General features: G+C 51.8%; 1 protein-coding gene across 3 annotated transcripts; it reads right to left on the bottom strand.

The window, feature by feature from the left end:
• Positions 1-24,987: 24,987 nt before the first annotated feature.
• FGF18 (fibroblast growth factor 18) lies at positions 24,988-63,237 on the bottom strand. Of its 3 annotated transcripts, XM_058440406.1 has the most exons (6): positions 62,370-62,706; positions 62,162-62,198; positions 46,354-46,534; positions 33,429-33,535; positions 25,981-26,069; positions 25,012-25,325 (listed from the first exon to the last, which is right to left on the bottom strand). In XM_058440406.1, the coding sequence occupies exons 1-6, from the start codon at positions 62,399-62,401 to the stop codon at positions 25,160-25,162; spliced, it is 612 nt and encodes a 203-aa protein (XP_058296389.1). In that variant the 5' UTR covers positions 62,402-62,706; the 3' UTR covers positions 25,012-25,159. The 3 variants fall into 3 exon arrangements, with proteins under 3 accessions (XP_032014507.1, XP_058296389.1, XP_058296388.1); XM_032158616.2 differs by having other exon boundaries at positions 24,988-26,069; positions 62,370-63,237; XM_058440405.1 differs by having other exon boundaries at positions 25,218-26,069; positions 62,168-62,198.
• Positions 63,238-70,781: the final 7,544 nt, after the last annotated feature.

The raw sequence follows: 70,781 nt of genomic DNA, 5'->3' as shown, positions 1-70,781 counted from the left end.
TCACTGTTGCTGCATTAGATGATCTAAGCCTTTCAACAATGCCCTGATATATTATTACTCATAGCTCCATTTGCAGAGAGGAAACAGAAACATCTAGGAATAGGCAGAGCGGGGATTTGAACTCAGCCTGTCTGGTCCCTGAATACTAAGCTACAGTGTCCATTTATCACATAGGAAAAGCACATCACAGATGTCAGATGTGCTATGGGGCTGGAAAGTTTGGGATGAGTGGAGATGGCAAGGTTCAGAAACAGATTGACCAAGGAGTGCCTGTCTCTGCCAGGATCCATTTGGACCAAGCTCATACCCTGGGTCTGGGAAGAGCTCCGGTTGTACTCTGGGGTCTCAGCTCACAGCTCCAGCCCGGTTCCTTCATCAAATCACCTACCTCTCAGTAGCCACTGAGGCTCTCTTTTGGGCCAGGCCCAGGACAGGACACGCAGGCCAAGGCATATGAGGGGCCCAACCCCACAGCCCCCTCATGTGGGAGGAGGCCTTTCTAGATGCCATGATGGTGAGGAGGCAGGAAACCAGGGCATCTCTATGGTAGGTGGACTCACTGCCTGATGGAAAGGAAGCTCTGCTCCCAGGGCTGAGAGGCCAAGCTCTCCTGGGGCCCCTCCCTGCCCAGGAGCTGCCCCTTTAAGAAGCCTGGCTGGCCCCTTTAAGGAGCAATGGAGCGAGGCCATTTCCCACTGTGTGCCCCCTCCAGTTGCAACTAAAAGACTCCTGGCTTTCACACCCAGGCTGAGCTGGGGATAGGGAGCCCCCTGCTCCTCCCTTGACCTCCTGGCCACCCCTCGACCCACCCCAGCCCAAAGTCCCCATGCCTTCATGCCTTGGTCCCAGAACCTCAGTGGCCCCCATCATCCCATTTGCTCTTGATCTGTTCCCTGGCTGGGACTCCTGGCTGGGGCTGCACAGCCCTTCCCTTCCCACTCCGTGCTTGGCAGAGGGGTGAGTGTCTGTTCTCGAGCTGGGCCCAGGGGGCTGGCCGAGGCCAGCGAGTAGACAGGGAGGTGGAGGGCAGGGCTGTCTAAAAGGAACCCCCTTTTCCAAGGAGCCAGCTCCACCCACCACAGGGATGTGGGATGAGAGCAGGCAGAAAGGGGGACCGGCCCAAAGCAAGTGCTGGAGAGCATCTATCTGCACAGAAGACTGAAGTAAGTGGTTAGGCTTCCGGAAGAACTGATTAACCAAGGAGAATCCAGACTCCTGCAAGAACGGAAAGTCCCATCTTCCTGGGAGTCTTGGTCTTCGGTCGGAGGAAGGCACGCAACCATGCATCCCGAAGAGCACCCACTCTGCACCTGGCACCCTGCTAAGTACCTCACAGGTCTGATGCCAGCTGACACCTGGACTTGCAGCCTTCCCACTCAGGTCCTCGCCCAACTAGCAGAATGAGTAAGAACCTGGGCTTGGGAGTCTTGAAGGATGCTGCGATTGAATCCTGGCCCCGCTATTCACCACCTGTGTGACCTTGGACAAGTCATGTCACCTCTCTGGGCCTTAATTTCATCATCTGTAAGATGGTGATAGGCTGGGCGCGGTGGCTCACACCTGTAATCCCAGCACTTTGGGAGGCTGAGGCAGGTGGTCACCTGAGGTCAGGAGTTCGAGACCAGCCTTGCCAACATGGTGAAACACCATCTCTACTAAAAATACAAAAAAAAAAAAATTAGCCAGGCATGGTGGCACATGCCTGTAATCCCAGCTACTCGGGAGGCTGAGGCAGGAGAATCGCTTGAACCTGGGAGGTGGAGGTTGTGGTGAGCCGAGATGGCGCCACTGCACTTCAGCCTGGGCAACAAGAGGAAAACTCCGTCTCAAAAAAAAAAAAAAAGATGGTGATAATCGTTCCCACCTAGGGGGCTGTTGCAATGAATGCTCAGGCAGTGCGTGCTCCTTTCTATGGTTCTGCCCACCCTGCACCCCGACCCGAGTCTCTTCGGTCCCAGCGGAGCCCCAGGTGGGGCATCCAACCTTCCTCAGCAGTGGGGAAGGCCCTCCCCTTGGCTCTGCCATCCTCCTACCTATGTACCGCAGCTGTTCAGCAGAAGATGCACACAGCCACATTGTAGCCTCTTGCAGAAAGACCTGCGGACTCTCACCACCAAGGCTCCAAGGGACCCACCCCAGGGCACCCCTGCACTGTCACCTACTGGAATCAAAGTGAGGTCGAGAGGAGCCACTGAGAAGGGGATGGTTCTCCCCAGATCCACGTCTGAAGGCCCAGGTCAAGTTTGTGTCTCACGCTCCTTAGCAGAATGCCTTGACCCCTCCGAGCCCTGTTTTCCCATCTGTGGAGTAGAGCGGCAAAGACTTCTGCCGCTGAAGGAGGTTATTAGCCTAGGCTGAGCAGAGCCAAGGGGATGCAAATTCAGCCTCAAGGCTGCCCTTGCCTTTGTTTGCTTTATTGAGTAAAAGAAAATACTTTGAACATTTTATGGGGACTTGGGGAGGGGAGGAGGGGTCAGGGGAAGGCTTCATCCAAGAGAAACAGCCTCCTAGGAGGATCCAGCCAAGAAAACCCTAAGCGGGGGCCAGGGGGGTTCTCTAAGCATGGCCAGGGATGGGAGCCTGAGGGGATACAGGAGCCAGGAGAGGGGTGGAGCACTGCAGATGGAGAAGAGACCCCTCAGGCTGGTCTTTCCCCGCCAGCTAGTGCCTCCTTTTCTGCTGCCGCTGCTGACCCAGGGACCACCCAGAAGCCCCAGCTCCCCCATCACTCCCACTTGGGCTCGTTCATTCATTCCTTCATGCACTCATTGACTCATTCACTCATTCACACAGGCAGTCACTGTTCCTGCTCATTCTTTCCCTCTTTCATTCATTCCCCGTCTGGTTCATTCATTCACTCACTGAGGCACTGGCTCAAAGGTGAACAGTCGAGGGCCCTGCCTTCAAGGCATTCTCTGGTTAGTACAGGACACTCCCTGAGGAGGAGCATGCCTGAAGCTGTAAGAGGCGGGGACCCTCCCCAGGAAGGGGTGAGTTCAGGTAACATGAGTGTGGGGCACCAGCTGGTAAAGGGAGAGGGGAGGCAGTACAGGAGAATGGTACAGAGGTGGGCAAGTGTGCAGTGTGTTTTAGAAGGGGGCAAGAAGGCCAGGGAAGAGGTGGAGCTCAGCACCCACAGAAGGCCAGCCCTGGGCACATGGCAGGGGACCCCAGGACTGCTGTGGGCTGTCACCACTGCACCGGGCCAGGATGCCCTAAAATTCCCCAGCACTCCCTGTGGGCCTTTTCCCTAAATTTCCCAGGGGACTGAAGTCAGACTACTGCTGGGACCCCTCCCATCCTGCCTGGGGAAACCCTAGCTCTTCCTGCCGTCTGGATCACAGATCTGAAAACCTTCCTCTGGGCTCCTGTCCTCAAAGGCTGCAGGTCTTGAAATTCAAGCCCAGAGATTGCCAAAGCAGCTCGAAAACTGCTGAGTATTTTTCAGAAGAAGGAGGAGGAGGAGAGGTAGAAGGGGAGAAAAACAGAGAGCCTGGAAAAGAGTAAAGCTAGCCCCACATTGGAGCTCCTGTGGCTCTTCAAGCCCAGCGGCTGCCCTGGCAACAAGGGCTCTCAGCCGGGGTCCCTGGGAGTTCCAGGGGTGTCCCTAGGGTACAGCCTGGCTCCTCCAGCGTAGGGACACTGGTTCCCGGGCGACATTTCCACCCTGAAAGGTCTTTCAAGCAAGCGTATGATGATCCCCAGGGAAGCAACTCACTGCCCTTTGCCTCAGCTTAGCACCTGAAGGCCACTTAGCACCTGAAGGTGTTAAAAACTCCCAGGTCACCACTCCCACTGGGGTTGCTGGCTGCCACCCAGAACTCCAGGAAAAAAAGACCAAGATGGCTGACAAGCTCCCTCAAGCACAGCAGAAAGAAGAAGAGCTGAATCCAAACACTATCTCTCTCTTTACTGAGGGATCTTGGATCAGTCAAGCGGCCTCTCTAGATCTCAGTGTAAATGTGGACAATAATAGCTATGATAACAATAGGAGTCCTATTTATTGAGTGCTTACTGCTTGCCAGATATGGGCTAAACACACGACCTCATTTAAGCCTCATGACAATTCTATGAGGTAGGTACTTCTGTTATCACCACTTTACAGATTAGAAAACTAAGCTCAGAGAGGTTAAGTACCTTGCCCAAGGTGATCCAAGCAACAAGGGAAAAAATAAAGATTCCAACCCACCCACCCCAACTCCAGAGCCTGCAGACTTCACAGTTCTGCTGCATCTCAAGGTGTTTTTGTGCATTCATTGAATAAATGAAGAATGTCTTCTTGTACTGGACACAGGACATAGATGAATCTCATATCTGCCCTCAAGCAGCTTCCAATCCACTGGGTAAGACAGATAAATAACCAATTACAATGCAGTGCGGTTGTTGTTTCAGTAGATGAATTACAAGATGCTGGGTGTATTTGTCAGGCTGTTTAATGCAAGTTGCTTTAACAAATAATCCCAGCATCTCAATGACTTAGCAAGACATCACATGGTACAGTGCATGGGCAGGAGCTTCTGCTCCCTGCAGTCATTATGAGAGCCAGGCCTCCTTGGAGTCTTCTGCTGGAATCCCCTACTGGATGTCGGCCAACAAGCAAGAGAAGGACGTCATGGAGGACTGCGTGGAACATTTTATGGGCTGGCCCAGAAGTCATGTACCTCACTTGTACATATTCCACTGGCTGGAACTAGTCACACTGCCCCAATTAACTGCAAGGGAAGCTGGGAATTGAGGAGATAGGGTTGGTGAGCATCTAGGAGGTGTCTACCACCCTGGGGGAGGGAGACAAAGAGAACACATCCCTATTTGGGTTGAGCAGAGATATTTCCAAGAAGTAAAGATCAAACTGGGTTTGATCAAAGACAGCAGTGACCCTGAAGTGGGGCTGGGCTTGGCAAATTACAATATGTAACAAAGACCCTCCCCTTAGGGCCTATCTAACTGGAGACAGGTGGAATAGGGAAAGAGCTAGGGGCTGGGAACCTGAGCTCCAATCCTGGCTCTCCTCTGACTGTGGACAGGCATGCAACTATCTGAATTCAGTGTCCTTATCTGTAAAATGGTAATTAGAAGATTAACTTGGAGATTGAGGTTGGAGCCAGGCACACAGAACAGCATTGGATAAATGCCAACAATCCTTGCTGTTGTCTACTGAGGCTTCCTGAATCCACACCACTTAGCCCTTGGGTGCTCTCTAGCAGTATTACCTAGACATATTGTGAAGAAAATATTTAGTCTATTCCCCAGCATATGATTTGATTCCTACCACTTTGCAGCCCCGAAGTCTCCAAGGGAATGAGACAGAAAACTCCATCTAGAGGCTAAAAACCTGCCCCAGGACATAACTTTCCACCCAATGACTTAAAGACTTTCCTGTCCCAAACTGTCAGAACTGGAAGACACCTTACAGGTCATTTGGGTCATTATTTGACAGATGGAAAAATTGAGGTCCAGAGAAAAGAAGGAATTTTTCCCCAAGGCCCCACAGTCCAAAAACAGAACTCACAAATATGTTTCATCTCACGTGCCAACTCTGATCCATTGGTTGTGGCTGCCTGGAGCACACTGATAAGATTTCTGAGGCTTGATCTGGGCTCAGTGGGAAAGAATACCAGAATCGATTAGTCACGTCTGCTTTGGGTGGGTTGGGGAAAGCAGACAGTACGTATTTACATTGCTGCAGTAGATGATGAGAAAATGCATCAATCCTCCTCACCAACTTCTACTTTCTCCTTAAAAGGTTTAGCAACATTCACAGAAGATGGTTGCAAAGTAAGTCAAAAGGACTTAGGGGACAAAAACCTAACGTCCAAAATGAAGTGAAATCACTTAATAAAAGCTCTAATGTAGACCCTACAGCAACTATAACTCCTTAACCATCATGCGGGCACTATAACCCTGGACTCCAGTAAATGGCTCCAGTATCCTAAATTAAAGTAGACATTTGTTGTTGCTACTTCCCCCTCCTAGAAATGTCCCAATTTCCATCTGAGGAGTTGCCTGTTCCCCATAGCACACAGTTTATTGCATATGTTCTAATCTGCCCCTACCCCACCCAAACCTGCAAGTTGAGTCTTAAAGCAGAGACACAAGGAGACTGGAAATAGTCAAGTCTTGGTGCCCAGCTGTCTAGGCTCAGGATGAAGAGGTGACCCCCTCATCATAGGTGTTTCCACACAACATTACCACTGTCCGTGTCTCCTGTTAGACAGTAAGTTCCTTAAGGACCGAGACCTTGTCTTGTTCACCGATGAATCAACAGTTTAGCAAGCTGTCTGCATGTGGCAAGCATTCAATAATCTTTGCTGTTCTTAAATGAATGAATGATGTAATGAATATTAAGAAAGCATGTAAGTTCTGCATCAGAGGACAGGATTTAAGATTAGCTCTGCTTCAACTATCGCAAGGACAGAAAACCAAACACCGCATGTTCTCACTCATAGGTGGGAATTGAACAATGAGAACACTTGGACACAGGGTGGGGAACATCACACACCGGGGCCTGTCGTGGGGTGGGGGGATGGGGGAGGGATAGCATTAGGAGATATGCCTAATGTAAATGATGAGTTAATGGCTGCAGCACACCAACATGGCACATGTATACATATGTAACAAACCTGATAAATAAATAAAAAAGATTAGCTCTGCTTCTCACTAGCCATGTGACCTTGGGCAAGCCTGTTACCTCTCCTAGCCTCAGTTCTCTCATGTATAAAATGGATGAATTCCACACACCTCCCAGGATTGTCGACAGGTTTAAATGAGACAATGGATGTGCAGGGCTTTGTAGACTGTCCAAGTGATATGCAGAGGGCAATTACTCTCATCACCAAGATAGGAAAGAGGTTGATAACAGGCCTGGATAATACAAATAACAAGCCCACCCTAGCAGATAATTGAGTGAGGAGGAAGCAGATGTTGTCTTCGTCCAAAAACAGTTTGTAATTCAATGTCTGTGTTGAAACTTAATTCAAACTAGCTTAGTCAACAAGAAGAATCTGTTGACTCAGGACAGAACATTTTGACACTAGCTTCAGGTAAGGTTTGATCTGATAGCTTAAGTGATGTCACCAAAGACCTAATTTCTAAGCACCAAGATTCAGTAGCCAAACATTAGTTGGTGGCTCAGTTGCTGAGGACACAGTTAGAACCCAGGACATTTTTGTTCAAAAAAGATAAACAAAATTGCCCTTAATCTGATATGTGGAACCAATAAAAACTTTTGATGATTCAGGAATCAGGAACTTTGGTTGCATGAAACAGAAACATAAGGAAATATATTGGAAGAAGTGACTGGGAGGTTGGAGAATAAGGCTTGGAAATGGACAGGAATCAATGACTGGCAAGGCGAGCCAGGTCTGGAAGGACCTTGTAAAGCATCGTAGAGTCCCAGGGTCGATGAAAAAGCATGGGGAGATTTAAGCAGGAGGGTGGCATGCTTCCATTCGTGTTTTAAAAAAATCTCTCTGGGGCCGGGTGCAGTGGCTCACGCCTGTAATCCCAGCACTTTGGGAGGCCGAGGCGGGCGGATCACCTGAGGTTGGGAGTTCAAGACCAGCCTGACCAATGTTGTGAAACCCCATCTCTACTAAAAATAAAAAATTAGCCAGGCATGGTGGCACACGCCTGTAATCCTAGCTACTCAGGAGGCTGAGGCAGGAGAATTGCTTGAACCCAGGAGGCAGAGGTTGCTGTGAGACAAGATCGCACCACTGTACTCCAGCTCTGGGCAACAAGAGCGAAAATCCATCTCAAAAAAAAATTAATTAATTAAAAAAATAAATAAAAAATAAAAATTTTAAAAAATCTCTCTGGCTGCAGCCTGCTGGAAAGATGGAAGGCAAAACAGGGCGAAAGAAGACTAGAGATGAGTTTGCTGCTGTGGTCCAGGTGAGTGATGATGGAGGCACAGATCACGGTCACGTAGAGCTGGAGAGGTCTTGAGAAATGTGAATAAAAAGAGATCAACAGGATATGGAGATGGGATGGGCCAAGAGTCAAGAATGACCCGCAGGGTCCAAGCCTGGCAGCTGGGTGGGCAATGGCACCACTCACTGAAATGGGGGGCACAGAAAAAGGATGGCTTCACCTCACTGGGTCTTGAGCTGGCACCATTTGTCCTGCAGAAGGCCTAGGCCAGGCAGCCAGCCCAGGGAACTGGCCAGGGAGGGACAGGCTGGAGAAAGACGCCCAGTTTGGTATCAGACGTCAGGGTAATTCCAAACTCTTTTGGGTACAGAGTTGGGCCTCCAGAGCCAAGTTCTGGGATGCTCTTTGCCTCTGGCTTCCCGCCATAGGCATCATCTGCAGAGAATATTCAAAGATGTAAACATGATGATTTCATCAAGGTCCGCGCGTTAGGGGACACATGTGCAGGCGATGGCAGCCCATCAAACCGTGGAAATTCTGACCTAGGAGGTTGAGACACAACAATATGGAGGCTTCCCTCCCCCGCATCCCCTCTGGCCCATGCCCAGGTCTCAAAAGTGGTTAATTAATGTAATGAATTATGACAAACGTGGATGGCGCCTCTGATTTGCTGACAGCTGATACAAACAGAGGCGGTGGCCAAGAATCCCAATGCGTACATTACACACACACACACCCCATCAGCACCACCACATACAACTCCACCAAAAATAGCTTGCAACTAGGTTTGTAATTCAGTGACTTTTCCATCTGTACTGGAATGTGGCAAGAAATGACTGCTGCTGCAGCTCAGGGTAAATGAAGAGTTGGAAATATGTTGTCTCCCTGTGTTTTTAAATTATAAAGTCTTTCATAAAGTCTTTCTTCTCCTCACCGCTGCCTCTCCCTATGACATACGGTCTACGGTTACCTTTAGCCAACCCTGAATTCAGTGATGAAAGGAAGGGACTCACATTCACTGAGGACCTACTATGTGCCAGGGCTTTGTATGCTAAGTCAGAACTCTTTTGGTTGTAAGCAACAGAACTCCAACTGAATTAGCTTAGGGGAAAACGAAAAAAGGTGGATGTGAGAAGGCCTCTGAAATATTTCATATAATCAAACAAAAACTGAATAGTCAAACTATAAAAAGGACTGGGAGATAGCTAGAGCCAGTGACTCAATCCCCACCAGAGCTGAGGGCCTCTCCACCTTAACGTATCTATCTATCTATTTATCTATCTATCTATCTATCATCATCTATCTATCTATCATCTATCTGCATTTGATTCTCACTAATCACAGATTCTCTATTTGTGAATTCACTTACTTACCAAAATGTATTTGCAACCCCCAAGTAAATATTCATGGTACTTTCATGGTTGTTCATGGGCATGCAGGGAGTGGTGATAATTTTGTTGTTGTTGTTGTTGTTTTTGAGACAGAGTTTCACTCTGTTGCCCAGGCTGGAGTACAGTGGTGTAATCTTGGCTCACTGCAACCTCTGCCTCCCGGGTTCAAGCAATTGTCCTGCCTCAGCCTCCCAAGTAGCTGGGACTACAGGTGCCCACCACCACACCCAGCTAATTTTTGTCTTTTTAGTAGAGACGGGGTTCGCCATGTTGGCCAGGCTGGTCTTGAACTCCTGACCTCAAAACAGTGGGATTACAGGCGTGAGCCACTACATCTGGCTGTGATAATTTTTTGAGTCATATGATGCACATGTTTCCAGCTAAGGTCAAACAAGGCAATGCCCTTCTTGTTCAGCTCTCATTTTATAAACAAGCATCCTTTTCAAGGTCCATTTAGTACCACATTTTTATCTGGAGAAGCTTCGTCCAGGAGTTACAGTGCTGCTGACTATGCATTCACTGTCAATGAATCAACAATAAATATTAAATAAAGTGTTTAAACAGAAACACACATACAACAAGGTATGTGTTGATCCATGGATGAAAATGCTGTGACCAGAAGCTCACAGGAACCTAACCCTGTGGTTCCTCTGGGAGCAATAGGTTGGTGTTCACTAGTTTCATTTGTGGCAACTTTACAGAACATAACTACCACCAGAAATGAGAATCAACTGTATCTCCTGTTTCTCCTTCTCTTGGCCTGCTTCCCTTTCTCCACCTCAGTGTCCGCAGAAGGGCAAGGAACAGGCCGCCCACAGCTGTGCCTCATAGCCTCTGCCACCACAGAGGGGCTTTTCATGTTTGAAAAATCCGGGACCAATCAACTATAGTGGGAGTGAGGAAGCCTGTACATATACAGGGTGTCTCCCAGTGAAACTATATAAAATTCAGGAGCACCAATTCCTAAAAGAACAGAAGACTGCTCTCATATGCCTGGAAAAAAGACCGAGCAGACAAACATGTCACTCATTCACACATACACACACACGTGCACACACATGCACATATTTATTTAATTCTCATTGCACAAGTTTTACTATATCCACATACCACCCGTAACATTACCACCTAGTTTTTCTTAAATTAACTCTTTATTTATTTGCTTAAATGTATTTAAAAAGAAAATTTATATTTCTATCATATATAGAAATTGATCATCAAAATAAACTTGTAACGTTAAAATAAAGAGCAAATGTTAGTCCAGAAGCCATCTGAAATCCTTTTGCCTGAAATTGACCATATGTTTAGAAACATAGGTTTATGTTTTAGTCTCTGTCTCTGAACTGGGAGCTCTGTTCCAAGGAACCATCTCTCATTCACTGCAGCTCAGCACAGGACTGGCACATATGAGCACTCAATAAACATTTTACGTCTAAGCTCAGGCTTCTGCCACCTGCATCTTCCTCTTAGGTACATTGGAGAGGACACTGGTTGAAGAAGAGGAGTCCCTCAAGAGAAATGAAGGGGCCGGGTGAGGTAGCTGATGCCTGTATTCCCAGCACTTTGGGAGGCCTAGGTGGGAGGATCGCTTGAGTCCAGAAGTTTGAGACCGGCTTGGGCAACATAGTGAGACCCCGTTTATACAAAAATAAAAATTAAGAATTAGCTGAGCTGGTGGTGTTCACCTGTAGTCCCACCTACTTGGGAAGCTGAGGTGGAAGGATTACTTGAGCCCAGGAGGTTGAGGCTGAAGTGAGCCATGATTGCGCCATTGCACTCCAGCCTGGGCAACAGAGACCCTCCTCCAAAAAAAGGAGGAACGAAGGGATAGAGAGAGGCAAAGAGGGAATGGAAAGGGGGTGTGCCTAATTGGCTGAGCCCTATCTGGCCTCTTCTTAGAACTACACCTGCCACAGACCTACTGCCCTCCCGTGTACTTTTCCTGTTTCCTCAATATCTTTGTCTGGACTGTATCCCCTTCCTAAAAAGCTCTCTGTTTTCTCTTCAGGACTCATTCTTCAAATACTACCTCCTCTTCTGTATCAGTTGGGAAGCTTTTAGCAACACATAACAAAAAACCCAGCTGCAAGAGACTTAACTACAAAAAAGTTTTGTTATCTGAGACAATGAGAAGACCCCATATGGCTTAATTCGGCAGTGGAACAATATCATCAAGAACTCAAGCTCATTCCATCACTTTGCTCTGCCATCCTCAGTGCAGCAGCTAACTTTCCTCATGGTCTCAAGATAGCTACAACAGCTCCAGCCCTCACATCCTCAGCAAAATGCAGACTCAAAAAAGGAATCATGACTTCCTTGTGTCTGTTTTTAAGAATCATGAAGCCATGTATGGTGGCTTGCGCCCGTAATCCCAGCACTTTGAGAGGCTGAGGCAGGTGGATCGCTTGAGCTCAGTAGTTAAAGACCAGCCTGGGTAACATGGCGAAATCCCATCTCTACAATAAATACAAAAAAATTAGCCGAGCATGGTGTGCTGAGCCCAGGAGGTCAAGGATGCAGTGAGCTGAAATCACGCCACTGCACTCCAGCCTGGCTGACAAAGTGAGACCCTTCTCAAAAAAAAAAAAAAAAAAAAGAATCATAAAACTCCTCCAGAAACATGCTCTACCTCCACCACCACCCCACAGACCCTAATAGTTCATTGGCCAGAACATGATCACATGCCACGTCTGAAGCCAGTTATTGGCACAGGTGATGCAGTTAGCGTGATGGGCTATAATGAATCAAGACTCACCCCTTGTTTGGGAGGCCAAGACAGCAGGATCATATGAGCCCAGGGTTCGAGACCAGCCTGGGCGACAAAGCAAGATGCCGTATCTACAAAAGTTTGTTTAAAAATTAGTCGAGCATGGCGATACACACCTGTAGTCCCAGTTACTCGGGAGGCTGAGGCAAGAGGATCCGTTGAGCCTAGGAGTTCAAGGTTGCAGTGAGCCATGATGGCGCCACTGCACCCCAGCCTAGGTGACAGGGAGAGACCCTGTTTCAAAAGAGAAAAAAAATTAAAAACAAAAAAAGACTCACCCTTTGAGGATGACGGGGGTGGGAGGGCAAAGTTTCTCTGAAGTACATGACCCCATAGGGGAGCACAGAACCTGAGCCAGGTCCAGTTCTGCAGTGAGAAGCCGACTGCATTCTTTTTTCAATACTTCCTCTCTAAATACCTATCCCTCAGGCCACTTGGATAAAATCCCTCTTTGGTCCATGGGAGCCTCATGTCTAATAGATTAAAATGTCTCCAGTCTTGTCTCCCTTTTTAGACTCCTCTGCACAAAGACCACTCCACGCCATCTATCTCCTTTTTCTAGACTTGTTGAGTTACTTTGCACTTATCATAGCACAGTATAATTTATAATTGATCTGCTTACGAGTCTGTCTTTGTCGCTGGGCTGTGAGATCCTTCCAGATAGGCCAGAACTGTACTCAGATCTAAGAACCTGGCCCAAGGTAGGTGCCAGGGGTGGGGAGGGGCAGGGGGGGCAAGGAATGCTAGTTCCATTGAATTTGCTGAAATGAATTGTGAGGGCAAGGGAGAGGGGGAGGAGGAGGAGGAGGGAGAGAGAAGCCAGGAGGAAAGAGAGAAGAGGACAAAGCAGTCAATAAAATACAGGCTTTGGCTGCAGACAAAACAGGGGATGCCTGGAAGAGCCAATTCACTAACCGGGATGGAGATTCTATTGTGGGAAATAATCATTTGTTAGCTTAAATAAACCCTTTTACCTCGATTACATGTAATAGAATACAGAGGTATTGACTCAGCCTGGGGAGGAAGGCAGAAGTTCAAACCCACCACCACTTCACTTGCAGGCACTAATTGCCCCGGGGCTTAGGTCAAAGGTTATGACAGGATTAAAATTGTCAGTGAAAATAAAAGCAGGGCCTCGACTCCTGAATTAGCTAATTGCTCCTCTCCTCTGCTAGCTTTGCCCTGGCTTCATTTCTAATAGACGTGCTCTGTGGGCTGGCAGGTCCCTCTGCCCAACAAAACCACTATTTCCACCTCTCTCCTTGCTAATCTGAACCCTCATTACACTTGGGCCCCTCCTCAGACTGTCTGGAGGTTCAGAAAGCAAGTGTCCTAATGCATTAGAGATTGGCGACAAGAAGGGAGTTGAAGCAACTTAGATGAGTTGACTTCTGTCCTTGAAATAATCACAATATTACAGGAGCACTACGTTCTTTCTTTCTTTTTTTTTTTTTTTTTTTTGAGACAGAGTCTCGCACTGTCGCCTGGGCTGGAGTGCAGTGGCACAATCTTGGCTCACTGCAACCTCGGCTCATTGCAACCTCCACTCACTGCAACCTCCACCTCCCGGGTTCAAGCGATTATCCTGCCTCAGCCTCCCAAGTAGCTGGAATTACAGGCGCCTACCATCACACCCAGCTAATTTTTGTATTTTTAGTAGAGACGGAGTTTCACTGTGTTGGCCAGGCTGATCTCAAACCCCTGACCTCATGAACTGCCCGCCTCGGCCTCCCAAAGTACTGGGATTACAGGCGTGAGCCACCACGCCTGGCCTACGTGAGCACTATGTTCTAGGCACTGTACAAAGCTAGGTTGCAGCTTCGTGGGTTTCTTTGAGTCTCTTTTTAACCCTCACTGTCTTGACACTCTCCACTCAATTAAACCAGGGCCCTAGAAGAAAGCTGATCCCAGGTCAGGGTTGGGAGATGTACAACACATTGAGACAATGTGGGACATCTTTTCACACCAGAATGCAAAGAAACTATCAAAGCACAAAGGCAATGATGACAAAAAGACACAAGAGCCACTGGCAGGAGTCTTCACTGGCCAAAAATTGAAAAATCTGACCTTCAAAAAGAACAGTGACTACTATGGATTGAAACCCATTAAATAAGTTTAAAAATCTGGCCAGGCGCGTTCGCTTATGCCTGTAATCCCAGCACTTTGGGAGGCCAAGACAGGTGGATCACTTGAGGTCAGGAGTTCAAGACCAGCCTGGCCAACATGATGAAACCCCATCTCTACTAAAAATACAAAAATTAGCTGGCTATGGTGGCAGGCACCTGTATCCCAGCTACTCGGGAGGCTGAGGCACAAGAATCACTTGAACCTGGGGGGTGGAAGTTTCAGTGAGCAGAGATCATGCCACTGCACTCCAGCCTGGGCGACAGAGCAAGATTCAGTCTCAAAAAAATAAAAATAAGTTTAAAATCCAAAAGTTTGTTGTCCTGTCTTTCCTGTATGAATTGTATTTCGTATCTTGGGGTAACCGAAAAGTTGATGGAAAGAAAGTTCTTGGTTTTTTTTTTTTTTTTTTTTGAGCCAGGCTGGAGTGCAGTGGCACAATCTCGGCTCACTGCAAGCTCTGCCTCCCAGGCTCAAGCCATTCTCCTGCCTCAACCTCCCGAGTAGCTGGGACTACAGGTGCCTGCCACCACGCCCAGCTAATTTTTTGTATTTTTAGTAGAGACGGGGTTTCACTGTGTGGGCCAGGATGGGCTCAATCTCCTGACCTCGTGATCCGCCCTCCTCGGCCTCCCAAAGTGCTGGGATTACAGGCATGAGCCACTGCGCCTGGCAGAAAGTTCTTGTTTTTAGGAAAATCCCAGTCAATAGACAGTGAAGAAATAATAGAATCTGAAAATTGCCATTTTGCCATCCTCTTGTAATAATGGATTTAGGCCAAAGTTTTTCAGCTTTGGCACAATTGGTATCTGGGGCCAGACAATTCCTTGTGGTTGAGGCTGTGCTGTGCCCTGCAGGATGTTCGGCAGCATCCCTGGACTCTCTCCACTAGATGCCAGTGGCAGTCCCCCGGCCCCCAGTTGTGACAACTGGGGAGTTGGAGACAACCAACGTTGTCTCCACGCACTGCCGAAATGGCCCAGGGGAACAAAATCACCCCAGGTGAGAACCACTGACCCGGGCCATGGTCCTCAGTGGCTGCATAGATCATCAGAACCAAGGTGCTGTGGAACAGAGCCACACCTGAGTCTGAGGCAGCCCGTGAGATGCTCAAAGAAGCTGTGGTACCCACCACCACACATCTCCATCAGCCCTGGCCCGAGCATCCCCAGTAGACCAGAAACCCAAAGCAATTCCCCCGGTAACATTTCCCCAACCCTTCATTTTTTTCTAACAAAGTTGCCACTCCTATATCGAAATGATAAGTCCTCCCCAGTTCCTTTTCTGTTTATTTCCCACAAGCTATGCTCTCTCTTAACCACGTATTTGCACACATTGCTGCCGCTCCCTAGAAAGTCTCATCCCCGTTTTATTCCTGCCAATGCCTCCTCATTCTTCAGGTCTTCGATGTCTTTTCCTCCAGGAAGGCTTCTCTGACTCCCCCTTTGTACCATCCTTGCTCATTGTTGCACTTGTCCCAAGTTATGGTCATTGTTAACTGTCTCCTCAACAAGACTTGTAGGAGCAGAGACTGTACCAGATTTTTTTATCTCCAAGGAACCCAGTATAGAATAGGCACTTAGAAAATGTTCAAGTAGGCCAGGCACGGTGGCTCATGCCTGTAATCCCAACACTTTGGCAGGCCGAGATGGGCGGATTACCTGAGGTCAGGAGTTCGAGACCAGCCTCACCAACATGGTGAAACCCCGTCTCTACTAAAAATACAAAAATTAGCTGGATATGGTGGCATGCGCCTGTAATCCCAGCTACTTGGGAGGCTGAGGCAGGAGAATCGCCTGAACCCAGGAGACGGAGGTTGCAGTGAGCCAAGATGGTGCCACTGCATTCCAGCCTGGGTGACAGAGGAAGACTCCATCTCAAAAAAAAAAAAAAAAAGGAAAGAAAAGAAAGAAAATGTTGTAGCCAGGCGCAGTGGCTCATGCCTGTAATCCCAGCACTTTGGGAGGCCAAGGCGGGTGAATCACCTGAGGTCGGGAGTTCGAGACCAGCCTGACCAACATGGAGAAACCCCGTCTCTACTAAAAATATAAAATTAGCTGGGCGTGGTGGCGCATGCCTGTAATCCCAGCTACTCGGGAGGCTGAGGCAGGAGAATCACTTGAACCCAGGAGGCGGAGGTTGTGGTGAGCCGAGGTCGCGCCATTGCACTCCAGCCTGGGCAACAAGAGCGAAACTCTGACTCAAAAAACAAAAGAAAATGTTGCAAGTAGGAAGGAAGGAGGGAGGAGGGGAGGCCTGAGTTAGTGTAGGCATCTGGATGAGTGTCAGAGTGTGAGTGCACAAATGAGAACTAGGAACACAACAGCCTTGACCATCTGATCTCCTTCCCTTCCTGCCTCCAGCTGCCATGCTCCACTTGCGCCTCCAAGCTCCTGTCATGCCACATTTCTGTAAACCTTCATACAACTTTACTTCTCTCCACCTTTACATGTGCTGTTCCTTTGGCCTGGGCTGCTCTTCCCTCTTTCTCTTTGCAGTTAAAGCTCTATTCAGCCTCCCCAAGTCTCCTGACCCCCAGCTCTCTCCCCCTTCCCAGCTAGTCATCACCTCCTCTGTGCATCCAAAGCTTTAGGTTCTGCCTCTCCACCTTCCTCTCTTGCTGCCTCAAAGTCCACCTGTTTCCAGCACTCGGCTGTGAGCTCCCCAAGGGCTACCTCTTGACATACCCACAAGGGACTGTGCTGAGGCACCTCTGTGCTCCCAGGGCCCGGGAGAATATTTTCTAGGTTGGTGCTGTGCACCTATGTGTGCATGTAGACCATCGAAGCATGGATTACACTAGACTGGGTTCTTCACAATTGTTTACTCATGAACTCCCTTAAATAATTTTGAAAATTGTATATTTTTAGTAGACTCCATCTCATACTCAATTAACTTCATCTAAATCAAATAAATATTCACTGAGAATGAATACATGAGCAGTGATGAGTGAGAGAAAATAAGATTTACACCCAAGTTTTAAAAAAGTGAATGTGGATTTATAGTAGCCAGTAATCTTTTAGCACAAGTTAAGTGAAAATATTCCCCCCACAAGTCAGAATAAATGTTCAAGATAATATAAAACACAAACTTCGGCTGGGTGCGGTGGTTCACGTCTGTAATCCCAGCACTTTGGGAGGTCGAGGCAGCAGGTCACCTGAGGTCAGGAGTTTGAGACCAGCCTGACCAACATAGCAAAACCCTGCCTGTACTAAAAATACAAAAATTAGCCGAGTGTGCTGACGCACGCCTGTAAACCCAGCTACTTGAGAAGCTGAGGAGGGGGAATCGCTTGAACCCCGGAGGCAGAGATTGCACCACTGCACTCCAGCCTGGGCGATAGAGCAAAGCTCCATTCAAAAAAAAAAACCACAAACTTCCCTCCAAGACAGGATCATTTACTAAAAAATAACCAGTAGACAGCAAGTTTGGAACATTTTACCTCCTTCTCTTTAGAACTGGGCAAAATACAGAGCTATAAAGCAAGGAAGGGATGGATAAGAAAATGCTCCGGGCATTCCTTGTTCCCAGCATGCTGTCTCCAAATCTTAAACATTGTGATTCTGAGATGATTTTGTTGGTCAGCAGGTAGGTAGGTAGGTAGGTGGATGGACAGAGAGATTGACAAATGGATGGATGAGAGAGTCAGAGAGAGAGAGACAGCATGGAACGTAGCCATGAGTTTGTGTCCCTGAAGTAACCATGAGTTACTTCTACTGCCAATGTTTCTCTTGCTATCATAAGACCCTCCCTTAGTAGTGAATACTGAATGCATTCCAGGACAATATTTGGGGAATGAAAGACACGCGGTAACTCAAGAAAAACTGTCAATATTCCCCCCACCTGACTGTACAACAGAATTCAGAGTAGCTCAACATGGGCCAAAACAGGGGCCGCATTTTGCCCTGAGCCCTTACCACGAATGCATGGCACCAGGATTCAAGGGAGTTCCCCACACGGAGATGGGCCCTATATTCCATAGTCTGGAGTTTTCTACACACCAGGGAACACACACAATGAAATGTGGGGCCAGTAAGAGGTGTACCTTTCCATTGTAAAATGCAGAAGAGTATTGTGCAAAGTGGGTGGGAAGAGGAAACACAGGCAGTCAGAGGGGCGTTCTGCAGCAGACGGATTAGGAAAGAGCTCTTGGAATACGTACATGGATTCCGTAAGATGACAGTATCCATGTGCCTCTTGGCCTGGGACTAGAACACATCCTTGTATGGCGATACTGTACCAAGAAGGCAGGAGCATGAGTGTAAAACAAGGGGGCAGAACAGTGGTTCTCAAAATGTGGCCCCAGACCAGCAACATCAGTATCTCTTGAGAACTTGCTAGAAATGCCAATTCTCAGGTCTACCCTAGATATTTAAGCAGAAGCTGTAGGGGTGGGCCCCAGCAATCTGTGTGTTCACGAGCTCTCCCGGGGACTGAGGCACAGTTGAGTGAGAACCTCTGGTATAGACCTCTCTTGTGGCCAGGCGCGGTGGCTCACGCTTGTATTCCCAGCACTTTGGGAGGCCGAGGCGGGCGGATCACGAGGTCAGGAGATCGAGACCACGGTGAAACCCTGTCTCTACTAAAAATACAAAAAAATTAGCCGGGCGTGGTGGCAGGCGCCTGTAGTCCCAGCTACTCGGAGAGGCTGAGGCAGGAGAATGGCGTGAACCTGGGAGGCGGAGCTTGCAGTGAGCCGAGATCGCGCCACTGCACTCCAGCCTGGGCGACAGAGCAAGACTCCGTCTCCAAAAAAAATAATAATAATAAAAAATAAAAATAAAATAGACCTCTCTTGCTTTTGTGATCACCTCTTCTTCTGGTAACAACACTTCCATATTCTTGGGGAAGCCACCCCCCTCCCACTTTCAGATCATATCGTTGGGTAGAATTGGCTTATCCCTTCCCCAGCCCAGCTCCAGGGACTGGCCCCTGTCCTAAGCCTGGACAATTAAACTATTCTGTCTCCCTGATCACAGTGACTGATGTAAGAGTACTCAAGAGAGAGGGTTAAACCAATCGGAGTCCACCCAGGGACTTTTACTGGAGCCTCTGGGAAAGATATGTTCTTAAGTTACCAGTTCTCTTTCTGCTGAAGTTATTAGTAAGCCTAGAACAGCAGGGAAAGCCTTCCTGAGGATAAAGCCAACACAGCAGAAAGCAGGGAGAGGAGAGTGAGCACCTGGATCCAGTTTTGCCTGAAACCAGAGGGCTGTGCACTTTTCTGTTACATAAGCCAATAAATGTCCTTATTGGTTTAAGTCGGTTTTCGTGCGTTTCGGTCACTTGCAGCCAAAAGAATCCTGAATAGCACAGGAACAGGAGTGAAGGTGCAGAAGGGGAGGAGAAGTAGGTTCTAGAACCTGACAGACATGGTTTCAAATCCTGGCTTCACCACTTAGTAACTGTAACTTTGAGCAAGTCACCTTGCCTCTCTGATCTTCCGTCCTTGTGTAAGACAGGAGTCACACCAACTCCTGGGCATGGGGGTTGGGGGAGTGGGGGCGCTGTTCTGTGTCATAATAGTCATGCGCAGGATTTGGGGAGTCACACAGATGGCCTTGAGCAAGTGACCTCCCTTCTGTTTCCCAGTTTCCTCATCAGTAGGAAGCAGATTAAAAATAAGTATCCAGGAGGATTGTGGTGGGAATTAAGCGAGAGAATTGGGGGAAGGCTCCCACCAAGCTGGTACTGGAAAGAGACTGAGGTCTGTGACAGTCTTTTTAAATCAGCTGCACCTCCAACCCACCCCAGAGGGTGGATGACACGGGGCCTGCAGCTGCAGCACGGTCAGCCTGGGAGACTGGAAGAGCAGGGCAGAAATTCTAGCAAGTGCTAATTGGGTCGTGAAGCTGCCCCAGGGAGGGGAGGGAATGCCTGATTAATGGCTGCTTGCTCTGCAGGGGGTCACACACCGGGGCTACCTGCTGCCTTCCCTCCTTGCCAGAGCTGGAAACCTCAGCCAGGAAGCCAGGCTGTCTTGGGACAGCCAGGGTGAGCCTTGCCGCCATCTGGTCCCCAATTCGGCTGCCTAATGTTTGTAACAGACCTGCAAGCTAATTGCATGGTTGGGGAGCAGCCTTCACATCTTTAGCACCTAATTCACTATTGTTCTTTGGAAGCCCCAATCCTGCTGCTGGGGAGGGAGGGTTCTGCCCCATTTATGGGGCTTTCAAGCCCCGGGCCATCCCAGCCTGGCCTTGTTAGGCTCCAGCTGGGCAGGCAGGCAGGAGGGCATCCCCTCAATGTCCTTCAGACAGCCTGGGGCTGCGCCTCCCCACACCTGCAGCTCACCTGGCTGGTATTGGTGGTACACTCCCAAAACACAGCCTCTCCCACTTGTCATGGGAAAAGCCCTCCCCACCCACCCTAGTAGGGCCACTTGCTTCTCTGGCCCTCAGCTTTGGAGCTTTATTCCCCACTTCACCCCAGCAAAGGCAGGGATGGAGAGGAATGCTGGGAAGGTGAAGAGTGGAAACAGGGAGATCTGGGTTCAAATCTCAGCTCAGTCACTTTCTACCGTGGAACTTGGGCCAATTACATTCCTCTACGGGCCTCAGTTTTCCCATCTACAAAATGTACATCCTAACATCTATCTTGCCAGGTTCTTGTGTCAATCAAATGAGATCAGAGTAACAGCTAAGAGAGCAAGTGCTGGCCAGGTGCAGTGGCTCGCGCCTGGAATCCCAGCACTTTGGGAGGCTGAGGAGCACAGATCATGAGGTCAAGACATGGAGACCATCCTGGCCAACATGGTGAAATCCCGTCTCTACTAAAAATACAAAAATTAGCTGGGCGTGGTGGCGGTCGCCTGTAGTCCCAGCTACTCTGGAGGCTGAGGCAGAAGAATCGCTTGAACCCGGGAGGCGGAGGTTGCAGTGAGCAGAGATCGTGCCACTGCACTCCAGCTTGGCAACAGAGTGAGACTGTGTCTCAAAAAAAAAAAAAAAAAAAGAAAGAAAGAAAAGAGACCAAGAGCTTACTCTGCCCCAGGAACCGTGCACTAGAAGCTGGAGGTGTGCACATAAAGGGGGGCATAGAGCAGGAGGGCAAGGGGTGGCCATACGGAGAGAAGACACTGGGTCCAAACAATGCACAGGGTCGGGGAGGTGGGGAGAGCTCCCTTGTCCCCAAATCCACTTCTGTCCCAGATTCAGGGGCCCTTCCCACCATACTTGCCTGCCTGCCCCTTGAAATGCTAGGGCAAGGCTCGATCTTCACTCACCTTCTGCACCATTATAGGGCTGGCGGGGCGGATGGTGAGGGCCCCCTCCCCACTGCCCTCTGCTGCAAATTTGGGAAGGATGAGAAGAAGGGCCCGGCTGGCTGCTGAAGGGGCCCCGACTCACCCCACCCACTATCATTCCCATGAATTGGTCATCTAATGGGCTGTCATTAACTCACTGGGGGACCCAGAGGAAGTCACTTCCTCTCTCTGGGTCTCGGCTCCCTCCTCTCTAAAGCAATGAGATGGAGAGAGAAGCATGAGAGGATAAAGCCCCCTGCCTGGATCCTCTCCCCTCTCTGGGGCAGGAATCGTCCCCAGGTGTTTGCTGTGCTCTCTCTGGAGCATTACATTAGCCCCACAAGGTAGAATCAACTGGGATGATGAGAGACGCCACTCACAGAAAAGATGTGCCTTACCCAAGGTCACGCGGCTGGCAGAGTGGCCACGTCAAAGGCAAATTGAAGCGCTCCAGGTCCCATGTATCTGTGGTCCCCATGACAGAAACATCCTGGGGAGGGTGTGGAGGGTGGGAGAAGGGCTGCCATCGGCACCTGGGAAGGTGGTCTACGCCTGCCTCCGCCCTCTGGTGGGTTGGGAAATGATGGATGCCAAGGCAGAATCGGGGTCAAGGGAAAAAGACTGGAACCTGGACAGATGCCAAGAGCTCCAAGCATCTGGACTTGGGTCAAGTTATAGCTCTAGAGACAGAAGGGCCTGGGTTCAAACCCCAGCTCCTCTATTTATTAGCTGTGTGACTTCAAGCAAGTGACTCTACCTCTCTGAGCCTGCTCTATAAAGTGGGGTTAAAACTGCCCAACTCAAATGCTGGTGGAGTGGGCCCAGTAGGATTGTGCTTGGTACACAGTAGGTGTTCCAAAAGTCATAGCTGTTATCCCTGGGGTTCCTACCCAGCTAGACTATGGCAACCCTCGCTAGCCTCCTGCCTCAAGCAAGCGTGCCTAAGGAGCAGCATCCGTGGCTGGGAAACGTGCCCCCCAGCCCACTGTGCTTACCATCAACATACTCATAGCTCAGGAAATGTCCAGAAAGTTCTGTCTAGAGTAAACAAAAGCTGGGCCCACATCTTCCAATATCAGGGACGCTAAAAGGCAGGACAAGGAAAGAACGCTGGTCCCACTGCCCCCAGGGATGGAGGAAAGACAAGGTCTTTGGTACAGGATGTGCAAGCAGCCTGCAGACCCAGGACAGAGGCCTGGGCTGTGCTGGGGGCCGGGGTGCATCAAAGCCAGTGGCAGGAGGCAGCATTGGGTCAGAGGGAGAGCCCAGGCTATGGTGCTGGGCAGCTGGGCTAGGTGCTGCCCATCCTCCTCCACACGGTAGCCAGAGCAATCCCTTTAGGTGTAAGGCACATCACATGTGGCTCCTCATCTCACTGCAAGTAAAAGCTCAGGTCATGATCTGCTCCCTCCAATTCTCCCCCCAACCCCACCCACTCTGTTCCAGCTGTTCTGGCCCCCTTCATCCCACGACAGCCCTCCAGGCTGTGGTACTCTCTGTGGAACACCCTTCCCTTGCTTCCTTCCTGCTCAAAAATCCCCCGTCCGAAGCCTCCCCTGACTACTCCATCTAAAATAGCATCCTCTATCCCCTCACCACGTTTTATTTTTTTCTTATGATTTGCCACTCCCTGGTGTTATATTTTGTATCTGTTTTACTACTGACCTTCCCTAATAGAATGGAAGCCCCAAGAGGACCAGGGCTCTGTGCAGTTCACTGCTGTATCTCCAGCCCCTGGAACAGTGTCAGGCACAGAGTAAAGTCAGTAAATATTTTTTGGATGAATGAGCAGATGACTGATTGCATTCTGGCTCCACAATTTTCTAGCAAACACCCATCTCTTAGGGTTACTGTTTCCATTAAATAAAATAATATAGGAAGAGTGAACGCAGCTGACACGGAACAGGTGCTCCATCGATGACAACCTGAATCACTGTAATTATCAGCCAGAGTCTCAGGCTGTCACCTGTTCACTGTGAGGCCTGGGGCAAGCTGATACTCTCTTGGAGTCTCTGTCCAGTGTGGAAGCAGGGGTGCCCACCTCCCATGCAGGGATGCCCACCTCCCACGCAGAGTTGTCTGATGGATACCCAGGCAGTGCACCTACTGAAGCCCCCAGCAGGGGTTCCGACGATGGTAGGCACTCTCCAAGTGGCAGCCGTCGCCATCCTGGAGAGGCTGAGATATGGACACAGGCTCAACCACTTTCTTATTCTGTGATCTTGGAGAAGTGGCGTAATGTTATTGAGACTCAGCCTCCTCATCTATAAAATGGGGGTAATAAAGGCATCCTGAGAACACCATGAGATGTGCAGCTAAAGGGCTTCACAAAACTCTACAGAAGTGTGCTGTGATGGACAGAAGGGCGAGCCACAGACACGCGGGACAGGGCCCAGGGGTGAAGGGATAAGGCTTCATGACGCAGAGAGCGAGGGCAAGACCAAGAGCTGTGCTCGGAAGAAGTGGAATGCCAACTCCAGCCAGGAACCTGCAGAGAAGGCACTCCTATCCCTCCCCACTGCCTCTGCCCCCACCTCTCCTTAGGGTCTCATGGGGACCTCTCCTGACCAGCCCTGGCGGTGGGGGGAGTTTTCAACGGAGGCAGGTGACAGCCACAGGACCCCAGCAGCAGAGGTGCCTTCTGCCTCAGGCTACCTCCTGCCCCACCAGGAATATATGGTTTGCCCCACGAAGACACTTAGGTTGGAGGCCATGGGGAGGGGAAAAAACAGAAACAGTCCCCCACTCTAAGCCTGACTGCTCACACAGCCCAAATCTCAGGGCAGAGGACTCATTAACCTTCAATCTGCCTCAATCCCGAGACTAACCTGGCCTCTCCCTGACATCCCGGGACAGGCCCTGGGAAATAAGACCTTGAAGGATGGGTTCTTGGAAGGTAACATCACCAGATTCCTCAAGCTCCAGCCCATGGGAGTTTGAGGACAGACACACCAGGTCCCAAACTGATCTAGATCCTCCCACCATATTCCCTTGTTCAACCTGTGCCTGGCAAAACACTGATGTGGAAGACACAAGTGACTCAATTAGTCCCTAGACTGCAAGCTCTGAGAGGCATGATTTCTTGTCTGTTTTATTCTTTGATGAATTTCCAGTACCTAGAAGAGTGCGTGGCGCTTAGGAAGTGCCTAAGAAATATTTATTGAATGGATAAATCCATCGATAAATGAGCAAATGAAGCAACGAATCAATGAATTACTAGAAGTGAAGTTCCCTGAGGGCCGGGATTTTCTTCCATGTTCTTTGATAAATCCCCAGGGTCTAGAATCGAGCCTTGGCACAAGAGGTATGAGTAAATGCATATGAACAAATGCATATGAGTAAATGAAGAGGCCACTGAACCAATGACCCATTAGAATGGAATCTCCCTGAAAGCAAGGATTTCCATCGGTTCTAAGGCTGTCTTCTCAGCGCCTGGTGCATAGTAACGTTGAATTCAAAGAATGAATGAATGAATGAATGAATGTGCAAGGCCCTAGCTCTCAGTGCAAAGACCACAGACCAATCAGAAAGCATAAGACACAGAGGCCACCCTGCCCCCGCCCTGCCACCAGCCACCACTCGCCTCATGGTTTTTTAAATAATTTGTCTGTTGTTTTTAATTGTTGAGGCAGTAATACTTGGTTCATGAAACTGCAATATACAGAGAGGTGAAATAAATAGCTTATATATATATATAATATATATAATATAGCTGGTTTTAAAATATTCCCTTATCATTGGTGTACTAGGTCACGTGAGTCACGGAAGGTCGATAGCAGCATCCTCCAGAACTGCGAGCAAGGCAGGGTCACCATGATTGGACGAGGCGTCTGTCGTCGGGAGGTCGAGGCGCGGAGAATTCCCAGGGGCACGCCTTCCCTGCGCGGTGTCTCGGGGCAGCTTGCAGCGGACAATAAATAAATGACTGCAAACCAGAGAGCGATTTTTGTTGGAGTTTGGGGCAGGGATAGAGGATTGGGAAAGTTAGGGGGAGTTTGTTGGTGGGCGGAGTACTACTTTCTCTTTGTTTTTCTTTTTTTTTTTTTTTTTTCCTTTCAGAACCTTTGGGAAAAAGGACTTTGGTTTCTCAAAGTGTTGGTTTCCTCATTCAAGTCCTCCTCTGGGGACGAGTTTAGAGTTGTCTGTTCCTAGAGAGACAAGCACCTGTGGGTTGACTACAGTCCCTTTGCGTGAGTCTTTTGTCATCGGGGGTTTCAAGTCAACAATAAAATCCTTATCACCCCTCCCCCCAAGAGTTTTGGTTCAGTTTTTGTCTTCTTTTAAACACAATGTACAAAAATAGAGCTTCTTCCTTATTTTTCATGTAAAAATATTCCTCTGATGCAGTTCTCTGGGAGGGTGAGTGTGGCCAGGGCGACCTGAGGGGCCGCGGCGGAGTGGCCTAGGCGGGGTGTGTGGGCCGGATCCGACGGGACCTCTTGGTCACCGTCGTGTACTTGAAGGGCTTCTGAAGCTCCGGCTGCCCCTTGGGGTAGCGCTTCATGAAATGCACGTCCTGCTGGTTCTCCCGGGTCTTGGGGCCCTTCCGCGGCCGCCCCTTCTTGGTGAAGCCCACGTACCAGCCGGAGTACTTAGCCGACATCAGGGCCGTGTAGTTGTTCTCCAGAACCTTCTCGATGAACACACACTCCTTGCTGGTGCCATCGGGCTGCAGGGGAGAGAGGGGGAGTGTTCAAGAAAATAATGACTCAGTGATGCTTGCTAAAGCACAGTGAGGAAGGTTTTATTCAGGACCATTGTGATTGTTGTAGGGACAACTGTAATGAGGTTTTGCAGTGGGGGAGAGAGATTGAGCTAAATTCTGAATACAGCACAGGCAGGTGGGGGTTTATAGCCAAGGAGCAGGGTGGAAAATGACTAAGAGGAAACATCAAGGGTGTGGGGGATTCTGGCTAAAGCCACCTAACAGAGATTTTGCTGAGGACAGGCCAGGGTGACCAGACGTCACCTGGGGGATGGAGGAGGATGAGGACCCTGATCATATATCAAGAGTGGGGGGTTCTTGCTAAACTGACTTAGCAGGGCTCTTGCTAAAACTGGATTTTACAAAGAAGTGCACAGATGGGGCATAACAGAAGGTTCAGGAGCCTGACTCTAGTTTGGCCAAGCGAAGACTCTTTGTTAGGAGGAAAGAAAGGGGACAGCAGGTACAAGGGGCATGGGCAGGAGGCTGCGGCTGGGGCAGCACAGGAGAGAGAGGCTTCGCTTACTGGATCTGTGGAGTAAACTTTTGTTACTGGCCCCTGCATCTTTCCCCCACCCTCCAATTAGGTAACAGACTCCCAGCGTCATTCAGAAATCTATTCCTTCCCCACTCTCCACCCTCATAGCCCAGGGGCTCCACCTCATCCCTACCAGAGCAAGACATTCAGACAATATTTTCCCTTTGGCCTCAGTGATTGGCTCACAGGTGAGCAAGTGACCCAAGCCATCCAATCAGAGTGTTCCTTGAGACCTTTTCTAGGCAACCCCAAACATAGGTGGCTTTAAACTGGAGGAGTTTGTAAGGCTGAAGCAGAGGCAGCCACTTTATCACCATGAGGGGAGGTCCTGTCTGACAGTGAAGCCAGCACAGATGAAGCAAAGCCAAGGAGGAGAGAAGGAGAGAAAGTAACGCCTTGGTCACATCATTTGGGCTCTAGATCCAGCCATGTCTGAAGCTCAAGTCACCTCACGGTTATGTGGGCCAATAATGGCTCGTTTCCTTTAAAACAGGTGATACTGTGTTCTATTGCGCACAACAGAAATGAGTCCTGATAGATTTGCATAAAACCTGACATTAAATCAGCTACTCAGCTGTAACTCAACTCCACTGTGATCTAGTTAAATATAAATTACATGTCATGTGGGATGTGGTGCATTTTAATACTTGGTATGAAGTAAGGTGGGGGCCTCCAAAAATAAGAGATTTTGCATGGCCAAACTCCAAACCGTGCCGTCGGTTGTGGGATCTCAGGCTCCTGGGCCGATGTGTGAACTCCCTTGGGAGCCTGAATATGCTGGGCAAGGAGCACTGGATTTGGAGTCAGAAAACAAATGACCTCTAACACTTCTCCTGTGTAACCTCAGGCCAGTCAGTCCCACTCTGTAAACCTCAAATTCCTCACCTACCTAATGGGAACAATGACTTCTGCATCATAGAGACACTGTGGGACTGATGTTTATAAATGAATCTGACACACAGTAGGAGCTTGCTAGATTATTCCTGAAGGGCAGCTGTTCCCGATAGGGCTGGCGTGCCTCCCTTGGATCTGGTCTGGACAGGGGGTGGTGAGGAGGCAGGGTGTTAGTCTCCTCTCTGAGACAGCCGAATTGCTCGATGGGGAAGAGTGGGAAACACACAAAGTTGGAAGGCCTGAATTAGCAGCACTCGAGTTTCCAAGTAACATCTCCAAATTTAGGCCGGGCCCACTCCTCGTTACGGACGGATGCCCAGCCAAGCTGGAAGCCCAGCGGTCTGGCTGTGTGTGGAGACTGAGGTGCGAGTTCCAGCCTTTTGTTTGAAGTGGAAAACAGGCTGGAGCTTCCAGGAACGTTCACCTTTGAGCAGAGGGCAAGCTTGGGCCCTCCAGACAAGTGCTGAACTTTGCAGAAAGGGACAGGCAGGGTAAGAAAACACTCTCTGGAAGATGAGATCTTTCGAGGAGGCTACAGAACAGGCATGGGCAGACCTGGGACACACATGTGGGACCCAGAGGACAGTATGGGTGGCGTGAGCAGCGAAGGTCTACTGTAAGGAAAGCCAGGGTAAGTGTGCAAGGCAGGTGGAGAGGAGTGGTCCCTGGGCTCTGGGTACCCCATGGAAAATTCTGGAAGCTGCGTGTCCAACCTGAATCCAGGTTCTTTGCCGGGTCTTAACCAAACAGTCAGAGCAAACAGAACAAAGGCTACACCATGATGCTCCCCCATCCCAGAATACCTGCCACTGCCTGGAAAATGGCTTTCATCCCTCCAGGCTCAGCTCAAAAACTGCCTCCTCTGGGAAGCCTTCCAGGACTGCCCTTTATCTCCCTGGACAATTCTTCTTCCTCATTCAAGACTCCAAGCATCAAGCCTTACTGGGCTCACATACTCCATCTTCTGAACCCCATTCCTCCTCCCCACGCCCCAACAGAGAAATTCCATATCTGCCTGCCTCCGCATTAGCCCAAGTGCCTGCTGAGGTCAGGGCTGCTTCTCAGTTCTCTTGTTGCTGAGCACAGGCCTTAGCTCAAGACAGGGGTGCCCCGAGCATTTGGGGTTGAACGCATTTTCATTAGGATGGAAACGGTGGGAAGACACATGAAAGCGGTTTCCTCCTGAAGAAAATAGACTCTCCCTCCTGGATCTGTTATAAATGTCCCAGAGACAGTCATAAGCTATGAGAGGTCCCTCCTGAGACACACTGATTAGGGAGACAAAGCAAGCTGAGCCCTAGAAATTGTCTAGCCCGCTTGGACTCCCTACTCATTCATTAACCATTTATTGATTGCCAACTACAGACCAAACATTGCTACTTCCATTACTGCATTTCACCCTCTTCTTCGACTCTGCTTGGTAGAAGAAAGCAGAGCTCAGAAGCAAGTCGGCTTGCCCGAGGTCATGGAGCTTGTAAGTGGCAGAGCTGGGATTTGAACTTGCCCTAGCCACTGCAGCTCATTTCCCCTCTGCCCAGTTCCAGAGAGGTCCGCAAGGGAAAAAGGTGAGGAGGAGCAGGTGCTGCCCATCAAAACATCTCACGTCCCTCAGGCCTACATAGCCACCACTGGCACAAAGCAAGGTTTTGGATGTACAAGGAGCTACCCAGTGCCAGGCACACGGGCTCAATGCACGTCTGGGTTTACTTAAAAGGGTTGAAGAGCTGAGCTTTGGGCTGAAATTCACGAATCTTGGGAACCAGCCCTAGGGCTATGATGATCACAAGTTCCCCTCCATGACCTCAGGCAAAAATGGATAAGAAGCTAACAGCAGGCTACACCCGGGCTTGACACTTGCTCTGCTCCTGGCTACCTCTATGACCCTGCTCACCACAGCAGAGATTCCAAAAACAAAAACACCTGTGCTTGGGCCCGACCCCCGGAAACTCTGACTTAATTGGTTCAGGCAAGGCAGAAGCATCAGTATGTAGAGAGTAAGTGAATATTCCATCCCAGAACCCTGACGATGTAGCAGAATTTGATCTCTTTCCTACTACTACCTCCAACCTCTTGCTTCCCAAACTGGAGCCCTAGTCCTTCTATTTGATCTGAAGATGGAATCCTGATGGCCTCATCTGGCCCCTAGATCCAGTCTTACCTGAAACTAGAATTACCCCCTGGACTGTTGGTTTTTGTTGTTGTTGTTGTTGTTGTTTGCTATATAAGCCCCATATTCCCTTTTTACTTAAGGCATTTTAGGTTAAGTTTCAGCCATTTGCAACCAAAGCCATCTTAACAAAGATGTGCTGGTGGGCAGAGCACTCCCCTGCCCTGAAAAGGTCTGTGGCTCTATGTTGCCCCAAAAAGGACTCATCAGTGATCACAACAGGTGGCGGCAGATGAGAAAAATACAATCTGGGTTGCATCTCCAGAGATGGGAAAAAAAATGCCCAGCACATCATGGTAGACACTCAACAACTGTTTACAAAATGAAAGGAAGCACCACCTCCTGGGCCAGGTGACATGGGTTCCAGAGGGGTAGCCAGGAGAAGGGGGGCCACCTGAGCATGCAGGGGCTGGGGACAGAGCTTTGGCATCTGATTGGTACAATGCAGCAGAAAGAGTAACTCCAGCAAGGGCCTGCAACCTCTGGAAAGCTCTGTCAAGGGCTCGATGCAGGTACCCTTGCTGTGTTCAGAGATGTGCAGGGTTGGCACACAGATGGCCCAAGGAAGCTGCCCCATTGAGCCACTCTAAAGGAGTCGGCACTGGAGCTCAGACCAGGCGTTCCCACACGTGAAGAAGTGACCTCGTGACCTGGCTCCAAAGGGGAAAGGGACTAACACTTACCAAGTGCCTACCTGCCTACTAAGTGCCCAGATTATCATTCCCATTTTACAGATGAGGACGCTGAGGCTCAGCAAGGCCAGGGCGCTTAGATTCCGTTGGGTTGATGTGGATAATTCAGGCTGTAGCTTAAGAGTCAATCCACAGACAGCAGGAACCATGTTTCTATTTCTTTGGTGCCCCCGGAGCCCTTTGGCCAGGTACACAGAACTCAAATGAACGGATGCAGAATCGGCCCTCAGGGAGCTCCCAGTGTGACAGAGGATGCAGGCACAAAGACAAACAGTGACAACCCAGGTCAGCAGACAGGCAACAGAGGGCTGTGTGAGGGACTGTGGGGCTCCGGGGTGGGTGGGCTGACAGAGGGGTCAGGGAATGACCAGCCAGGACTCAGGGCAAGTGGACAGAGGGAAGGGCAGTCCTGGCAGAGGGCACAGCATGGACAGTGCCCGAAGGCCCCGTTCATGGAACAGCGGTGCTCAGTGCCACGCATCTGGAGCATAAGGAATCCATGTGCCCGGGGAGGCTCCCCAGGGCCTTTGGTGTCCCATAGCAAGGTGGGAGGACCCATGAATGGGTTTGGAGCTGGGTGGGGGTGGAGGGCAGGTCATGTGCTGCCCTCCAATGCCGTATGTGCTGCAGAAAGCCGAAGGTGGGCAGCAGGGAAAGGCCTGGAGGTGCAGAAGCCACACACCAGGCGGCTGGGGCAACGATTGCAACGATTTCCGGGATGGTAGGAGGCCAGAACAGAGGCGGTGGCAGGGGTTAGGACAGGAGGGGACTCCCAGGACCTGAGGCCCGACTGGGCAGGGAGGCTGTAGTGAAGACCGCAGCCCAGGAGCCAGATTCCCGCCTCGGGGGCCAGAGAGCGAGGGGGCGCTGGGCGGGGCAGAGGTCAAGCCTGGACAGGTGGATTTGGGGGCGTCCTCGAGTCCCCCGGGTGGGCCCAGAAGACAGGAGGCTGGCAAGGGATGGGGGCGGGCATGGAGACCCCGGCGGGAGCAGGGGAGGCGTCGGGGGCCAGGGCCGGGCCTCCCTCTGCTGCGCCAGGGCGCGCCGCGCCAGCTGAACCGTCACCAATATTAATGACGGGAGAGAGGGCGAGGGGGCAGGAAATCGGAGCCGGCTCCTGTGGAAGCGGTGACTCAGCGGCTAGCCCGCGGGCGGGAGGCGGCCGGCGGCGGGGTGGGGGGGGGCGGCCCGAGGGGACGGGGCTGCTCTTTTGACCCCCGTGCGGCCCTCCTGGGGTCAAGATGCCGGGAACAGCGCGCAGACGGCGAGGGCGGGCCGCGGCGTGGGCACGGGCACTGGCGGGTGCCGCTGGCCCCTGCTGGGGGAGAAAGAAAAACGAGCCGAAAACTCAAAGCAGGTTGGGCCTGGGAGGCGGCCCAGGCGGGCAGGAGAACAAAGCGCCTGACGCGGGGCTGGGCCGCGCCGCCACAGGAAACGACCGGCCAGGCCAGGGGGACCGGCCAGGCCAGGGGGACCCGGCGCCCGCGCCCCAGTCCGCGGCCCCGGCCCCGACCCCCCTCGCCGGCCGGCCAGCCGGCCGGCCTCGCAACGGCGGAAAGTGAATCACTAATTAAAACCACTCCTCGGCATCCCGGAGCTGCGCTCTGCGGATTACTATTATTTTGCTCTTTGAGAAGCCTCAGTTGGTGTGGGCAGTGCGGCTGGAATCTTTTCCTTCCAAACCGGGCTTTGCATCCCGCCGAGCTCTAGTGTGGGACCTGGGACAAGTGCCCGGGCGTGGCCGAGCCTCGGCTTCCTCATCTGTGGAATGGGGATGGTAGCTGTGGCAGCCTCCTGGGATTCATTGGGGGCGTTTCAGTTCAGTGCCAGGCAGAAAGTCAGTGCTCAATTAGCGGAAGCTTTATGACAGTAATTATTAACAAAAGAATGCCACAATGCCCTGGCTGGGATCCCTGGCCTGTTACATCCTCCACAGCCTCTTGGGTATGGGGGAGAGGGAGAGGGATAAGACTTGGGGGATTCAAAAAATCAAAAACATGGCTTCAGCAAGACTGAAGTCATCTCCCCTATCCCCAACAAGATGGAATGAACCACAAATAATCAGCCAGGGCATTGCCCCCAAGCACAAGCCCATCCCCCTTGGAATCCAGGCCTACCCTCCACCCCACTCCACATGTCCAGGCAAAACCCCCTCAACCCTGGTTATACAAGCTGCATATGGGAGTCAGTCCCTGCAGAGAGAAGGGGACAGAGAACCTGACCCTACCATAGAGCTCCTGTGGATAACACCTTCCATTCGAACACCCAGAGGAAACAGTTCATCACTTTTGCAAACAAGTGCACCCAGGAAACTTAACAGGGGTGCTGAGAAGCAGCATCATTGGAGACTCAGATCCCCACACACGTGGGTCTCCCCAACCCGAGGGTCCCCCAAACCTGCACCCCCACCCCTGCCCCCGCCCTACTTTGTTACATGCAGCTCTCTTGCCAGTTTCAAAGTAATAAAATCTTCCTGAAATGCTAGAACCATGAGGCCCAGCGCTGACAAGGCGGCCAGGTTCCAGAGGCCACTGCTGCAGGACGGTAAGCCCCTGGCGATTGTGAAAACGATCGCTGCAGCCACAGCCCTTGGCCTGCTGGTTCCTTGCTCCCAGACGTCAGGGACACGTAGCCAGGGTGCCCCAGGGCCCCTCAGGGATTCTCCCACTACCAAGCAAGCCAGAGCTCCACACCCAGCAGGAGAGACCAGGGCCCTGTGTGCCCCATAAGTCACAGCCATGGATACCTCAGCCTGGTGAGCTCAAGTGCCCGGGGAAGAGAAGTGGAGGATGGGGTGGGGTGAAAGGAAGAGATTACAGTCTCTCTCTCTCTCTCTCTCCTGTCTCTCTCTCTCTCTCTCTCGTCTCTCTCTCTCTCTCTCTCACACACACACACACACACACACACACACACACACACACACACGGCCTGTTTTCCATTTGGGACTGACAGTGCCCTGGACACATTGTTCCAGCTCCCAGAGCTGCCAGAGGGGAACCCCAAGTTCCCGGGAATACCAAACCATCACTCACCTTCCCCACGAGCTTGCCTTTGCGGTTCATGCACAGGTAGAATTCCGTCTCCTTGCCCTTGATCCGGACTTGACTACCGAAGGTGTCTGTCTCCACTAGGAGCTGGGCTTCGAAAGGCAGAAGGAGAACAAGACACATTTTATTACCAGGGGCAATGGCTGGGTCTAAAGGCTCAGTGACATGGTCCCTGGTCCTATCTTTGGTCCCTCACTCCCCCAAAATCAGGCATGGGGAGGCCTAACAAGTCCCACAGGACAGATGCCTAAATAACTACAGAGAAGTCAGAGAAGTAGCAGTTCCCGGCCCCTCGGGCAGGGAGATGGAAGCTGCCTATCACCTGTTCCCTTCCCTCCAGGCTCTCTTGGCTCCACTTGGGATCCAGATGGCTCCAGCCAGAAGGGAGTTCTGCCCCCTGTGGCTAAACACCAGTGTGCCCTTCTCCCCATCGTCACCCACCTTCCCTAGCCCCTCAACTCTACTCCACCAAACAGCAAAAAGAGCCGTGCAAAAAACCCATTTCCCAAAGCAGGACAGACAGCCATACAAAAAGGCCATTCTCCCAAGTAGGACAGGCGGCCATGCAAATAACCCCATCCCCCAAACCCAAAGCAAGACGGACAATCATAAAAATAACCCCATTCCCCAAATCAGGACAGATGCCATACAAATAACCACAGAGAAGTAGCTAAGGGGACCAAGGGGACAGATAGACACAGATGCAGGCACGTGCACGCACACCTCCCCTGCCTTTCAGGACATCAAGCTATTTCCTACAAAATTTAGGTCTGTGGCCCCTTCCTGCAGGACAAACATCTGGAGCCCCTGCTAGTGCCCCCTGGCACCTTTACCCTGGCTATTCATAGCAGGAAGGGCACAGGGAGTGAGGTGCGAGCTCCCTGGGAAAGGGTATGCAGGATATTCCACTGCCCTCCATGGAGGCCACCAAAGCTGAAGGGTAACTAACTCCCAGGAGCCCAGAAATCCCAATCAGGACCAGATCCCCCCTGGAATCCCCCAGGGTGGGAGACCCCATGCTACACCATCCATGCTCCACAAAGCCTCCCTCAGGATGAGGGGTCCAGAGCTGATCCCCCAAAGCCCTGCCTGAATAAGGACATCAAGCAGGCAAAGAGTGACTGTCCCTTGATTAGGTGTGCTGTGTCCAAATCTTTTCCTCTCACTCCACCAGCCCACATTTTTCTCCCCAGTAGGCTGCTGTGTGACTTTGGGTAGGCCACGCGCCCTCTCTTAGCTCTCTCTCCTCTCTGGTCTTAAACCCCTGTGCCTGACACCCCAATACCAACTGCTTTCTTTGCCTGTGACCACCCCACTCCCAATTCGTTGTACTCTTTTCCCTGACCCCTTGCTTCCTAGCCCCTGCCCCTCCCTCACCCACAAAAGTTTAATTTCGGTGACAAGGGACTTGCTTCTCCATAACAAAAATCATAGCCCCAAATTCCTGAGTACAGTATCCTTGGAGCCGCAAAGAGTATACCTCAGTGCCCCTAAAATACACTAGGTATGATTTTAATAAAAAAATTTACAAATATAGACCCTGGTGCCCTGCTGTGAAAATTAAAACCATCTGGAACTTGAGATTTCCAATAATTAATCTAGCCCTCCTTTGACACCACTACTAATTAAAATACGATACCCACCTTTCCAAGAGGGAAAAAAAGAAGAATTTACATAAAATTTAAAGATCTAAAAAGAATTTAGTAACTCTAGAAACAAGGGGAGGCACATTCTTCTCTCCACCTCCCCCCAGCCCTAGTTAACACTGACTCAGGGATATTAACCAACCCCGAGATGGGGGTGGGTGCAAGCCCTTGATCCTCCCTGTTCCCCTTAAGTCAAATTCCCTGTCATTTCCTCTGTGAGCTCCCTCCCCAGGGCCAAACATCACAGCAGCTCTGAAACTTGCTTTCTCCATCTCTTCGTAAAGCTCAGGCCCCACAGCGGGTGAGGAGTTATGGGGGCGTCAGGACAATTTCAGGCGCTTCTGATGAGGGGAAAAGATGAGAGCTTTGGGGTGCACAAATCTGGATATGAATCCCTGGCCCCAACTGTATGACCGTGGGCCTCAGTTTCTTCTCCTGTAAAATGGGGGTATAATCTTCAATAGTTATTGTGAGGATTATACAAAATGATGTTGTGAAGAGTTTAGCATTCTCTTCTCAGAGGTCAGGGAGGGAAAACTCAATAAATGCTGTTTAAGTTTCCCACAAACTGAAAAAACCAAACTGTTTTCCCAAAAGAAAAGAAAAACAAAAATATAGTGGAAGGAAATCGGATGTGTCTGCAAGGGTAGAGAGGAGCTTCCCTCCCCAGGTCTTGAGCTATGACCTGAACTTCCCAGCATCCTTCAGGGCTGCAGGCATCCCACACTGCAAAATGCATCAGAAAATGCCTGGGGCTGGGGCTCACCGGGTCTAGTTTCGTTCTGGCATTGCCATCCTAGGCTGTGTGACCTTGAGGAAGCCATACCCCACTCTAAGCCTCAGTTTCCCTACCTGTGCAAGGGGGAGGGGCTCGACCCTATTCTCTTTCTCCTTGGGATTAGGAAGTGGGGTCTAGCAGAGGGGCAGGGATGGGAGATGCAGGAAGTAGGTAAAGCCACTGAGCTGGGGCCCAGACAACCCCAAGCAGGCCCCAGGGAGAGACTCCCTCTCGGCCCTTCCCAGCACATGCCTGGACCTCTGTCCTCGGAACAGTTCCTGCTATGCTCCCCTTACAGTGCACTGAAGCCATCCATCCCGAGATTGGGTGTCTCTGTCCCCATTTTACAGTGTAGGAAACAGGTTCAGAGCAGCACCCAGCAAACAAGGGCTGACCTCAGGACTGCCTGCCTCTTTCTACTGGGGCCTGGGCTCAGGGGAGAGGCCCCCAGGTCCGGAGGGACAGGCCTCCCAGCACAACCCCCACCCCTCACCAGCCAGGGCCACCGCAGGAAGCCCTGGCCTTTGCCTGAGCTGTCCAAATGGCCTGGGGCAGAGGTTGCACCTCCACCCACCACAAGCCTAGCCACCCCCACCCCAGCATGGGGAGGGTCTGCGCCTGGCCGTCACGCCAGGGGAGCCAGAAGTCTGTTCTCTCCCCGACCGCAGCATGCGATGGAGTGACCTAGACTCCACTCAGCACATGACATCATGAGGAGGGAGCCGGGCCAGAATTATGTAAAGTCTTTGGGGAGTAATAGCAGCAGCAGTTCTCAGAGAGAGAGAGAGGGAGGGAGAGAGAAAATGAGACAGAGAGAGACAGGAGAACGAGAAGAGAGAGACACCACCCAGGCCAGATCCTCAGCGTCAAGCATCCATTCCCATGACCCAAGCCCCCAGGATGCTGCTCTCAAGAGCCGGAAACCTCATCCCGGCTGAGGCACAGCTCCATTCGCGGGGCCTGCACCAGGCCAGGCAGAGGGGTTGATGACATTATCTCATCCTGCTCGTTGGACTTCCTCACTGCCCCGGCCGGGCCACCGTCCCCTCCAGCCTGCACAACTCAACAGCCCCCTCCCCTCGCCACTCTCACCCCAATCCATCTCTCCTCCACACCACAGCCAGAGGAATCCTTTAAAAATATAAATTTGCCAGGTGCTATGGCTCATGCCTGTAATCCTAGCACTTTGGGAGGCCGAGGTGGGTAGATCACCTGAGGTCAGGAGTTCCACACCAGCCTGGCCAATGTGATGAAACCCCATCTCTACTTAAAAAAATACAAAAATTAGCCAGGCATGGTGGCGCACACCTGTAGTCCCAGCTACTCGGGAGGCTGAGGCAGGAGAATCACTTAAACCCAGGAGGCAGAGTTTGCAGTAAGCCGAGATCATGCCACTGCACTCCAGCCTGGGCGACAGAGTGAGACTCCATCTCAAAACATAAAATAAAAAATATATAAATTTAATTGTGTCCCTTCTCTGCTAAAGACCTCCTAGGGATCCCCAACCCACATAGAAGAACATGTAAACTCTTCACTGGGACCCGCAAAGGGCACACAGCCTGGCCCCTGTGGACCAGCCCTGCCTCCCTTCCTTGCCTCTCCCCTCTGGCACGCCAAGCATGCTCCTGCCACAGGGCTTTTGCACATGTTGTTCCTCTGCCTGGAGGCTGCTTTGCCCAGAGCTTCCAGAGTGGCTCCTCATCTCCTAGGTTGTGGCGCAAATATTGCCCCTCAGAGAGGCCTTCCCAGACCATGATGTCTAACGCTGGCAGCACCCTCCCCAGTCCAGCCCTACCCCATTCCCCTGCTCCATTTTCCTGAGAGTTCTTCTCCGAAACTCTTATTTTTATTGTTGGTCTCCACCCAGCAGAAAGTAAGCTCCACGAGGACAAGAAGCTATCTGTCTTATCACCACTCTGACTTCCAGCACCTATCCCACGCCTGGCTCAGAGTGAGTGACCAGTAAGCCAGTTTTAATAAGCTCATCAACAGCCTCGTGGTGTGGGGATGACTAACACCATTCACTGGCTAATGAAAACGAAATTGAGGGAGGTGAAGTGGCTTGCCTGAGTCACATGGCTGGGAAGAGCAGGGTAAGGTCTGAGTCCAGTGTCTGATTCCACGGTCAATGCCCTTCACCACTGTGCACCTTCCTGGTGCGACTCTCAGTGCCATTTGCAAGAACCATGGGCTGCCACCCACCCACTCCCCAGCCTCAGTGACACAGCGAAAAACCTTTTCCCTCTCTGGGCCAGATCTGGGTAACCTCTGAGGCCTCTTTCAGTTCTGCCCCTCTGGAAAGTATCAGTAACTGACATTTCTTTAGAGCTTCTGATGTGCTGGGCATTGTCCTAACTACCTTACATGCATTATCTCATTTAATTCTTACCACCATCCCAGGTGGTTAGAACTATTATTATCCCCAATTTACGGGTGAGAAACCCGAGTCCCACAGTCACACAGTGATGCAGCTGAGATCCAAGCCCAGGCAGTCTGACCCAGAAGTCTTGGGCTTTGCCTGTCTACCCAACCCCTCACTTCTCAGAGGCCCCAGTCCCTTTCCTGGGGAGCGAGTGAGTGAACAGCGAAGGAGGCAGGGGAGGTCTTCTCTTTGGCCCCATTTTCTTTGGGCAGAAGTTAGTGGATGGGGATGTCCACCTTCCCTCAGCTCCACTTCCAAATGACTTTGAGGAAGGAGGGAGTCCCCAGGGTCACCCTGAGAAAGATACCTTTGATATTGGGAGATGAGGAAACCCTTAGGACCACCCAGGGCTGGGCTGCGACCACAGCCAGACAGAGGCAAGGAAGGTTTCAGATCTGATGAAGAGGAGAAAAGGCTGCATGAAACAAAAGGAGGAATACAAAATGGGAAGCTCCAGGCTGCAGCTGCCCCGGCACACAGCCTCTCTCCCCAGGGCTCCGCACAGAGCAGGAGCCCAGAGGCCACACAGGGCTGGGGCCAAGGAGAGTGGCAGAAAGAAAAAGGGCTCAAAGGATCTGCTCCCTTCTCCAGCATCCAGAGAGGAGAGCAGCAAAGGGGGAAAGAGTGCACGAAGGGAGCTGGAGAGAAAACTCTTTCTACAAAAAACTCATGTTGTCTCTCCCCACTTTAATGCCTGCAGCAAAAATGACTAAAGAATGATGATAACAGGCCGGGCGTGGTGGCTCACGCCTGTAATCCCAGCACTTTGGGAGGCTGAGGCAGGTGGATCACGAAGTCAGGAGATCGAGACCATCCTGGCTAACACAGTGAAACCCTGTCTCTGCTAAAAAAAAAAAAAAAGAATGATGATAACAGTGAACACTTATCTGAGCATATACCATGTGTCAAGCAATGTTAAGATGTTAAGAGTGTGAATGTGGGGCCAGGCACTCATGCCTGTAACCCCAGCACTTTGGGAGGCCAAGGTGGGCACATCACCTGAGGTCAGGAGTTCGAGACCAGCCTGACCAACGTGGTGAAACCCTGTCTGTAATAAAAATAAAAAAATTAGCTGGGCATGGTGGCATGTGCCTGTAATCCCAGCTACTTGGGAGGCTAAGGCAGAGAATCACTTGAATGTTGGAGGCGGGGGCTGCAATGAGCCGAGATTGCACCACTGCACTCCAGCCTGGGCTATAGGGCGAGACTCCATTTAAAAAAAAAAAAAAAAAAAAGAGTGTGAATGTGGAATATCTCATTTGATCATCACAACAGCCCTATGAGATAGGAACTATTATGCCATTTTACAGATGAAGAAACTAAATCAGTGTAAGTTAACAGAGCAGTTAAATTGCTTGACCAGAGTCTCACAGTAGGACCAGGATTTGAACACAGGCAGAGCAAGGCCAGAGCCAGTTTGAAACAGATGGAGATTCAGACTGAGGTATGCAGGCAGAGAGGGGACAGACATTACACAGGCTGGTGATGACAGAAAAGGGAAGTGGCATTGAATGATTGATTGGTTGACTAATCCCAGTGTGCTTCCCCAGCTGGGTTTCCCAGAGAGTGATCTGGGGCCTCGCTGTGAAGACTTTGGGTGGGAAACAGCAGGGAAAGACTCAGAGAGGCAGCCAGAGGCCTGGAGAGAGACACAGCACAGATACAGAGTTGAATCCCACAGACGCAGGGGACAAGACCCAAAGAGACGGAACCCAAGAGAACACAGCTGGAGGGTGGGTTTGTTTTCCCCAAGCCTGGGGTAAAGTCCCCAAGACCCGCAAGAGCAGCAGGGGAGCTGGGAGCCAGGGAGGGGCTGGGCCCCCAGTCTGGGGCCCTGCGAGGGCTGGACGGTAGCTGGCCAGCTGCAAAGATCCCAGTGCTGACAGAGTTGCTGGCTGCTCTCCAGGCGTCTTCCCCCAGTGAAGAACCATCCTCACTACAGACAGCACTGAGCGGTCACACTGAGTCAGCCCTCCCTCCTTCCCCACCGAAGGCGGACCAGATCTCGAGAGAGGGAGAGAGAGGCGGGGATGGAGGAGTTGTCACTGTAACACACACACCCATGCACATACACACACTCTGCTGTATACGGTCTTTTCTCAAAGGTGCCCACAGTTCCCTTTCTCCATAGGGACACACCAGAAAGTTGGGGGGAAAAATCAATAGGGTTCATCGGGAGCTCTGTTTAACCCTAGCTGTAGCTCTAGCATACCCATGTCAGTCAAGGGGTTGGTGAGGTGTGGGTGGTCACTCCTCCCTGGGGACAGAAGCTGTGGGACAGAAGCTGCTCAGAGGGGCAGGGGTTTAGGTGGAGATAGGAAGTTCCATTCCCAGCTGGGAGACCTCCGGGGGGAAGCTGGGTCTGATGATCACCCTATCCCCACTGCACAGTGCAAGGCTGGCCGGATAGAAAGGAAAGGTGGTGGGAAAGGAGGGAAGAAGCACTGATTTGCCAAGTACCTACTATGCACTGAGATCTCTGCCAAACAGAAGGAAGCCTCTTTGCCTCAATGCACCAGGGGAAAGGACACCTGCCACACACCCCGACACACGCAGGGCATCACTCATACATCCACTTGCTCAAGCATATACTGACAGCGTCTTCGTGGTTGGCCCTGTGTACCGGAGATGCAGCAGTGAACAAAACAGACAAAACCTCCACCCTCCAGGAGTTCAAACTCTAACACAGGAGACAGATAGTGGGTAACTAAATATATAACAGAAGGTCGGATAGTGACAAGTGCTAGGAAGGGGGGACAGAGCTGGGGACTCTCTGATAAGGGGACAATCGTACAGAAGCCTGAGTGGGTGAGAGAGTGGGCCATGGGGATATCTGGGAAAAGAGCATTCTCAGGACAGCAAATGCAAAGGCCCGCAGACGGACAGTGCTTGGGTGTTCACGGGACGCCCGGAAGGCTGCTGTGGCTACAGCCATGTAAGCAAGGAGCAGAGGCAGAGCCTGAGGCCACAGCAGGATCAGAGGCCAGGCACACCAGGCCTGCAGGCTGATTCAAGGACATGGGTTTTACTCTAAGTGAGATGAGCACCTCTGAGCTGCGGAGGACCACGCTCACATTTTGGGATGCGTGTGGAAAATGGGCCATGGGGGCTCAACTCTGAGACCAGGGGTCCCTGCTACGTCAGCCACTCAACCAGCCCAAAGGACCTCTGGCAACTACCAGAATGAGGGAAATGGGGACGAGAAGACTCCCTCCCAGCCCCACCACCAACTCAGCAATAGCCCTGAAGCCCCGACCTTCCTCCCTGTGTGAGCCACTGACGGCAGCCCCCAGTTACACTTTGAGTTGCCCCATACATATTTTATGCATCCTTCTGGCCACATTTAAAGGGGCCCTGCTCTCTGCCAGGCCTTGTGCTGGACATGGAGACATGGCAAAGAGCAAGACAAGGTCACTCCCTCCAAGGAGCTCACACTCTCACAGGGGCACCAGCCACGTCAACAGATGGTTCCACCGCAGCAGGACCCTTGTTGGGATAAGGGCAAGCACAGGAGCTCTGGTGCTTTGTACCCGGCCTGGGGGCTCAGAGAAGCATCTGCACTGGGGCGCACTGACTCCCTGTAAAGCTGGAATCACAGACTCGCCCCATGCCTGAGCTTGAGGCAGCTGCAGAGTACCAGCTGCACACCCTTTACCCCACCCACATTACAGGTGGGAAAACCGAGGCTCAGGGAGAGAACGAGTAGGCTCACAGTCACGTGGAAAGTTCATAGCCTAGGTTCTTCCTACTCAAAGTCAGCCTCTAGTAAGGAACAGGGGGCCCTAGACTGGAGGCTCCTTGATGGCTAGGATGAGGCATCTCACTCACCACAGCAGCCCCCCTCCCCTGGTGCTTGGGCTTGGTAATTTATGTTGAATGAATAAGGGACTGAGGGGAGACACACGCAATCAGGGGAACCAAGGGCCCTCCTCCCTCATTGGGGCAGAGACCTTGCTGCTGGGAATCACGGGTGGACGCCTCTTCTACCTGCATCTAACCTGCCAGGTCCCACTGACAGCAGACAGGAGTCCCGCTTCTTCCCTCAGGTCCTTTCTAGAAGCCTCTGGAGCCAGTACCTGATGGCAGTTCCTCACCTGAGCCCACGATGGCACCACCCCCCCACACACCCATAGTAAGGAGGTCAGGTGGTGATTATTAATACTGGTTTAATGATCATATAATCTTTGGGCATAAGATTCTCTCATTTCAATTTCCCTGTTTGTAAAAGAGGAAACAGGATCAGAAAGGCTAACTCAGATCCACGGTCTCCCACTCGAAAGTGCTGGAGCCGAGATTCAAATCCCATTAAATTCCCGAGCTGACAAGCTCAATCCTCCAAATACCATCTCCCTGGCTAGCAGGGCCGCTCTAGCTGGCCTGCCCAGGGTTATTCTGGGCACTGTCAGTCTGGAGGCTGGCCCGCTGCAAAATGGGGTTTTTTAATTATTTTTTTTTTCTCAAACAGAGAAATCTTTTTTCAAATAAAATCAGGCAGGAATATCCAATCGTAAGGTTTCATAAACTTTAAAAGCAGAGTTGCCCCGTAAACCCCCTGATGCTGGAGTCTCCCTGCGCGTGGGCTCAGCTGGCCCCCTCCTTCTGAGGAGCTGGTGCCTCCCCCTCTTGTCACATCCCAGGCTTAGGGACATCTACCTCCAGGGCAGGTGGACGAGGCCTTCTCCTCCCCACTTGGCAGATAAAGAAGCTAAGCCCAGACATGGAGGCTCTTCCCCAGCTCTGCAGGATGCTCAGTGGCAGAGCTGCAGCTGGAACTCAGTGTCCTGCTTCCTGTTCCAGTGCTGTTCTTTGACATGGCAACTGCCTGCAGGACAGAGTGTCCTGCACCAACGGCAAGAAGAGGGGAGGCTGATATTATCCCAGGTGGGCAGGGTGCCCCTCCCCCACAACCTCGCACCTGCCAGGTATTCAACTACCTAAGCCTCCAGCCCTCTGGCCATCTGTGCTCTCCCTCCAGAACCCAAGGCAAGGCTAAGAAAGTCCCTTATTCCTGGAGCGGCCCATTCTCAGAGCCCTTAAAGGTTTTCGGCACTGGGAGAGCTTTAGGGGACCACAGGGAGACCCTCTTGCAGAATACCAAGATGCGGAAGCCCCACTGACATCCAAGCAGATTTCACTAAGGGACCACCCACTACTGCGCAGCAGGCCAAGAGCCCTGGACGGGCACCCAGCCCCTCATGCCCGCCCACAGAGCCAGCACCTCAGGATTCTGGCCTTTACAGAGGCAAATCTGAGGTTCTGAGTGTCTGTGGGGATTCCAGATTCCAGGTGTTTACAGGGATGTATCCGTGGTATTTGCTGAGACTCCGAGACTGCATGTTATAAAATCATACGATTCTGACAAAGCGTGTGGTACATCTCAGATTGCATCATTCTCAGTGGGAGCAGGTTCCTGAACTGTCCTGGGCATTCTGGCCGCCCCTCACCCTGAGACAAGGCAGGCCCCTAATGCAGATCGGCAGAGCAGGCCCACCCTCCTGCCCTGGCTTGGCCACATAAATCACCCTCCCAATAATATTTGTATTGATTATCTAGATTGGAAGCCTCAATTGGCTCCATTGTCTCACTTCCTCTCCCAGGGCTCACAGATGGGGTCCCTTGGCCTCATCTGCATTTCTAATGTGGCATTTAAATGGAGCAGCAGCAGCCAGCAAGGCCCTGCACTGCCCTGGGTGTTGGGGGGTTCGGAGGAGTACAGAAACATATTCCTTGAGAGAGGATCATAAAGTCTTAGAAAGCGTGGTGCTGGCAGAGAAGCCAAGAAGGCCTAGTCTTCAGGTACTGGAAGTGCTGCCCACTGGCCCTGCCCAGGCACTTGTCAGATGCAGCAGCTCAGGCCCCGCCCCCAAGACCCACTGAACCAACATGGGCATTTGGACAGGATCCCTCTGTGGTCACACCCCTGTTACACTTAAGAAGCACGGCCAGGCACAGCCATGCTCACGCCTGTAATCCCAGCACTTTGGGAGGCCGAGGCGGGTGGATCACCTGAGGTTAAGAGTTCAAGACCACCCTGGCCAACATGGCGAAACCCTGTCTCTACTAAAAATACAAAAATTAGCCAGGCGTGGTGGCGGGCGCCTGTAATCCCAGCTTCTAGGGAGGCTGAGGCAGGAGAATCGCTTGAACCCAGGAGGCAGAGGTTGCAGTGAGCCGAGATCGTGCCACTGCACTCCAGCCTGGGCAACACAGCAAGACTGTCTCAAAAAAAAAAAAAAAGAAAAAGAAAAAGAAGCACTGTGTTAGCCCAACCATTGTGCAGAGGAGAAACCAAGGCCCAGAGAAGGCAAAGTGCTTGTCTGAGGTCACACAGCAGGAAAGATTCCCTGAGTTCCCAGTTCAGACAGAGGGAACGAGAGGGCGAGTGGCTTCTGGGGTGAGGGGCTGGCCATTTCCGGGCTCCCCTCCCTCTCGAGCTCCCGCCTCCTGTCTCAGGGTGTGGACAGATGGTTCAGACCAGAGTCTGACCCCCCTGTACTCTCCCAGCCTGGAGGGGCCAATGAGAGCTCCAGGGACTCCCCAGAAGGGCACCTCCTCCCGCCACGGCCAGCCAGCTGCCCCTTCTGGCAGCCACTGGACAGCAGATCCGAGGGAAAACCACCACCTGGGTCAGCCCAGCACAGCCAGGCGTCTGTGGAGGGGGGCACGAGGGATGGGAGGCCCCATAGAGGCGGCCAGCAGAGGGCCTGGGAGAGGTGGGGAGGAGGGAAGCTGTGGTCCGAAGGAGGGAGGCAGAGCTGGTGGGGAGGGGGACAGAGAGGTGGACAGAAACAAAACGGGGAAGGGGGAAGAGCCGGGAAAGGAAGAAGGGGAAAGAGAGTGGGAGGGGAACAGAGGCGGTAAAGAGTGATGCCGGGGAGAAGGGAGGCAGCTGGCCTGGAGGTGCACAAGCCCAGCGTGGCCCAGCCCTGCCCAGCCTGGCCTGGCCTGGCCCAGCCCCCAGTGACGGTGCAGCTGCCACGCTTGGGCCCTACCATGAGGTCAGTCCTGCCCCGGGGCTGAGGGAAAATAAATGGTGTCCAAGATAAAAGGTCCAAGAAATTATTTGTCTTGTTGTCACGTCCTGACTGCAACGGGCAGGGCTGGCAGGCAGGCAGGGCATCGTCCCAAAAACGCTCAGGCTGGCAGGTTTGGCTCCACACACAGGACCATGGCCCCAGATCCCCAGGCCCAAGGCTGGGGCCTGGGCCATCTCCCAGAACCTGGGCCTGAGAAGGCAGGAATGGGTGGGGGCAGGTGCTTTCCCGGTGAGTGGCAAGCACCGGGAGGCCTTGCAGCAGTCTCCGCTTTTCCTGCCTGGCGATTTTAAATAAATAATCTGCATGGTATTTGCTCAGTGTCTGTCTAGGCCAGAGGCCCTCCAACCTCTGGGAAGGTGGAGTGCTGCCTGTTTCGCTCGCTGCTGAGCACCTTTGTGGACCAGGGGCTTGAGATGTCTCACTCCTCCCAGCCATTGCAGAGGCAACATAGGCAGGGGAGCGGGGAGAGTTCCCAAGTACTCCAGGACGGGTGGGCAGTTCCAGGGTCAAGGGCAGGTCAACAGGACCATGGCCCAAGGTGTTAATGAGTGCCACATATCACAGGTGCACAGGTTCAAGCTCAAAGCGCCCATATGCACACGCGCACATAACACACACACACTAGGCCGATTTCCACCACCAGCAGCTTCCAAAAAGCATCACCTCGAGGCTCCTGCCCCTTGAAGTGGCTGAACCTGGGGCTGGTGAGTGGCGGCATGGGAACAGCCACCTGCTTTAGGCCATCCCAGGCAAGCCACCGATACCACAGCAAATGCCACTTATGGGGCATTTACCAGCCAAAGAACTTTTCATTCACATCTTCAGTTAGTACTCCTGACAATGCTCTCAAGGATTCACTATTGCATCCCCATTTTATAGATCAGGAAACAGACCCAGAAAGGGTCAGTGCCAGGTCCAAGATCACACAGCCAGGAGCAGCAGAGCTGGCATTTGAACCTGAGGTCTCTGAGGCCAGGAAGGACATGTACACGGGTACACGGGGTAGGAGGAGAGGGTTGGCACATACCATACTTGTCCCCATCCTCGCCGCGGGCACTGATCCTGCGGCCCAGGACCTGGATGTGTTTCCCACTGGTCCGGCTGTAGAGCTGGTACAGCCGCAGCTGCTTACGGCTCACATCGTCCCGAGCCCGCGTCTGGTTCTCCACGTGGATGCGGAAGTCCACGTTCTCCTCGGCAACCAGCACCTGAGCAGGGAAGGGGACACAATGAGCCACCCCGGATGTCCTAGGCCCACTGCATGCGGGAGCCAACCACATCCACCACAAAGACCAACGGCTTCTCTACACTGGCTCTGAGCCAGGCCATGGCACACACTGATAACCACCCCTTCACTACCCCCATTCAAAGACAAGGCAACCAGGGCTCTGAGAGGTGAGGCAAGTTGCCCAAGGTGGCCCAGACAGAAAGTGGCAAAGCTAAGAATCAGGCCTAGGTCTATGTGACAACAAAGCTTCTCTTTCCACCACAGCCACAAATTAAAGCAAGAACGATTCTCAGTAAAATGGTGGGGCAGAGCTCCTACCCTGATTCCATCCCGGGGTAGCTGTGAGGACTAAGTGAGCAAACGGGAAGAAAAGTACTCCAATCCATACGGAGATGGGTGAGGAACGAGAGGGGATGGAACGCTGGGTCCATGGGGAAAGAAGGAGGCCTGGAGAGCCTCACCCAGGGAACCAACAGTCCAAGTCCGCTGTGACTTCTTCCCCTGCAGTGATGCTGGGGTCTCCTCCCCACACCCCAAGGGTCCTCATGCTGGCTCCCACACCAAGCATTTGCCCACATCCTGAGCTCCTCTAGGAGAAGCCTTTGTTTTGCATCTGCCCCCAAAATTTCAGCTCCCTTGAGGCTTAGCTTGCGCCTGTCCACATCCTCCAGGAAGCCTTCCCTGGTTACACCAACACATATCACGCTCATCTTCCTTCCCTTCTCATTGGGACGACTTGCACCTGCCTCCTCACTGGACTTCTGCTTCCACTCTCACCCCCTTGCAGTCTCTCTTCTACCAAACCCAATCCCCTCTCCACACTCTCTGGGGCTTCCCATCACACTTCTGTGAAGGACTCCTCCAAGGCCTCAAGGCCCTGCAAGGCGAGCCCCTGACTGCTTTGCCACCTTCCTCTCCCACCACTCCCTCCCCACCAGCCACACTGGCCACTGGCCACCTTGGCATGGTTCTGGGCATTCCAAAATCAAAACACACTCCTGCCCCAGGGCCTTTGCACTTCTTCTTCCCTCTGCTTTGATGCTCTTTCTCAGATCTTTACATTCTAACCCCTTGAGCTCACTCAGGTCTCTGCTCAAATGTCACCTCCTCACACAGGCCTTCGTGGACCCCTTTCTGAAGCCACCTCCAGCTCTGACACTCTCCCTCCCCGCCCCCACCTTGCTTTGTGCTTCTTTCCAGCACTTATCTGGGTTTTGTCTTTTGGCCCCAGTAGACTGGCAGCACCATCAAAAAAAAAAGGACAGAAAGCTGGAGCAGTGTCTCTCATTTGCCACTATATCCGCAGCACCTAACATGGTGGAAACTCAAACTCTTCTTGAATGGATGCATGAACAAACGTTGAAAAGACTTGGAGTGCTGTTGTGCCATTTAGCATTGGAGCAGGGTCCCCTACACCCTGCTGGTTGTATGCATGTCCTATCCCATGTCAACCACAATGCTGAGCCATTCCTGAAGCCCAGACAGCATTCTGGGTTTGTTCCCTGTGTGCCCACAAAGTCTATCACAATGCTAGGCACAAGGGACCCCCATTCCCACACTGGCACGGCCCCACTCAGCCCACGGCAGAGCTCTTGGGACCCTGGCTGCCCAAACATCTGTCTCACCTCTCAGCTGTGAGCTCCCAAGGGCAGGGATGTGCTTCCTTCATTTGCTACAGCAGGACCTCTGTCCCCAAGCTGACCTGCATGGATCTCCCGATCCTGGACTGGGCCCACAGGTATGACCACATTGTTGAACCTTCATGATTGTCCTCAGGGTGGAAGCATCATCCCACATTATGGATGAGGAAACTGTCAGCTCCACTGACAGGGCCCCAGAGCAGTAATGGAGAATTAACCCCAGGCCTTGTGACCCTAAAAACTGTGTTTCCTGTGCCCCACCCCTGCAGGCAGCCCCAGGCCACTGCCTTGCGGGGCCCTGCCTGCCCCACCAGTGCCGTCAGGAGCTGGCCCTGGTTTCAAAACCCAGGATGTGCCACTCTCTAGCTAAGGGACCTTATGCAAGTTATTAAACTCTAGTGCCTGTTTCCTCGCCTATAAAATGGGGTGATGGTAACAGCACCCTCCTCATGAGTGGCTGTAAAGATTAAACATCTAAAGCAATATAGTGAGTGCTCAGAGCAGTGCCTGGCTCAGTAGGGGTAACTAGTGATAGAACACAAGGGAACCCTTTATGGGGCCCTCGGTGAAGCCCTGCAAACCAGATTATTTGGGAAGATGCTATTGCTTTTGATAGTCCTGACAACCTTGCACCATGAGAACGCTTATCATCCTCATTGAACGGATGGAGACACTAAGGCCCAGAAAAGTTAAGTCCATTGCTCCAAACCACACAGCCCAGTGAGGCAGGGCCTGGCCTGCTGGCCCACCACGTGCGCCTCCTCTTCGCTTCCCCCACCCCTCAGCAGCCACACACGTCACTCGCAGCCTGGGTCTGATACCTGGGCCCGCCTCCTTCCACATCCTGCTGCTCAGGGACAGAAGAACTCCAGTGCTCCTGAGGCCCACACCTGGTGGGCATTTGTCCAGAAACCTCCCCACCCGTGGCCTTTGACCTTCCTGGAATGACTTCCGGAGGTGGCTGGCCCTGTCCCCTCCCCCAAGGGCAGGCCTCTGGCGTCCCCTCCCTGTCCTCCAACCCTCCTCCTGCTCACAGGAGACCTTATCGACCAGAGGTCAAACCAATCTCCTTCCCCCAGGTCCCCGAGGGGAGCTGCCCTGCCCCAGAAGCCGGCCTCCCATTAATGATTTTCTCCCTGGCCCACTGGACAGAGGCAGCGTGGGTGACCCAGGGTCAGCAGGGGCTGTCGGGTGGCACTTCCCCAGGATGTGGGAGGGAACAATCCATCTTGCCCAGCTCCCACCATTGAAGCCCCACTCTGTGGCCAGATCAACCCCCAGGGAGGTGGCGGGGGTGGCCTCTGGCTCGGAAACAAGGTCTGTTCTCCTGGAAAGGCAGGAAGCACCCCAGGCTTCCCAGGCAAGACCTCTGGAGGGTGTGACACCCCCTACCCTGAAGCCTTTCCTAGCCTCACCTCCCAGGCTGGGTGAGGGCCCCCGAACACTCTACTGCAATGGCTTATCGTCCCAAGTCCAGTGTGACTGGTTCATCCCTGAATCTCACCTCTGCCCTCAGAAGGCAACCAGCAAACGCAGGCCAAAAGGCTGCGGGCAAAAGTGAGGGAAACCTGGAGGCCAACATCAGCCCTGCCACTTACCAGCCAGAATGCCCCACAGAGGGATGTGTTAAGGCAACTGACTGCTCAGCATACCTCTGTTCCAGACACTCTGCTAAGAAGACCCCTAGGCCCGTCGCAGTGGCTCAGCACTTTGGAAGGCTGAGGTGGGCGGATCGCTTGAGGCCAGGAGTTCAAGACCAGCTTGAGGCCAGGAGTTCAAGACCATCTTAACATACTGAAACCCTGTTTCTACTGAAAATACAAAAATTAGCCAGGTGTGGTGGTGCATGCCTGTAATCCCAGCTACTCAGGAGGCTGAGGCCGGAGAATCACTTGAAACCGGGAGGCAGAGGTTGCTGTGAGCCAAGATCACACCACTGCACTCCAGCCTGGGTGACAGAGTGAGAATCTGTCTGAAATAAATAAATAAATAAATAAATAAATAGAATTTTTATCAAAAAAAAAGAAGAAGAAGAAGAAGAAAATGACCCCTAGACATGGCACCTCAACGACCCATGGAGGTGAGCACCTGTTAAAGCCCATTTCAAGGTCTGCCGCCAGAGCACATGCATAGCGGGGCTGCCTTGGGAACATCCACTTCTCCTGTCCTACTAGCTGGGTGGCAGGTCACTTGGCTCGGTGCCCTGCAAGGGGTGCCTATCTTCAAGGTCTTCCCAGAACAGTCAATGTTGCTGTCGGCCTGGCTAACACCCCTCCAGGCATACAATGATCAGGGGTGTTGAAAAGCTGCGGTTTGCGCCGGGCGCGGTGGCTCACGCTTGTAATCCCAGCACTTTGGGAGGCCGAGGCGGGCGGATCACGAGATCAGGAGATCGAGACCACGGTGAAAGCCCATCTCTACTAAAAATACAAAAAATTAGCTGGGCGTGGTGGCGGGGCCTGTAGTCCCAGCTACTGGGGAGGCTGAGACAGGAGAATGGCACGAACCCGGGAGGCGGAGCTTGCAGTGAGCCAAGATTGCGTCACTGCACTCCAGCCTGGGCGACAGAGCGAGACTCCGTCTCAAAAAAAAAAAAAAAAAAAAAAAGAAAAGCTGCGGTTTGAACAAAATCAAATTGCTGCAACTCTTTTTTCTGTTTTGAGACTGAGTCTCACTCTGTCACCCAGACAGGAGTGCAGTGGCGTGATCTCGGCTCACTGCAACCTCCGCCTCCTGGGTTCAAGTGATTCTCGTGCCTCAGCCTCCCCGAGTAGCTGGGATTACAGATGCCCACCACCACACCGGCTAATTTTTGTATTTTTGGTAGAGATGGGGTTTCACCATGTTGGCCAGGCTGGTCTTGAACTCCTGACCTCAGGTGATCTGCCCACCTTGGCTTCCCAAAATGCTGGCATTACAGGCGTGAGCCACTGCGCCCAGCCTGCTGCAACTCTCGAAAGGAGAGAAGGGTTGGTGCATAAAGGAAGTCTTCTACGGAAACAAGGTGCTTTTGTCACTCCACCTTTCCTGCCATGCCACGCACATGGATTATCTTTTGGGTGGAAGCAGCTTTTCTCAGAGCATGGTGGCCGAGGGTCCCCTTCAGCCTAAGATCCCAACTGTCCCCCAGCCCCTGCTTCCCCTGCCTTGAGGGCTTCAGCTCTGGTAGATATCTTCACCCTTCCAATGCAGCAACTGCACAGAGGCAACAAGGCCCCAAGAGGCTCAAATCCCTCCCCCAAGCCCACCAAGGTCCCCCGGCCCTGGGAACAATCATGGGGCTCAGTGGCACAGAGCCCACCCACCTTCTGCCTTTGGTCTCATCCTCTCCCGGTACAGCTCTTAACACAAAATGTGATGCCATGTCCCTGCCCAGGCTCCCTATTACCCAGGACAACAGCCAAGTGTCATCCTTGCAATCGAGCCCTGTCTACCTTGCAAGCCTCCCCTCTTAGGCATCTTGGTAAGAACCTTCCACGGGGTGAAAAGAGGTTGAGGTGAGCCCCCAGCCTAGTACCAGCTTCCAGAGATCAACCAAGGTACCACCTTACACCAGGGCATCTAGCAGCCTCCATCACTCCCTCTGGCTTGAAGATTTCAGCCTCTTCAGCCCACTCATGGCTGAAAAGCACGTTTGGGATTTTCCTCTTTCTTCCTGGCCCCCATTTCCACCTTCCACAAATGTGCATCACATCACACATCACCTATGTACACACACCCCACACGCAACACTAACAGGGTAACCAGCACTGACTGACCTTAGCTGTCACCTGGCTTCACCCCCAGTCAACCAACTTATTTGACTTCTTTAGCTCTCAGTTTTCCCATCAGCAAAATGGGGACTGTTTATAATATTTATCTCAGAAAAAGATTATATTAGTAACAATCATTACTCTTTTTTCTTTAGTTGAGTTTTGTTTCTTAATCAGCCACTGTGTGTTGAGCACTTCCTCTGTGCTAAGAATCTCTTGAGAGACGTCTTCCTATGTAATGCCCAGAACAACCCTATGAGTTGGTACGATTTTTTTGTTTTTTTGAGACACAGTCTTACTCTGTTGCCCAGGCTGGAGTGCAATGGCTGATCTTGGCTCACTGCAATCTCCGCCACCTGGGTTCATGCGACTCTCCCACCTCAGCCTCTGGAGTAGCTGAGATTACAGGCGCCTGCCACCGCGCCCGGTGAATTTCTGTAGTTTTTAGTAGAGACGGGGTTTCACCATCTTGGCCAGGCTGGTCTTGAACTCCTGACCTCATGATCCACCCGCCTTGGCCTCCCAAAGTGCTGGGATTACAGGCGTGAGCCACTGTGCCCAGCCTGGTACGATTATTATTCCCGTTTTACAGAGAGGGAAACTGAGGCTCAGAGAGGTTACATCACTTGTTCTATGTCACAGAATTGGTGAGAAATCAAGATTCAAATCCAGTCCAGGCTCTCTCCTGCTTCACCCTCGCCTGCCACTGTTCTCCCTCCTCTTCCTCACCCACCTCCTTTCTACTTTTGCAGGACGACAACTGGTTCAGGCCACAGGCCATAGTTTGGGGGTAAGGAGGTTGGAATATTGTCCACAAAAAGCTGGGGCCCTTGGGCTTTCTGCCCCCACCCAAGGGAGAGGGATGGGCCCCACGGCCTCTCCCGCCCAGGCCCCATCCTCTGATCCTTGAGGCTTTATGAAACCCATGCTCCTGTCTCCAGGCAACCTGCCCAGAAAGGGAGGGTCTCTCTGGTCCCAGGAGGGGCAGCCCCCAGACTTCCAGCCACATTCCACACCACCTGGCTCCTCCAGCAGCAGCAGCAGCAGCATCGGGCCAGCCAAGGCTTTCAGAGCTTCTCCAAACTCTGGATTCAAACTGGAGACCTTCACTCCGCTCCAGTGAGGTTTCCCGGTAAAGTCAGCCACTCTCTCCACCTGAAAACGCAGCTCCCCTAACTCTTCCTGGACTCTGGCCCAAGGGGCGCTCTCTGGATTACTGTCATCGAGAGTGAAGCTCACGTTGGCTCCCACTGGCTGGGCACTTGCCCCATGCCAGGGCCCATGTCCGCTCTTCACACAACCTGAGCAGCCGAAACTATTACTATCCCTGTGTTCCAGGTGACAAAGGAAGACACAGAGAGGCCACGGGACTGGCCCAAATTGAACAGAAACTGACAGAGCCACGATCTGAACCCATCTCTGGATCTGAAGCCCATGAGTTTCCCACGGATGGAAAGGGGAGGAGGAAGGCCGGGCCCACCCTGAATCTGAGTGTGGCTCTGATGGGTGCCCCCACCTCCTCAACCCCGGGCTTCTGGCCTCTTTCCTGTCACACTCTGCATACCAACTCAGCCAGGACAGACAGTGACACCGCAAAGGGCCCTTCCCCGCCCCCCAGCCTGTCCATTATGCTCCCAGGGCTATCAGTGTATTGATTGGCAGGGCTGAGCCATCAGCAGGGGAGGGGGCACTGCAGGATGGGGGGTTGGGCCCGAGGGTCGGCCTCCCTCTCCCCATACATCAGCCTTCATGGTACAGATCATCAATATGGGCGCCGCTGCTGCAGGCAGCCAACCCTGGAGCCGTAAAGACCCATGCCCTGTTCTCTCCCTCCCTTTCCTCTTCCCGCTGATCCCTGTTTCAATTCCAGCTCCCTAAAGCCCCTAGGTAGGGAGACTAGCCATCCACGCCCATGAGATAACAAGCCCTTTATTCCAGCATTCAAAGCCCACCACAGTCTTTTCCATCACCTCCATTCCTGGGAATGGATGCGCCAGCCACCCCAGTCAGCTTGGAGCTCTGTGAGTCCGCCAGGCTGATCCCTGCTTCCAGTAGCCCCATTCCACATGCCCGCAAGGCTTTTCCATATACGCGCATAGACACATGCACGCATGCAGAGGCTCACAGTGTCCTCTTCACCCGGTTTGCTCTTATTTCAAGGTCTACGTGAAGCATCTACCCAGGCCAGACCCTCTTGCCCCAGAGTCTGGTTCAAGGCCTGTCATCAGAGTACCTGCTGCACCCTTGAGCTCTTGTTCCCCAGCACATACTCCCAGTTTCTCTCAAGTCTCCAAGGGCTGGGATAGGTGCTGGCCCTCTCTGTGCCCCAGGCCCTGGCACAGACGAGTGGGTGGGGGGATTCAGTCTGGATCCCGGCCCCCAGAGAACCTCTCCCTCAAACCTCCACTCACTGACCCAACATTCCTCCAGCATGCCCGATCTGTGCCAGCTGCTGTGGTGCCTGCAGCAGGGGTCAGACCTCTCTTTGACTTCCAGGAACCCGTGGGCTGGTGGACAAGCCGGCCTTGAGACACCGCAGAGTTGAATGCAGATACGCAGCTCACATTTACTTAACACTTATCATGAGCCAGGTGCTATGCCAAGTGCCTCCCCCGGGCAGGGGGAACTCACCCTTCCAGCAACCCCGGGAGGGAGGTTCTGTCCTGATGCCTACAGGAATGATAAGCCACAGAGAGGCCAGTCAATCACTCAATCACACGGCCAACTGAAGCGTGCTGGGCCCAGAACCCACCCATCCCTGTGAGCCCCGCAGAGTGTCCTGGATCAAAGACAGTGGCCAAGCACTATGCGATTCCAAGGCAGAAGGTGGGATGGGGATCGGGGGAAACAGAGCTGCTTGAAGTACGTGCCATCTCTTTATGGGGAACACTTGGAAGGAAAAGCCTTGGATACCTTCTTCATTCCCCCTCAAAACCAGTCCAGGGCCAGGTATGCAGCAAGTGTCCCATAAATGTTTGTGGATTGTTGATGACGAGCAACACAGTATTTGAGTGCCTACTACATATCTGGTCATCAATTACTCCTACCAACAGGCCAGGGGAGTGGGATTAGTATCCTTATTTTGCCCATGGGGAGGAAGTGGAGACTCAGAGAGGTTAAGGGCCTCGCCCAAGGCCACACAGTCTTGAGTGGTAGAGTGGCAATTAAATCCAGACCTAAGTCCAAAGCCTGTGCTCCCAACTCAGACTGGAGGAGGCCTGATGTCACTGATCCAAGGAACACGTCCTTTCTAGCTTTCTCTAGCACCCCACAGCATGTTATGTACCTAACACAGACAATATAATTGATTGAACAATTACTTTTACTAAATTATTCATTGAGTGTTTTGCCATTGTGCTAGCTACTCTGTGTGCAATATCCCACTTAGTTCTCACAATAACCCTTAAGAAGTAGGTATTTCTCTCTCTTTTTTTTTTTTTTTCAGATGGAGTTTCGCTCCTGCCCAGGCTGAAGTGCAGTGGCGTGATCTTGGCTCACCACAACCTCCGTCTCCCAGGTTCAAGTGATTCTCCTGTCTCAGCTGCCTGAGTAGCTGGGATCACAGGCGCCCACTACGCCCGGCTAATTTTTCGTATTTTTAGTAGGGACAGGGTTTCACCATGTTGGCCAGGTTGGTCTCGAACTCCTGACCTCAAGTGATCCGCCTGTCTCGGCCTCCCAAAGTGCTGGGATTATAGGCGTGAGCCACCGCGCTCGGCCAGAAGTAGGTATTTCTCATGATCCCATTTTACAGATGGGGAAACTGAGATGCAGAAAATTGAAGGTTAAGGAATATTTGCTGAGCAGCTGCCAAGAAGCACAGCCAGGATTCAACCTAGGTTTCCCCTACGCCAAGGTTTCCCCTATGCCCCTATGCATTCAAGCATCACAGAAGCCACTGACCTCACCTCACTGATACCCAGGTGGGTAAATCAAAGCTTAGAGACAGAGGTCAGTGAGCCCAGGACAGAGCCAGGATTGGAACCCAGGTGTTCAGGGATTCCACTCTGTGGCCCACAGGGGGCTTGTCTGTGGCCCCATCCTTGGCACAACAGCATTTTGAATGGCCTGAGGCCTTTTGCCACTGAGATGTCAGAGCAAACACACTGCTAGCAAGCCAGACCAAAGCCCACGGGGCCTACTGACCTGCTGCGGTTTCAGAACAAATCCCCACGCTCAGGCCCACAGTGCTGACAGCAGGCCCAAGCCCCTTCTAAGGGCAGCCCTCCCCTCCATGCACTGCCATGGGGTCTTATGAGTTAGAGAAGAGCCAACACAGCAAAATCTAGGAGCATACAGAGGTTCCTCAGAGCAGCCCTTACCCACAGAAAGGAGAAATCAACACCTCCCCTCCCACAGTGACAACAAGGCAGCAGCCCTGGGGAAGGACTCACTATAGCTGATGGGGGCAGGCAGGGGGCAAGGGAACCCTCCTAGAGTAAGAGGCATAGGAGCAGGGTCTGGACTACAAACAACAGTTTGGGTCATGCACTGTCCCTCCACAACTACTACCTGAGGCAGTAGGGACGATTTCCTTGGTTGTTTTTTCCCATTGTACACACGCAGAAGCTGAGACTCAGGGAAGTTAAGTAACTTGCCCAAGGTCACACAGCAAAGAGAAGGCAGAGCCACACTCCAGAGCCCTCATACAAGTAAGCTTGAGTCCTAGAGCCGGACAGACCCAGAGCTGAATCCAGCTCTGCCTCTCTTGCTATGTGACCAAAAGCAGGTTACTTTATGCACCGGTGCCTCTCTTTTTCTTCCTCTGTAGAATTCCCTAGTTCCAGGCTGGTTGTGAGGCTTGACCTGGATAATGTGCAAAAGCACATGGCTGGCCAGGCACGGTGGCTCACGCCAGTAATCCCAACACTTTGGGAGGCCAAGGCGAGCGGATCACGAGGTCAGGAGACCGAGACCATCCTAGCTAACACAGTGAAACCCCGTCTCTACTAAAAATACAAAAAATTAGCCGGGCGTGGTGGCTCGCGCCTGTAGTCCCAGCTACTCAGGAGGCTGAGGCAGGAGAATGGTGTGAACCCGGGAGGCAGAGCTTACAGTGAGCTGAGATCGCGCCACTGCACTGCAGCCTGGGCAACAGGGCGAGACTCCGTCTCAAAAAAAGAAAAAAGCACATGGCAGCTGGGTGCAGTGGCTCATGCCTGCAATCCCAGCACTTTGGGAGGCTGAGGCGGGTGGATCACCTGAGGTCAGGAGTTCAAGACCAGCCTGGCCAACACGGTGAAACTCCATCTCTACTAAAAACACAAAAATTACCCAGACGTGGTGGCATGCAGGCTGAGGCAGGAGGACTGCTTGAACCTGGGAGGCAGAGGTTGCAGTTAGCCAAGATCGCACCATTGCACTCCAGCCTGGGCAACAGAGCGAGACTCCATCTCAACAACAGTAACAAAAAAAGCACTTGGCATGTAGTGAGTGCACTATACCTGGTGGCCACTATGAATATTGTTGTTGTTTTTAATGGCTTGATGTGAGACTGCACCCCAATTTTCCACACCCACAAGTCTCCTGCTAGAGGACTAGGTCAGAACCAAAAGGCCCTGCAGAAAATGGAAATCTCTTCCCAATACCCCTCTAGTCTCCCTTTGGGGGTCCAGTGTGTCCTTGGAGCTACCTAGGGCAGGGTGGAGGCTGCATCTGTGACCGATGGGCTGCCCCAAGCCTGCTGACACTGGCCGTGCCAACCACAAGAAATTCTAAAAATCCACTTCCTTATCTCAGAGCGGGTGACACTCCTGAGCTTCAGGAATGCTGGTGGGGAGCCCCGCCCCCTCCCCACCCCCTCCCCATTCCCCTCCTCCTCTGCTGGGGAAAGGCTGGAAGAGGAGTGCTGAATCCTCCAGGCCCCAGCCCCCAAATACCCCCCTCTAACTCTGGGACCCTCTCAGATCAACACATTCCAGGAGGATCAGGACCTGCAGACTCCAAGTCAGACACCCTCAAGCCCAGAGACGCCTACCTGGGCTCTCAACATCCCCCCTACACCAGAATCCAAAGAGAATCTCACTGCAGATCCCTAGCATATCCCTAAGGACTCCATGGGCCCAGCAATATTCTTTCTGAATAATTTCAGGATTCCTTGAGAAGAAGGTCCATCTGCTATGGTAGAAAGAATACAAGATCTTGAATCCAGCGTGTTGGGTCTTAGCTATGACCCTGAACAAATCCCTTCCTCATTCTGTGCCTCGGTTTCTCCATCTGTGAAACAGAATTATTACCCTCTCTTGGCCTCCCTGTAGAATGGTTGAAAGAAGCGAACCAGCTTCCCAATGTAAGGGACACTTTAGAATTTCTACAAGCACCATCTTTTTCCTTCACGCAAATCACTGCTTCTGGGACTCAGTTTCTTCCCCTGCTAAACAGGAGGAAGATGTATGTGCCTGCCTCACTCCACTTCACAGTGCTGGGAGAGGAGGAGGCAGAATAGACAAGCCTCTGTTCATCTGGCACTTTCTCCCTTTAAACCAGGAGCTCTTGGAGGCCAGGGACTTACCAGACCTTATTCCCAAGGCAGCAAGAAGCAGGCTCCCAGCAAGAATGTGCTGAATGAATACCTGACTGTGGATGGATGGATGATATTGCTGTAGGAAATTAAAAGGCCAGGTGAGTGGCTCACGCCTATAATCCCAGCACTTTGGGAGGCCAAGGCAGGCAGATCACCTGAAGTCAGGAGTTCGAGACCAGCCCGTCCAACATGGTGAAACCCTGTCTCTACTAAAAATACAAAAATTAGCCCAGCATGGTGGTGTGTACCTGTAATCCCAGCTACTTGGGAGGCTGAGGAGAGTGACTTGAACCCAGGAGACAGAGGTTGCAGTAAGCCAAGATCACGCCACTGCACTCCAGCCTGGGTGACAGAGCACAAAAAAAAAAAAAAAAAAAAGTGCCATCCACTAACACAGCATCCCATCCTCTTTTTGTGCCAAAGGACACTGTCTCCAGCTTCCCTATCCTAGCCAGCTTAAAGAAAGGGTTTAAACCTCACTGAGGAGTCTGGGTGTGGGGGTGGTCAGGCCGAAAGGGGGCGTGGAAGGAAACTTTCAAACTTGAACACTTCTTGTGGTGAGAGAGGAAGTGGCGCTGCAGGAGGGACAAGGGGCTGAGGGGCTGGCAGGAGGGACAAGAGGCCAGGGGATGCCCCCCCACCCCGCCCAGCCTGGCCCACCTCATGCCTGGTCTGTCTGGGGAAGGCCAGGACCTAGCCGAGCCTGGCGGCAGGAACAATGTCAGGCAGGTGCCGGCCGAGCTGCGTGAAAGGCCCAGCCCGGTGTCATTGTCAGAGCTCAGCCAAGTGCAGAAAAGCAATTTACTGGTCACGCCGCTTGCTCCCCACGGAAATTTTTTAAATTCTTCCAATTTGAGCTATCTACGGTGTCCCGAGTCGTGTGGAGAAGGGATGAAGGGATTTTATTAAATTCCCAGCTTCCCACTTCCCAGGGTGGCCAGCGGGTGAGGGCGGGGCTCACCACTTTGGGGGTGGGCAGGACGGTGTCTGGCATTGAATGTGCTCATGGAAACGTAGCTGGGGGCAGGGACCCATTCTGAGCCTGGTAGCCACGGACAGGAAGAAAGGAGGGGCCCAGAAACTCCACTGCTAAGACTGGACCAGTCCTGGAAAACACTGAGCGGGGAGGGAAGGGCGTAGGCGCACCCATTTCCCAGCAGCCACAATGTGCCTTCCTGGGTGGATGAGACCTGGCAAAATGACCCCACGCCCCATCATATACCAGTTCAACTCCATGACCAACCATTTCACAAATGATGCAGAGAGGGAAAGATGGAGCTGGAGCAGGGGTGCAGGCCTAGGCCACTGGATTGCAAAGCCCTGAGCCCTTCCCACCATGCAGAGAGGCCTCCCTGGCCCAGGCTCACCCTAAAGGAGCTTGAACTGCTACCCGCTAAGTGCAGCCTACCCAAACCTCAGCAGGGAGCACGCCTCAGATTCCTGGCAGTTAACATCATGTGGCTCCTACCCCTCATTTCAACCATTAAGGCAACCCCACCTTTGTTCCTGTCGTGTGAATGGGGACACAAGCCTGACAACCTTGCCCATAACTCCCAGGATAATATTTCTTTATCTTTAGGGGTCATAGATGTTTTGAAACTCTGTGGGGAGCAGGCAACCCTCTTCCAGACACAGCACACTTGAGCACCATTTTTGTGTAATGTTTCAGGGGCCTCCCCCTCCCACAATCCCATCCTTTGACACTCCAAGGGTACATGGACCATGGGTTAAAAGCATCAGTCCTATGGCACTTTGGATGCAGAAAGGCCGGTGGGGACAAAGGGGTGAAGGAAGGGGGAAGGTGGAGGTGGTGGGGAGAGGAGGATACCTCACCTGCTTGAAGGCTGCCTCTTGACCTAACCAGGGCAGACCACCCAGCTCTTTCCCAAGATGCTGGCTCTAGCTCTGGCCAGGAGGTGGAGGTGGGATGCAGAGTCCACACTCCCTCCCTCCAGCTCCCCCGGAGAACACAAAGACCACACAGCAGCCCCTCCTGGGCCCCACTTCAAGAAGAACCAACAGCAGCAGGCATCCAGAGGCTTGAGCCACACATCCGCAGGCCTCCCTGCTACTCCATGCCCATTTCATCCCTCCTGCCCCCAGGCACGGCACTCTGGAAAAGAGCTCTTGCCCAGGTCAGACAAGCAGACCCCCTGGAGTGACCCCCGGGCCTGCCCTCTGCTTGGGGACTCAGCTGCAGACCACGCAGGCCATGCCTGGCACTGGCCTCCCTCTTTGACACCAGCCGTTCCCCACCCCCACCCCCATCACCACACAGGGTCACATCTGCTTTGGCAAACAGCCAGTCTTAAGTTACTGACTCCAGTTATATTGATTCAAGGAGTCACTGGGGACCCCAGCCTGGCCAACAGGAGGAAAGAACCCATCAGGTCCGTCCGCCCTTCCATCCCCAAGCCCCACTGGATGCCCCCAGCTCAGTGCCTATCAGGAGGGTAATAACCCTCTCCTGGGCGTGGAAGGAAGATAGCAGGCCCACCACCGCCAAACACTGCAAGAGTCTGTTGAGTCGCAGCAGTGCTCAAGGCACACAACACTCCTTGAGCCAGAAAACCGGGAGAACCACCAATTTCCTGTGCTTAAGGATCGCTCTGGGGATCTCCAGAATCCAGAAGGCTAAGGTCTAAGAATCTTCTCTAATCCCGGAAAGCCACCTGCCTTCCACCGAGGGGGAAGGGTCAGACAACCCTCTTTTGGCCTGTGTCCAGTTCCTCCTGGCCTGGCCCCTTGCAGCACTAGGTGGGTGGGGGCTTGGGGAGCTGACGCTTCCTATTCCCTTTGCCCGCCGCCCCCCCCACCCCCACCATGCAGAGGCAGCCCTGGTCTGGTTCTAATCGGGGCTGAAGTCGGCTCCCTTTTTCGCTCTTCTCTCTCCCTCCCCCCAACCCTTTTTCCTTCATTTCTACAGCTTTGGAAGCCAGAGCGTTCCAACTGTCTGCGTGCCAAGACCTTCCCGAGTCTGAAAGCTGCTGAAGTAACAGATCAGATTTTAGCAAGTGCTTTCCAGGCTGAGCGCCAAGCCCTCTTCTGATTCACGGAGAGCGAGCGAAAGGGGAGCAGGCGGGGAACCAACGAGGGCTGCACCACCTTAGGCGAGGGAGTGCGCAGCGCGACCCGTCCGGGAGCGGCCTCGCGGGCAACGGCCACTCGGCCTAGGCGCCCTCGAGCTTCCCCTCGTCCCGAGCATGTGTGTGTGTCTCAATGCTGCAAGCGCCTTCAAAACCACAGAGTAATTTACAACTGAAGCTTTCTCCCTGGACTCGAAAGCCACTCGGCTGAAAGTCTTTTTGTTTGGAAGCGGCGATGTTAAGGGAAGGTTGGCAGAGAAAACCCCTAGGTCCTACCCCTCGCTGGCTGCGGGCAGGGGTCTTAGAGCTGGGTGTATTGCTGCGGCTGAGCCCGCCGTCTCTGCGGGATCTCCTCCCAGCCGAGGCCGACAGGGGCTGCGACAGCCAGCGCCGCCTCGGACCCCGCGGCAGAGTCCCTTGCCCTTGGCCGGTTCCCCGCCGGCGCAGGGCGCACGCGGAGCCGCCCTTCCGCGCCCTGGGAACAGGTGCACTGGGCTCGGCGCCCAGGAGGGGTGGGGCACAGGGAGGGGGCGCGGCCGGGGAAGGGGGGCCGGCGTGTACCGCGAGGCAGGGGCGGGAGGAGGTCAAAGTCAGGAGCCCACGTACCTGTACCTGGAAGCACAGCAGCAGGAAGTGTAAACACCTGCGGGAAACAGATGGAGAAGCGGTCAGTGGGACCTGAGGAAGGGGGCGCACGGACAGACACGCAGTCGAAGAGTCAGGCGAACCGACGGGCGGGCAGACAGAGGTACAGGGCACAGGCACACGGACAGACAGCCAGGCAAAGTGGGCAGCCCCGCGCGCGGACGCTTACAGGCAAGTGCAGGCGGAGGGCGCTGAATACATCGCTGGGCGGGAGGGAGGCGGCGGCTCCTAGCCCAGCCTGCACATGTCCGCTCCGCGCGGCCGGGACCGGGCGCCTCCGCCGCCGCCGCCGCCGCCGCCGCCGCTGCTGCTGCTCCCTCCTCGCCGGCTGCTGCTGCTGCAGACTCTGCTGCTCCGGGGCGCTCCGCGGCGCGCCCTGCGGCATCAGCGCCCCGCGCGGCTCCTCCCGAGCGCTGCGCCCTCCGGGCTGGCGCAGGGGCTGCGGGGCGGCAGCCGCTGTGCAGGAGGCGCCTGGCCGGTGCGGGGAAGCTTGCTCACTGCTGGCCGGCCGGCCGTCCGGGCGTCCGTGGGAGGCTGGCTGCCCGGCTTAGTCCGGGGACAGCATGCGCGGCAGGTCTGGAAGCCGAGTTGCGCTCTCCGGCCCGGGCGCGGAGCTGCGTGGGGCCAGGGGTCAGCGCTCCGGGGTCGGGGCGCGCGGCTGCAGCGCGAAAGCGTCACGGCCGCTCCGTCTGGGCGCCCGCCGGCTCATGTCTCCTCCTCCGCGTCTCTCCGGCCGTGCGCATCGCCGCCTCCCACCACTGGCGGCGGCCGGGGCGTTTTCTACGCGCGGGCGGCAAGGGGGCGGGGGGCCGGGGGCGGGCCCGGGCCCGAGCCGGCACAATGAGGATGCGGGGCCTGGGGGCTCCCCCCTCGGGGCGCGGCCGGACGGGCGTTCAGCTCGCCTGGGTGCGCCCAGCCCACATCAAAGGCGGCCCTGCCTGCTCGCCTGCCTGCCGCGGCCTCTCGCTGCCTCCTCCTCCTTCTCCTGGCGGCTCGGGGTTGGAGGGGAGGCGCTCAGACTCTCGGCGACGGGACCGGCAGCTCCGAAGGGGCAGGACCCGCGAGACTGAAGCTGGTGAGCGTTGGAAGCCGTCGGAGCTCTGCGCCCGAGCGCAGTGACCCGTTCCTCCGCGCAAACGTTGCCCAAATTGGGCAGGCGATGCTCCCCAACAACGCAGTTAGGTACGGAACGTCCTCACCTGCCCACATTCGCTACTCACACTCACTCACCAGCGCTCTAGTGGAGAGCCGAGAGGGGCGGGTCAAACCCAGCCCCGGGGCGGCTCCACTGAATGGGGGTCGCTTTTACCCGCCCTGTGATCGTGGAGTTTCCCAGCCACCCTCTTGACTGGCTACCCACTTAAGTGAGCCGCCTTCCTCTTCTTACGTCCCTGCCGCTGCGAAGGGGGCTCTGGGGCGTCTCTCCTTCCCACCCCTCGCCCCCTCCAGGGCTCTGGGGTCGGTTCACGGGATCCCAGCTGGACTCTCCCGTAGGCGAGCCAGCTTTGGAAACACACGGCTACCACCAAGCGGCCCCGAGACGTCACTGCAACCCCAGCACGGAAGGCTGCACGCCGGGGAGCAGCCAGCAGGACTCTGGTCAGCGACCACGCTGAGGCCCTCTTCCGGCCTCCTCCCAAAACCGGGCCAAGACTTGCCTCCGTTTGCATACTAGGCAGCTTCGTTCCTTTAACCAGGGCCCCATTTAGGACACTGGTTCTTACCGCCTCCGCCCCTTCCAGAGGCATAATTCCTGTCCTTCCCACCAACCCCAAAACGTAGGTGTTCTTGTCACGCACCTGCCTCACTGTCTAGAGCTGGTGTCAGCCAAGCACTGCTTGGGCCTGATGCTAAGGAAAATAGGTCACAGTGAGAAAGACGCTGGAGTACAGGCTCAAGCAAAACTCAGGAATCTGGACTATTTGGTTAAAGCCTCCTTGCGTTGGCAATGGTTGATGGTCCACTAGAGCATAAAGTGAGGTAGGACTGTCGAACGGTGCTATTTCCTGAAGCCACGAATATAAAACATTAGTAATTGTTCCAAATATCAGGCCTCCTTGCAAGCTATTTTAAGTTCCCTTTCAAAGCTGAGGCTATTTTAAACAGCCTCTGTTTCAACATCGGACACAGTGCAGAAAACCTTTTCAAAACCAGGTGCTGAGGGGAAAATTCCTGCATGAAACTTTTAAGCTGAATTTACTTAGCCATTCTGATTGCCAGAGTTGGACTTGCAAAGTTACTCATAACTTCCCAAGTTCTGCAGAAAATGAATCGATCCCAAGATAGGATGCAATGACCAACCATAAATAGAAATGGACAGAAATGCTCCCACCGATGACCTGAGTCATTGCCGCCATCTTTGATCTTGCTTTATAGGAAGATTGACAAACCCAGTTAAGAGGAGTTTTTGGCTTACCATCTGCTAGTTTGAAGTATCTCCTGGCTAAGAATCATGCTTCCAATTTTCTATATTGTTACTATTTTTTATTACTTGTGAATGGAATGGGTATATAATTATTTATATCCTATCTAAAATGCTTGCAGTATTTTTCAATGCTCAAAGTATATTTGCCAATCTCGCCTACCAAACAAATCAGACTGACCAAAAAGTCCAGCCAAGAGAACAATTCTGAGTAAGAGCATAAACTCAGGAGTCAGAGGTACTGCATTTGAATACTGCCACCAACATTTACTTATAAATTCCAGCAAGCAACGGTTTGAGACTCTGCTTCCTCCTCTACAAAATATGGCTAAGAACAGTAACAACTCTCACAGAGTTGTGAGTACTCAATGAGTGTCTGGCACACAATGAAAACTCCAAACGTTTTAACTGTTAACTAATAATCCTAATTATGGTTTTCAGGTTATTTTCACATTTCTTTCTGAACAATTTCATGAAGTAGGGAGGCAGGATCATTTCCAACTTAGAGTTGAAGAGGCATCTAGTCAGAATGTCTTTTGACTCCAAATCCATTTTATACTACACATTCTTTTCCCCACCACTCACACCCACTAGTTTCATGCGCCTATTTAGCAACATGACCTATTTACCATATGCCTGAATCTTAAATGGGTTATATCTGGATTTGGCATGTCCATACAACACTTAATGTATACCACTATTTTAGTAGTCACTTCTTACTAATTCAATCACAATTTATTGAGATCCTACAGTGTCGAGCCCTCACTGAAAGACAGGCACTAAAAAAGCACTAAAAAAGCACTTCGTTTCCACTAGGGAAGATGGGCAATAAGCAAATACACCAAGAGATAAATGCTGACTTGTTACCAGTGTTTTGAGAGAAACCAGTGGGATGAGATGAACAGTACAGGAGATAGAGAAGCCAGAAGACCTCTTGGTAACATTTAGGCCAAGACCCAAGGACAGTAAATAGCCATGCAAAGGAATATCCCAGGTAAAAGATGCAAAGTGCCTTCAGTGGAAAAAGGCTAGGTGACTGGCAGGGTTAGCCAGGGAGAGTGTGGCAAGAGATGAGGGTGAAAACAGGCAATGTGCTCGACCAGGCCTTCGCAGGAAACAAAGTAGCCATCAATGGCTTAAGGGTACCAGTTTTGCAATGCATCAGTTTTAAGTGTACAGTTCAGTTCTGACAAATGTATCTAGGTACAAACACCACCTCTTCTCAGGCAATCTTCCGGCCCCCAATTGCTGGTCTCAAGCAATCATTTATCTGGCACTGGTTTATTTTGGATTTCACATAAACGGAACAACCTAGTATGTGCTTTTGTCTGGCTGAGCATGTTTGAGATTGATCCGTTGTTGCATTTTGCAGTAGTCAATTCTTTTTCATTGTGGGATAGTACTTAATAGTATAGATATGCCACAATTTGTCAATTAAGGGCTTTGAAACTGAGTCAAAATTCAGTTTGTTAAAAAAGCTTTACCCTGGCTAAGAATGAAGTGGAATGCTGTTACACCATTCCACTTCATTCTTAGTAGCTGGAGTAAGGAGGACACTAAGCTAGCTGTTATCAGTCCAGGTAAGGGTACTGTAGTTTGGGCTACGCAGCCATGTGCTATTTTGGGGTCGGAATCAGACACACCTGCATTAAATTCCCAGCTCTAAGCTAATAAACTCAGGCAATTTTCTGAGGGGAGTTAAGAATGTATGTTGACAGGTAACACAATGAAATGTAAGCCCTGCAGAGCATCTCGCTGCCTTGCCTACTGACTAACCCTACGCACCTAGAACTTTTGTCTGAGACAGAGTATATATTTAAATCCCTTTGTTCAAGTGTGCAAGTAAACTGAGTACTGCAATCCTTCCACTTGTTTTCCACTTCTCCCCAGTCTTGACTGAGAAGACTCCTAAGATTCAGGGAATCTGTGGAATACAAATATTGTGGAGACAAAGATGGAAAACATCCAGCCTAAGAACACAGGACAGGCCAGGCGGCGGTGGCCCAAGTCTGTAATCCCAGCACTTCGGGAGGCCAAGGCGGGCGGATCACGAGGTCAGGAGTTCGAGACAAGCCTAACCAACACAATGAAACCCTGTCTCTACTAAAGATACAAAAATTAGGTGTGGTGGCACGTGCCTGTATTCCCAGCTACTCAGGAGGCCGAGACAGGAGAATCGCTTGAACCTGGGAGGCAGAGGTTGCAATGAGCCGAGATCATGTCACTGCACTCCAGCTTGGGGGACAGAGCGAGACTCCGTCTCAAAAAAAAAAAAAAAAAAAAAAAGACAGCCTCAAGTAGCACTGTCTTCAACAGTATCAGATAATAAGAAAAGTAGACCCTTAGCACAAATGAGGCTCTAAGTTTTCTCAAAGCCAGCTCCTAGAATGCGCACAGCATTAAAACTTGGGACCTCTGCTGCCAAGTCCATGAGTCAGGGAGTAACTGGCTTTTCATTAAGGAACTGGCTGGAAAGTAGCCTCAGACTTTCTCAAATAACTTTAACCCTGTATTTCCAGAGTCCAGGCCACCTTTAATAGGCTCAGTATATACTTGTAACCCTCAACTTTTTTCTTGGACAATTTCCAAGAAAAGACCCACACCCTATACAATGCTCATCTCTCCTTGCTCATTAAGCTAGTTAGTACTGTCAAGAGCTACATAGCGGGTCGTGGTGGCTCATGCCTATAATCCCAGCCCTTTGGGAAGCGGAGGCAAATGGATCACTTGACTTCAGGAGTTTGAGACCAGCTTGGCCAATATGGTGAAACTCTATCTCTATAAAAAATACAAAAATTAGCCGAGCAAGGTGGCGTGCGCCTGTAGTCCCAGCTACTCGGGAGGCTGAGGTGGGAGAATCGCTGGAACCGGGCAGGCGGAGGTTGCAGTGAGCCAAGATCACACCACTGCACTCCAGCCTGGGCAAGAGTGAGACCGTCTCAAAAAAAAAAAAAAATTTTATCTGTCAAGGAAAAAAAAAATGCTGGCTGGGAACAGTGGCTCACACCTGTAATCCCAGGACTTTGGGAGGCCGAGGCGGGCAGATCATCTGAGGTCAGGAGTTCGAGATCAGCCTGGCCAACATGGTGAGACCCCATCTCTACTAAAAATATAAAAATTAGCCAGGCGTGGTGGCATATGCCTGTAATTCCAGCTACTTGGGAGGCTGAGGCAGAAGGTTACTCACTGTAACCCGAGAGGTGGAGGTTACAGTGAGCCAAAACTGCACCACTGTACTCCAGCCTGGGCAACACAGCGAGACTGTCTCAAAAAAACAGAAAAATAAAAGCTACAAAACGATGGTTCGGTTAGCAAGAGATCACCTGTACGATGGGCCCAGACTATAAGAGAGCTGGCCATTGTAGCAATTTTAACAGCAGAGTACGATGCATTACTCATGTTCATGATGCTGGTGTAAAGAAACCTGTACATGCAATTATGTACAGCACACTTGATATTATGAAAATCAATGTTACTAGTTTACATATTTATTGCACTTTTTATCAGTGTGATCCTTTAAAAAAAAAAGCCTCAGGCAGTTATATGGCAATGTTATAGATGACAGCATCGTCTTATTGCCCCTGAGGCCTTCCAGTGGGACAATATATGGTGGATAAGTGACGTGGATGATCCTGACCCTATGGTAGGCCTAGGCCTAGTTAACAAAAAAGTTGAAAAAACTTAAATAGAAGTGTACAGAATAAGAACGTATTTTTGAGGCTGGGAACAGTGGCTCACGCCTATAATCCCAGCACTACCCAGCGGGTAGATCACATGAGGTCAGGAGTTCAAGACCAGCCTGGCCAACGTGGTGAAACCCTTACAAAAATACAAAAAAAAAAAAAAAAAATTAGCCAGGCATGGCAGCGGGTGCCTGTAATCCCAGCTACTTGGGAATCTGAGGCGGGAGAATTGCTTGAACCCAGGAGGCAGAAGTTGCAGTGAGCCAAGATCACACCATTGCACTCCAGCCTGGGCAAAAGAATGAGACTGTCTCAAGAAATAAGTGTATTTGTGTAGTTTTTTAAGTATTATGAGTCAAAATTTTAGAAGTTTTATAAAGTTCAGTAAGCTAAGACTGATGGAAACATTTTTATATTTAACATAATTATACTGTTTATAGTTTACAGTAATGTCCCAGGCTTTTCATTCTCAGCAACTTCCACTTCTGCGAGCTGTATTCATTCCAGTGCCCTACACAGGTATGCCATTTTATCTTTGGTATCTTATTTTTACTGTACCTCTTCTATTTAGAGACACAAATACTATTGAGATACAAGTGCCTATAGTATTCAGTACAACTATACTGTACAGGTTTGCAGCCTTGGAGGCGTGGGCTGTACCTTACAGCTTAAGCGTATGGTAGGCTGTACCACCTAAATTCATGGAAGTACACTCTGATGTTCACATGACAAAATCGCCTAATGGTGTTTCTCAGCATGTATCCCCATCAAGTTATCTGTGACTACATATTAAAGTCAAAACCACGTATTTTCTGCATTGATACACCACTATAAACCTACCATTCTGTATTAACATATTTTTAAGCTCATCGGCTTTCCCTGCATGGCCTTACTTTTTACTACTGTAACCTATATTTTACCTGTTCTCTGGCTGAAACTGAGGGCAGCTCTGTAGTTACATTGACTGTTGACTTATGAAAAGCTTGTCAGCCAACCTGTGCATGGATGCCCTCCTCAGCACTTAGATTTGTTCATTCCCTTGTTTTTCCAAAGGGTCTGGTCTGATCTAATCAACTGGCTAACCTAGAACCCAGTATTAACAAGCGATGTTCCCACCCAGACAGTGGTCTACAAATACCATTATTTCTAAGGGAGCCAAGGTTCTTTGGGGGAAATGGCCCCTCCAGGTCTGAGGAAGAAAATGAGCAAGATGAAACACTCTGTCACACAAGAAATCGAAGAGTGATCAGATTACTGAGACCTGCTATGGTAGGAGCAAGCTTGAAGGGGATTCCCTTGGTCAAAAAGAAAATATCAGCACCAAAAAAATACAGTGGGGTTGATATATATACAAATACATGAAAATCTGAATTAAGGATAAATTCACCCACTGATTCCTTTTCACAGGCTGCTAGGTATCAATCTATCACACTAAAAATTGGCAAAAAGAAAAAAAAATCGCATTAAAATCATTTCCAGCCAGATGTGATGGCTCACACCTGTAATCCTAGCACTTTGGGAAGCTGAGGTGGGAGATCACTTGAGCCCAAGAGTCCAAGACCAGTCTGGGCAACATGGCAAAACGTCTTGACAAAAAAGTTAGTTGGGCATGGTGGCACCAAAAAAAGGTGCTTTCCAGTGAGGCAATCAACATACCATCCTCGAGTCTTCATTAAAATAAAGGTATAGAGAAATGTGGACAGGTATGGATAGAGGGAGAACTATCCTAGAAGTGAAAAGGGTTAACATCCACAGATCCGATTCAAAATATTCACAACTATCAGCCTAGTTAACAAATGCCAACCTGCTAAATAAAACAGGCTGCTAGAAAGTAAAGGCAAAAACACACAGGATGAAAACCTGTCTGGGCACACTGGCTCACACCTAATACCAGCACTTTGGGAGGCTAAGGCGGGCAGATCACTTGAGGTCAGGAGTTCGAGACTGGCCAACATGGTGAAACCCTGTCTCTACTAAAATATATATATATATTTTAGTATATCTATATACTATATTTATATGTATATACAAACTTAGCCAGGTGTGGTGGCACACACTTGTAATCCCAACTACTTTGGAGGCTGAGACCGGAGACTGCAGTGAGCTCAGATTGCATCACTGCACTCCAACCTAGGCGACAGATAAGAATAGGTCTCAAAACAAGAAAGAAAGAAAAAAAAGTTCAAGATCACTTCAAAATGTTGGAATAAATAAAATGTTGAGTAATGTTTTTTAGATTTCAGATACACGCCCAAAGAAGCAAGCAGTTGGTATATTAAAATCAACACAAAAATTTAAAGACAAAATCAAAGTCTCTTTCCCAAGTTTAAACAGAAAGGAATGAGAAAAACCATCCAAGACAATCAAACAAGTCTAAGAATGGATAGAAGTGGGAGATGAAAATCTCCCAAAGAAAACGGCACAGAACTGGAGAACATTCCCTCATCTACTCAAACTACTGGAGTATAAAGCACAA

Source organism: Hylobates moloch, unplaced genomic scaffold, assembly GCF_009828535.3.
Source record: "Hylobates moloch isolate HMO894 unplaced genomic scaffold, HMol_V3 SCAFFOLD_6, whole genome shotgun sequence".
NCBI lineage: Eukaryota > Metazoa > Chordata > Mammalia > Primates > Hylobatidae > Hylobates > Hylobates moloch.
This window is presented reverse-complemented; position numbering and strand designations above follow the sequence as displayed.

What these genes read in the sequence shown, in the direction of transcription:
- FGF18 (XM_032158616.2), bottom strand. Translation starts at nt 62,401, where the DNA reads ATGTATTCAGCGCCCTCCGCCTGCACTTGCCT. An exon ending in CCCTCCGCCTGCACTTGCCT is followed by an intron (nt 62,199 to 62,369) that starts GTAAGCGTCCGC and finishes TGTTTCCCGCAG; the next exon opens with GTGTTTACACTTCCTGCTGC. An exon ending in AAGGCAAGCTCGTGGGGAAG is followed by an intron (nt 26,070 to 33,428) that starts GTGAGTGATGGT and finishes TCTCCCCTGCAG; the next exon opens with CCCGATGGCACCAGCAAGGA.